Source organism: Cibotium barometz, chromosome 14 (genome assembly GCF_041138505.1).
Source record: "Cibotium barometz isolate CiBa-2024 chromosome 14, ASM4113850v1, whole genome shotgun sequence".
Classification (NCBI taxonomy): domain Eukaryota; kingdom Viridiplantae; phylum Streptophyta; class Polypodiopsida; order Cyatheales; family Cibotiaceae; genus Cibotium; species Cibotium barometz.
Window position 1 is genome coordinate 18,034,019 of NC_141059.1, and position 72,089 is coordinate 18,106,107.

At 43.3% G+C, this 72,089-nt stretch overlaps 1 protein-coding gene and 1 long non-coding RNA gene across 5 annotated transcripts; both read right to left on the reverse strand.

The window, feature by feature from the left end:
* Positions 1 to 7,130: 7,130 nt before the first annotated feature.
* Positions 7,131 to 9,870, reverse strand: LOC147631730 (uncharacterized). The gene is made up of 2 exons (XR_015267258.1): positions 9,192 to 9,870; positions 7,131 to 7,320 (listed from the first exon to the last, which is right to left on the reverse strand). It is a non-coding gene; the product is annotated as an uncharacterized LOC147631730 (long non-coding RNA).
* Positions 9,871 to 11,948: 2,078 nt separating this feature from the next.
* LOC147631731 (uncharacterized) lies at positions 11,949 to 53,984 on the reverse strand. 4 transcript variants are annotated; one of them, XM_086808258.1, is made up of 7 exons: positions 53,693 to 53,983; positions 53,314 to 53,398; positions 52,927 to 53,230; positions 13,541 to 13,659; positions 13,374 to 13,445; positions 13,108 to 13,275; positions 11,949 to 12,937 (listed from the first exon to the last, which is right to left on the reverse strand). In XM_086808258.1, the coding sequence occupies exons 3-7, from the start codon at positions 53,192 to 53,194 to the stop codon at positions 12,497 to 12,499; spliced, it is 1,068 nt and encodes a 355-aa protein (XP_086664384.1). In that variant the 5' UTR covers positions 53,195 to 53,230; positions 53,314 to 53,398; positions 53,693 to 53,983; the 3' UTR covers positions 11,949 to 12,496. The 4 variants fall into 4 exon arrangements, with proteins under 4 accessions (XP_086664384.1, XP_086664383.1, XP_086664385.1 ...); XM_086808257.1 differs by having other exon boundaries at positions 53,314 to 53,437; XM_086808259.1 differs by having other exon boundaries at positions 13,580 to 13,659; positions 53,314 to 53,984.
* Positions 53,985 to 72,089: the final 18,105 nt, after the last annotated feature.

Sequence of the window (72,089 nt, forward strand, 5' to 3'; positions counted from 1 at the left end):
CGCAAATTGTGCTTCTTCATCATTGTTGGTTTGGAGACTAAAAAATCCACGGGCTTTATCAATGATATCGCTAGATCTGGTAGGGGAGGGTGGTTTCTCCTCCTCCCCAAACCCAGAGTATTGCAGCCCTTCTTCCATCATGGATTCTTCACTACTAGTTTCGACAGTGGGTTAGATTCCTTAAGACACTCAATTGAGTACTTACTAAGTGGCATGAACCCACACTCTTTTGATAGGAAGATCCTGGGTGATTTGATGCACTATCGTCAGGAGTGAGGTCGTCTCCGATGAGCTTTCCAGACCTCAAGTGCATGTGAATATGATTTGATAAGCTATTTTTCTATCCCAGTTAAATTTTGGTCACAATCTGTCAACTTGTTTTTGTGGCCGTGAGATTGTAGAGCGAATAGTTCACAACATGAAGTGTCAGAAAACAGTTCACGTCGTGAACGATTTTCTATACTTTGTGTTTAAAATTTTTGCTTTTGGACTCAGAATTCCACGTTAGCTTATTATGATTTTCAATGGTCTCAAGACTTTCTTAGCCTTAATTCGACAATACTAGATTCATGAGTTGGATTTGATTAAGGTGTGAAATCATAGAAAAAGTTCATGCCGTGAAGAGAAAAGGTTTAACGTCGTGAAAAGCAATTGGTTCATGTCGTGAACTGAAAATGGTTCACGCGCCGTGAAGGATTCTAAAATGGTTCACAGTTGTGAAATGAAAATGTTTCATGCCGTGAAGGTGCTCTAAAATAGTTCACGTCATGAACGATTTTATGCACGTTCATGATTCTTAATTTTGTCAGACCCCGTGTTGTCAAAGGTATCAGGATAAGGCTACCTATTTTTGGCAAGATAATCCCATGAATTGCGGCGTTAATCGTGGCACTGATGTTGGGAGCGTTTCACTGCGTGAAGTTGTAAAAAACAGTTCACATCGTGAACAATTTTCCTGCAGTTTCACGTGGGAACTTCCCATGTCGACTAAGGTGATTTTGGGTGCAAAATCCTTATCCAACTGCTTCCAAGATGATTGTGCCATGCCTAAGGAATGTAATACAAGATCAAGGCACAATCAATGGCTCCTTATTTTTTTCAATTTTTGTAAATTTTTGAAAAGAAAGAAAAATAGAACACAAACCTGCTCATTCATGTTGTTGATTCTGGTGACACAAACATCAAATTAGCTAGAAAAACAGTGAAGCTCTCTTCCAAGACCACTCTACCACACAAATACACAACAAACGCAACCAATTTCTCACGATTTTTCACTTCCACTCAAATCTTTTCCATTCATTTCCTACACAATGCACTACCAGAATGCAAAGGCAATCATGAATCTTATGTAATGGGAGTTGAAACTCAAAGAGGATGGAAGAAACAAAGGTGTTTCCTTGGCACCACAACGACGCCTAAAAATGTTATGGGGGGCTACCACACCTCCAAGAGGGAACTCAATGCATTCACCTAAGGGAAGAGCAATAGAACACAACTGTCGTAGGTCACTTACCAATGCTTTGAACTTGAGTCCCTTGAGGTCTCCAAGCTCACTTGAGAAGCTCCAATCCTCCAAGATCCACCTCCACGCTGTCAGCATAGAGTCGCTCACACCATAACATAAAGCAATCACTCTCTCTCACTCTTTCACACAAGCATGCAACATACAAGTATAGAAGAGGCACAAGTGCTAGAATGCTCTCTCTCAATCTCTCTCTCCAAGACACAAACAAGAGCTCTCAATAATAGCACAAAGGGGGATTGTGTGTCTATTCATTATGAGAAAATGCCTTACATACAATTGGCCCTTATTCACACTTGGACGCCCAAAACTTACTTAAGGCCTTGGGTGGCCAATATCTCATAATATACAACTTTTATAGTGCCTTTGCACATGACACTTATTAATGTCCTCAAATGGAGGAGCATACTTGTTAATCCAAAATGGGATTAACAATATTCCTCCTTAAAGCCTATAGGAGATGACATCATGGTGGAAGTGGGCAATGATGCAAAGTGTCCAATAAAAGGTTCAAATATTATTTCACTTATGTCTAAAGAAGGTTGTACAAAAAGTCTTTCAAATGTTCTTTGGGTTCTAGATATGAAGATAAATGTTCTTTGGGTTCCAAATACGAAGACAAATGTTCTTTGGGTGTTGCAGACTTTCAAATGTTCTTTGGGTTCCAGATATAAAGAGAAACCTTCTTTCTATCTTGTTGGTCATCACGGACCATGACTTACAGGTTCACTTTGACAACAATGGTACAGTCATTCTTGATTGATGGAGATAATAAGGTCATTGCAAAGGACATTCAGGAGGAACTTCTTATATGAGATTTTTGGCGTTTGTAGTCCGTACCAACTTGAGTAACATCAAACTTTGGCATGAGAGATACCACCATCCTTCTCATACTTGCCTATCCATAGCATGTGTCAACCAAACATTTCATAAAAGTAGACTCCTTCCAAATGCAAAAAGGTAAGCTACTTGAGCATTTTTTCACCAATTTTTGACATTCTAGATGTATGTGCAGCTTGCATGATGGGTAAAAAGCATCGGAAGCCTTTCCCACAAGAGGCCAGTTTTAGGGCCAGGGCTCCAGTTTAGCTCATACACGTTGATCTCTCTGTGAAAAGATGAGTATAATTGCACTTGGAGTTTCTTCCTATTTTTTAACATTGAAAGATGATTATAGTAGGAATATTTGGGTGTATATTCTTAAGGAAAAGTCTTAAGATTTTGAAAAGTTTAAGGGATAGCTTGCATTGGTTAAAACTGAGATAGGAACAAAATTGAAACTGTTTTAGAACAGACCAAGGAGGAGAATTCATGTCTGATGAAATCTTGGGTTTCTACAAAGAAAGAGGCATAAAGCAACAGCTCACTACCGCTTATACTTCGCAGCAGCAAAATGGTATTGTAGAGCACAAGAATCATGCTATTATTTGAGATGGCAAGGAGTATGCTTAATGGCAAGATTCAAGAGCCGAACACCTTTGTTAAAGCACATGGGGATCCAAAGTGGATGATAGAATAGCCATGTAAGGAGAATATGAATCCATCCTAAAAAAAACCACACTTTGGATACATCGTCCTCCAAGGCATAAGAAAATTGGCACTGAGTGGGTTTACAAAGTAAAATACATATTTGATGTAGTTTGAAAAATTACAAGGCACGACTAGTGGGGCCAAAGATTTTGCACAAGTTGACAATTTTTACTTTCGTGAAACTTTTGCTCCTATAGCTAGGTTAACCACAATCTGTATCCTTCTTACATTGGCAGTGAAAGGGGGATGGCATGTTCTCTAAATGGATGTAGAATCTTCTTTCCTCAATGGGAATCTGAAGGAGGAGGTATACATAGGAAAACCCACCTGGGTTCGTGGTTCTCGATTCTGAAAGCATGGTTGCCACTTGTTGCCAAATAGCATGCAACATCATGAGAGCATTGGCATGTCACCTTATGAGACACGTTATGGGCATAAAGTGAATGTGACAATGATGGTTCAAAAGCAAGAAGGAGTGAATCCTAATGCAAAGGAAGAGATGAAAAAGATGGATACACTCTTACAACAATGCAAAGGAAGATATGGAAAAGATGGATGCACTTTTACAACAATGCATTAGGCAAGCTCAAGAAAGAATGAATCCTAATGCAAAGGAAGAGATGGAAAAGACAGATGCACTCTTACAAACAATGCAAGGCTAAATGAGAATTCAAGGAAGCACATTGGGTTTTCTTAAGGATCCCAAAGATGAGATATGGTGCTCTTAAGGGTAATACCAATACCAAGCTAGCTCATCGGTATTATGGGCCGCCATACAAGGTTGTGAGGCGTGTTGGTGTGGTTACGTATCAATTGGAACTACCACCAAATAGAAAGATTCATGATGTGTTTCATGTATCACATCTAAAAGCTTGCCTTGGGCTGGAAGTGCTTATGCATGATGAGCTACCTTCGATGAATGAGAAGGAAATGATTGCGTGCTGAAAATGATTTTGGGCACAAAAGAAATGGTCCCTTGAAACCGAACATTGGTGGAATATCTAGTCTAATGGCGAGGGTTACCTAATGTAGAAACTTCATGGCAACCTATCTCTACATTGGGGAAGGCTAATAAAGGGTTGTTGAATGCATTTGAGGACTCAAATGGGGTTTGAAAAAGTGTATGTGCATGTATGCAAGCGTGTGTTTATATATATATATATATATATATATATATATATATAGAGAGAGAGAGAGAGAGAGAGAGAGAGAGAGAGAAATACATGAATATAAATAAAAATATATGTTTAATATTTATATTTAAAATTATATATGTATTTACACACACACACACACACATATACATATATATGTTTATGTTTATGTATGTATACATATATGTACATGTATATGTATATATGTGTATATATGTATATATACATTATATATATATATATATATATATATATATATATATATATATATATATATATATATATATGATACCTATATATATGTATATTGTATACATATATATAGATATATATATGTATATGTATATGCACATGTATATGTGTATACATATGTATATGTATATATACATGTGTATATATATAACTACATATAACTATATATATATATATAACTATATATATATATATATATACACGCACACACACACAAGCAATTATATATGCACATGTACATGTATGGATATAGGCCTAGCCACATGGACCTTGGGTGCCTTAAGCATAGGTTTCGAGGATATATATATATAACTATATATATATATAGTTATATATAGTTATATAGTTATATATATAACTATATAGTTATATAGTTATATATATAACTATATAGTTATATATATATATATATATATATATATATATATATATATATATATACATTTGTGTGTGTGTGTGTGTGTGTGTAATGAAGCAATTATATATGCACATGTACATGTATGGATATAGGCCTAGCCACATGGACCTTGGGTGCCTTGAGCATAGGTTTGGAGGCATGGTCATATTGATTAGCCAGTGTGAAATGATGCAACACTATATAAGTCATCTTGGTCTAGGTTATCGTACCTTTTATCACCTCTTTCACCATCATTTGATATGATAAGACATCTTGTCTTCTTAGAGCTTATGCCCAAGCTTTCATGGGACTGATTCATGGTAGTCTTTCCATGTTTAGGTGCTACTCCCTAGGATGAGTGGAGCATGTGTGTACTCCATGTATGCTAATGAGCACAAACCCCTAGGTCCCTTCATTGCATTGGTATCAGCACAAAGCGAGCACATCCAACATTGATATTTCTATGCCTATCTTCCTTCCTACGGATCATGTGAATATATTAGTTGATCGTGGGAGCATTTTAGAAGATAGTGTGCATTTGATTAGTGATACATTCAATATAGCAAACGAGTTTAATGATACTTCACATGTGGGTTCTTGGGATACTTATGGGCATAAACATGAGCTCCTTATGCTAGATAGGAGAGGCTATTCTTCTAAGGCATTCGCATGTAGAGATGTTCACAATACCACTATTCCTAGCCTTTATAGTGTACCTGGCAGCACAGTGCTCACTTGGATATAGTCTATGTGTTTAAGCAATTAGGTATAGTGCATGAGGATAGTGTTGCTTTTACTAAGGTGAGATTTCATAGGAGACACATGATTATTCATATGGATCTAGAGAGTTTCACATTTGACTTAGATATTTTCTTAGATGCATTATGGGCTTACTTCAACAGAACAATGACCTTAGAGATTCCAAGATTAAGGATTTTTTGGATGACGATTCCGTTTATATCTCATGTGTGGATACATTGTCTGTCCTCAATGGTGACATTTATGATGATCCTATTGATCATATTCTTATCTTGGAGAATCCTACACATACAAGGAATTGCACATGATGATGTGATGGATAGTTCAGGTCATGCATATACACACATATATATAGAGGATCGTGCCTCAGATATAGGACAAGGTGAGGGTTTCTTCTGGGATTGCAGATGGAGCTTGATAGGTTTCATGTTAGTGTAGGCGAGCGAGGGAACATTTCGCCTTACTAACATGTGATAATTTATCGCCACACGACAATCGCAATGCCTAGATTGTATGTAATTCAATCCACCGAAGGATGTTTTTCCAGATTGTGTTTTAATTCAACTTCATGATTATAAATGTATTTTTTTTAATGATTTGTTGGCATTAAGGAATAAAGGAGCCATTGAAGGAAATTAAATTAAGGAACCTTATTCTATGAAACATCTTTATTAACAACATGCTTAGTAATTAAAAAATCTCACAAATACTAGTATTCCAAATCTCGAAAGTGGGTGGTAGGATGGCCAACTAGTCCGGTAGGCTTTCCAAGTAAAATATAGGTAAATATTAGGTAAGACTCCCAAGACCATGAATGTATTTGTATATCGGATAGTCAAAGATTAGCTCCCGATTGGGCGATCTTCATAGAAAGCTTGGGATGTTACTTACCAATGAGATCCCTCCCTCCCTCGAAAGAAGGAGCGATACGGAAGGTATCTTATAGTACGTATGTATGTATGTACATATGTATATACAAACATGTATGTACGTACGTACATATGTGTGTGTGTGTGTGTGTGTGTGTGTGTGTGTGTGTGTGTAAATCTATATATTTAGATATATGTATACATATATATATATATCTCCTTTTTTCGATATATATATATGTGTGTGTGTGTGTGTACATACATACATACATACATGTATATGTATTTATGTATGTATGTATACACATACATACACACACACACACACACAAATATATACATATTTACGTAAGTGTAGTATGCACCATAAATCAACCACAGTGGAGAAATCCATCTTGAGATTGAAGATCTAAGGCACAAGGAAAATGAATATATATATATATATATATATATACATACATACATTACATATGTATGTATATATATATACATGTGTGTGTGCGCGTGTGTATGTGTGTGTATGTATACATACACACACATATACATACATACATACATGCATACATATATATGTGTGTGTGTGTGTGTGTGTGTGTGTGTGTGTGTGTTTGGGCCCTAAAATACTATCCTAACCAGAGTCCATGATGAATCAAAAGGTCTCATAAATTTAAATGCAAGATTATACAAAAATGATAAGCAAGACCAGTGATACAATTGGAATCATGAACAAACAAAGGTTACAACTAGGGCAAGTAGATCACTAGGCCACAGTAGAAATCTTGAAAGAAGAGTCAGCAGAACTGGAGCTAGCAAGAATGGAAAGGAGGAGTCTGTTACCTGCCACCATCAACAAAAAGCCAATTGTTAGTACAATTCACATTAATGTTGGAAGGCACGTGTCAAGGACACCCCCTACTTGTTATCGAGGTCACCATCTTTTAGGTCCAATTCTAAGTTTAACAAAACAAGTAAAATAAAATGTGTGTGAATAACAGTACAAGGTGAATCAAATAAAAAGTGTGTGTGTAAATAACAGTACAAGGTCAATCCCTCTTGTTAATCAAACCAAGCATATCTAATCTTGAAATATAATTTATATATATATTAGCTTAATTTTTAACAGAGCATGAATTGTTAGTCATACCAACAGTATTATAGATTATAATTAGACATACCAACATGACATCTAATCAAATACTCATAAAAGCTTTTAATCACAGTAAGCTGGATAAAGCATGTAGAGGGCATAAATTCAGTAACAGGGTAGGAATAAGCCAGCAACCAGCTAGTTTTCACCTCAAAACCCAGCTCTGTAATGTATATAATTACTCATCTAGTGTTTGATCAGAAAGTTGTCTGCACTACCTGGAGTAATGACTACAACTAGATAGTTGACCAAATATTCAGACAACCATACTAGTTGGGTTAAATATCACTAGGCAGTTCTCTTGATGCCTACCACATTAAACCAGTATATAAAGCCCAGATTAGCAGGTTGGGCTTTAATGGATCATTGATCAACAAAGCAGCCAGCCTTATTCAACCATAATACATGATTTACAAGATCTGTTTTTTGTCGAAATAGGCTACCTGTTTACTCTCATCAGATCTAGGCAACAAGTTCCTATCCTAGTAGAGAGCAGATAAAATTATCCAGTCACATGCATCCATCACCAATCACCAAAAAGAGTTCAATCTATAATCAGCATCAAGTCCTAACCATGTATGGTCCAAAAAGAAACATATAACATATGCTCTTATTGCTGATACCCAAGAGGTTACAACCATGCAAGTATCTTATAGGAGTTTTGTTGTGAGCTCTAGGAGTGTTACACATGACCCATCATATTGACCACAAATAGCAGAACCTAGATTTAAGCCTGTGCAACATCACTCTATGTTGTCACAAGCAAGGGACTGTTATGTTAAACCATTATGTGAAACTTGACCAGTTTTAATCCAAAATTGGATAGTGACTGTTCACATCAGTTTATCCAATGGAAGGGATTAGAGGCAACAGCAGAACCATTATCAATGGAACAAACAACAAGCCAGTCACTTTTAGTAATATGCCAATCTATTATAGCAAGCATATACAACTCAGATCTGCTAAATAAATTCCAGAAATCTGAGAGATCTTTTTACTGATCAGCCATGTTAGCCACTGCTCCCATTATAACCAGATCAGAAATCACCATATGCTGCCCAGAAACCAAACCATGTCAAGGTACCACCAGATGTAAAGCCCCAGACAACAATCCTCAAGAACCAGGGTATTACAGCAAAACAGTAATCAGTAGTTTAGGTTAGGCTCTGTCAGAGTAATCCCATTTTATTTCATATTAAACGTATTTAGGAGCTGTGGGCATATTGTTAAGTCTTTATACAAACCATTGGATCCATTCACAAACCATTATCAATGTATTGATTACCATTGCTATCCTAATTGCAAATGTTCTAAAAGCCAGTCCTAATCAAACATTGGGTTAACAGATTATTCAGAGTAGTAGTAAGATTAAATTTTTTCTTTAACAGGTAACATCAGCTGGCAACCATCATACATTTCAACACCCCATTATTTGAATCATTCAATTACAAAAAAGCCTTCTCATATCTGAACTGTATACCAACATTAGGGCAGAAGAGTACTAGTGGAGATAAACTCACTAATCAAAAAATTACCAGTCCTTTCAAATGTGTAATCATACCCTTAATCAAAAAAGTGTCAACATCAGTCCAATCACTTCCAAATATAGTTTTTATCTGCAGGATTACAACCAGCACAGTGAAAGTACAGGTCCCAGTTAGAAAGTCCAAGAGTGGTTCAGCATAATAAGTGCCTACACCCATCTGAGTTTAATACTGCATAATAATTGCCTACACCACACAAAGTATTCATTATAAACACAGTTCCTGGATCAGAGGTGTCATTAGTGTCCCCAAAATTTGGGTTACCAAGCCATTCATAGGTATAGACAGAGACATAAGAGTGGTTGCCAAAACCATTCAGAACAGTATTGAAAACTTATTAAGGAGTGTCTACCAATTTTAAATCAGTACCCATTAACAGTCACCATGCTTTCCAACATGTAGGAAAAAATTTACTAGTAGAGGAGCACTCTACCTAAACCATAAGGCAGCCTCGAAGCTTAAATAGTACTCACAATCATGTATGCATGAACCAGCACCTTAACAGCTAACCCTAATCAAGTGAAGCCACGGTCCCAGTTTTAAAACCGATCCCCACAGTGGTAGTGGATACCAGATTTGGAGCTGTGCAGGCTGAGATGAAGAGGTAGCACAGTACACTCCAAGGGCTATAATCGGTGAACAGAGACTCACCCAGAAATGGGAGGTAGGTGAACATAGCATCGAGGAAGTAGGTAAGCCAGGTATTCACATTAGCCCGATAATAACCCAGTTTTGGGTTAAATAATCAAGCATCAACCCTTTAGAGTATCAAAGAAACCCTTTAAGGTAACTTGCTCATAAGCACAATCAAATAAAATGTGTGTGTGCGCGCATATGTATGTATGTATACACATGTCTGTGTGTATACACACATATATGTGTGCGTATATATGTATGTATAGTGTGTGCGTGTATGTATGTATGTATATATTTATGTGTATACATACATATACACATAAGTATGTATACACAAACACACACACACACACATATCCCCATAGACATATATAAATACACAAACATACACACACATGTGCGTGCGTACACACACACATATATATACATATGTATGTATGTATGTATTTAATTTTATGCGTATGTGCATGCATGTCTTTGTGAGGGCTAAAAAACCTATGGTGCATACATACATACATACATATATATATGTGTGTGTATGTATGTACATATGTATGTATTTATACATACATACATGTATGTATACACACACACACACACACACATACACGTGTACACACTTTTTTTTTGTACACATATAAATATACATACATACACATGCGCACGCGCACGCGCACATGCACACACACATGTATGTATGTAATTTTATGCATGTGTGCATGCGAGGGTTGAAAAACTGATGAGTTAAGGGTAAATGCATGCACATGTGTGCATGCAATTCTATTTGTGGGTTTAAAAACCTATGAGTTAAGGATTAAAAATCCCAATGTTTTTTGTCAACTACTTTACCTTGTGCTACTACCATATTATTTTTTGCAAGCTAATTGAAATATTATTGCACTTGTTCCTTAGTGAAGCTTGTAGATAAGAAAGCTTTCATTCATAGTTTGTGGAATGGGGATTATGAAAAGCGAGAGTGTTTTTATATTGTTTTTAATGCCATTGTTCAAATACAGTTTTAGGGAAACTCCATGGAAGCCATGGTCACTGCATAATTGTGCACAATGAGTAAGAGTGGTATTGCAAGTAGAGTATAAGAGACTAGATGCTTAATGGCTCAAACTAAATAGTGTTATTTGGAACATAATAAAATTGGAGAGATAATGCCTCATACATAGTACATAGACGGACAAGATAATGAGACACAGCTGTAAAGGCATTTGTGTAGCCCAATTAAGTTATCTAAGTATCCACAACTCCTCCCCTTTTTATTGTATGATTTTGTGTATATATCTTATTTTAAATCCATGCCAATTTGCCATCAACTTCTAGACTTTTTGTAATATTTTGTAAGACATGAATCAGAATCAAAATCTCTCTCTCTCTCTCTCTCTCTCTCTCTACTTATGTATGCAAATCATCAAGAAGCCTTCAATGGAGCAGACCACCACACAACTCTTTTATCAACTCTTTTCTATAGAGATGCACATGCATGATGGATTCTCATAGGAGAAGACTCGTATTTATAAAAGAGGAACAAAATCATTACCAATAAATTAAAAATAAAAATGGTGTTTATTTATCCCAATATCAACTTTAAAGGGCTCCTTAGCTCCACCAAGGCCTCGTCGTTCTCTGTACCTAGGATGATTATCAAGTCTACCTTGTCCATTCTTGAGGGGTTTGGTTGGGCAAGGTCTTGGTTTTCCAAAAAAAGAAGATAGCTACCAGTAGTTGAAATTACAAGGCAAGCTCCTTGAACCCCATAAAAAGGGACATTTTTTACAATATTTTTTTTACAAATTTTGGGCCTGACCTTACACATTTCCTATCACAGCACTTACAACGCTATGAACCTTGAGCAGAGCATTCTTGAAGTTTATCCACTATTAGTCTTCCAAGTGGGTTTGCTGTCCAAGGTTGACATTGCTTTTCATAACATTGGCAAAGTTAACATGGAGCTTGCAAATGATATTCATGCATACATATAGTCGGATTGAAATACTACCTCGCTTCAAGGCCAATGTTTGGCTCACAATTATCTTAGCAGTTAAAACAACATGACCCACACCCTAAATGAGAGTAGCCAACACCGCCAATCGTGATGCCTGCCCCACACATCAGCATGAAACCATTCATAGAACAAATGTTGAACCTTACTCCATCATCCTTACAACACACATACATTATACGAACATTTTTCTTGATTACATAAGGTAGATAGAATAGAATTGCTGTACAGAAGCTTTTACCCCCGCCCATTAACGATGACAGATGATATAGCCGTGTCAGCAAAGTGTTTGCTCTTATCCGTGCATTCAAAGTCATTGATCTTGGTATATACGAGGAGAGGAGACTTCACGACTACATGGATCCAAAATTTTGAGGAGTTTTTAAGATGTGTCTAAAATGAAAAGCCAAGAATGAATTGCCTCATCATCATACGAACACAGCCAGGTGATTAACGCCTACTTTAGTACCCTTAGCTGATGAACAAATCACCTAACCCTGTCCAGGTGTCCTGTTCCAACTGCAGGTACCGCCCGACAGCTTACATGTGGTGAAGAACAAACACGAACACTTGGGCCCAGACATGACCAACATAGCTATGAAACCATTCATCATTCATGTCTGTCAAAGCTATCGTGTTGTCGCCCCACAGAAAGAAGCAGATCCACAAGAACCCTTACTGCATTGCAACGGCTCTCTTCTGTGTTCTTTTAGCCATGATGCCTCCATTTTGCCCAGAGTTGCCCTCATCATCCACCCCTGAATTAAGTTGAAAGGAAGAAACATGGGCTGCCTGATTTTGATCCCCTTGAACCATCGCATGACCGCCATGGTTAAGCATACCAGGTGAATAGCTCGCTCCACTGATGATGGACTGCCCCCTGCCACCATCGGCCATACCTCGAACCGTCTGCATGGCACAGCTCTTGAACCCTTCATCTGTTTGCCCTGTTTTTTTGGAATTGGGAGTAGTGCCCTCTTGTGAAGATTGCTCTTCCAAGGACCTAGTACTATCTGAGTTAGCATTTGAATCATCTGCCTTCGTGTTCAAAAAACGTCCTCCACAGCCTCTCGCTCTCCTCATTGCGTGCAGATGCCGTGATTCATGTAGGTAAGGCTGCCATAAAGAACTTATTACAGCCTAGACCTTGCCAGAAGGTAACTAATAGCACTTAGAAGGTGACAGCTAGACTAAGAAGGCAACTAATGGCACTCCATGCATAGTATACCTTTTACAACACTGGGATTGGAATAAAAATACATCAATTTAGAGTGATGCACGCACACCTTCCGTGATTTCACAAGTTTGTTTTCAGATTCGGCCTTGGCTCGAGATTGCCTGCGTCTCATGATGCCATTATACTGTTTGGCATTCACATAGACAGGCTCCTCCTCGGTGATCTCTGAAGGAAGGGGCATACGGCTTTGATGAATGCCAAGGATGTGAGGATGGATCTAGAAAATTAGTAAAACCAAAGACAATTTCAGCTATGGCCAAGGGTTTCATGTTCAAACACAAGGATACAAATGATAGATGAGGTATCTACACAAACCATTGCCTGGGCACCATATGCGGCGACCATTCCGCCAAAGTAGGGATCGGCATATGGATAACCAGCAGGAGCCTGATAGTACGAACACAATCAAATCAATACAAGATCAAAGAAATCGAGTTAAACAATCCCTTTTGAAATGTTTTTAACATTATATCATTCCACACCATAGAATGTCCAAGTTCGAGTTGTGTATGTGGCACTACATATTCCATAACAGCTGATGGGAGAACTGCTGGAACTCCTGCTTGTAGTTGCTTTTCATCATCTGCACCATCCCCAAATCCTGTTGCACACTCAAAAACATAGCACGTCTAAGCCCTGGCAAGCTGTCTCCCTCATACATATCTTTTTGAGGCATAAAAGTCAAAGCACGACAGTGCAAGCATGTTGATATGAACAGCATGCAATCAAGACCGTTCCATAAGAAGATCCACTCCCTTGTTTTCAAGAGAGCATCACAATTTCACCTTAGATTAATGACCAAATTCAAAATTTCCCACATTATTTAAAATGTTGTAGGGTACCTAATAGTTCGGTCCTCTACTATCAACTCCACTGCTGTGACACTCCTGCATATTATCAGGGCCCATGTCCAAGGCGCCTAGCTATGGGCAGCCACGTGGCTGGTCAGGGAGCATACAGGGCAGTCGGGCAGTGCATGGGCAGTCAAGCAGCATACAAGGGTGGTCGGCAGCATTAACATGTGTGAAAACCTTCTTGGAGAAAGTTGTAGAGCAGGCCAACTGTCCCCTCCCCACACAACACCCCCCCCCCCCCCCAAATAGGGGCTTTCGGTATTTCACCTCCCCATCTCACATTTTCCGAGATGTCTGGGCCTAAAGCCATTGGTTACAACCACATTCAGAGTTTCATTTTGTGCTTGAGAAACAGTTGCAATACATTTTCTTGTCCATAAATATACAGTAGTTTTGGGGTACTTGTGTGTTGTGCATGTGTCTCTCTATCTCCCTATTCGTTCACTTGCACTTACGCACAAGAGTACCACATGGTATCAGAGCCTAGGGAACCTGCAAATTTTTCTTTTCTGGCATTCGTGTGCATGACTGCCTGTATAGGGTAGAGCCCTTAGGTTTAGGAGTGCACAAGGTCAGGTTTTGGAAAGGTTTTATTTGGGTTCTCTCATTAATCTGCGGTCCCTAGATGATGGATACAGAACAGCTCGCAGCTATGATGGCCAGCAAGGCGCAGCTTGCAGCCCTATCCAACCAGCTTGACCGGATGAACATGGCCCCCTGCCATCTGCCACTCCACATTTGGCATCGGCTCAAGTTCATCATTCACAGCATGGCAATGACTCTAAGCCGGGTGTGGAGCTGCCAGCTCCCGTTGAACAGCTGGTAGGGCTATCAGACGAGCACTGCTCCCAATCAAGCAATCATTACTTGCACAAATCCAACTTCTTCCCAGCAACACCTAAATATTAAACTTTAGGCATTACATATATCTTCCCAGCCAAAAGACTATTTTTCATGGAAATATTTAACTTTAAAATCCCTTGAGCCTTACCTAAACATGAATGAACACCTTGCATCTTGCCATTAGTAGGCTCAAGGTCTAGTCTACCCAATGACTCCCACGTCTCATATGAGAGCAAGTTGTGACTTGCACCCATATCTAGTAAAGCAATACTCGAAACAAGCCTGCCTAAAGTAGATATCCCAACTTTGAGTCTCGCAAGTTTGATCTCAAGATCCTCATCCTCAATTAAGGTGAGGTTGGCCATGTTTACATGCAATCTGAGCATCGGCAAGAGAGATTATGTTGCTGGTGGTCTCCTTCACGGAGCCCTTCTCCACTAGATAGTTCCCGCTCTCCTTCCCCAACACAACATCGTGGGGCTACTCGGTTACAGAGCTTTTTCTCCATGCCTAGTGAGGAACAAGCTCAGTTGTTGAAGCTTCCCAAGCCTCCCAAGTTTGACGGGAACATGGACAGTGAAGTCACATCACCAACCAGACCCACAAGATGGCAGCAATGTTGGTGGAAGCAACTGGTTTTCATGTTTTTTAGTTCCATTTGGTCTGCAGCACGGCCTTGACGGATGCTGCGCTGTTGTGGTGGGAACACCACCAAGGCACCATGCCGTCACCTGCTCGGAGGATTGTTCCCAGCAACACCTATTCTTCCATTATTCCTACACACATTACATATATCTTTCTAGCCAAAGGATTCTTTTTTATTTTCCCAGAAACAAGATCCTTCTATTAGTTAACAAAAAAACAGCCTCGAAAGGCTAAATACAAACTCGCCTCCATATATGGAGCGAGGACCAAGAACAAAGGGGAAGAAGGATGCACTTCTCCTTCGGCTGGCCGCTCTATGAGGAGAAGGCTACCTCATACAAGGGGTGGGGGAGGGAATAGCCACACAAGTGGTCTGTAGTGACAAGTGGGCTCACCACCTCTATTTGTGAGAAAAGGGCCAGGTTGCCAAAGCCTCAAGAAGGCTTCCCGACGCTTCTGCATACGGTCAGAACCACCTTGCAGCTTCCCCCACTGGCTCTGCGGAGGGTATGAATGATGTTGAGCCAGATGCTCCTGATGGACTTCGCAGGCAGAGTGTGGGTGTCTTCGATGACATCGCTGCATCAAGCTCTCCAATGCACCATGCTGCAATGCTGTTACAAATCTCCCATCTCTAGCACGAACCAAGAGTCAAGTGATTAGTAGATGGGACTAGAACTCGCACTGTAGAAATGTGAAGGTGAGAGACCTGAAGGGCTAGTCCCCCACCTTCCTCCTCATAAGCCATGAAAACCTCAGCCTCAATGGCCCAAGCAACAGGGCCGAATGTAATAGTACGGGTAAAGGTCTTGTCCATCACGTAGATGCAGAGAATCCGCTGCCAAAGCTGTTGAGCCTTCGGGCAATCCCAAAGACAACGTCACTGAGACTCTTGGGGGTGGCCACACCTCGTACATGCTGTTGGTTTGCTGCCAATTGCCAACCACATGTCAACCGCCAAACTCTTATGTGCCGGCAACCAAAAAAGAGGGTGATCTTCTGAGGTTGAAAATTGTTCCACCACCTCTTCCAAAAATATGAGAGAAAACGTTGTGAGAGGCCCTGAGACTGCCTATGTCCTACTACTGCCGGAGTGCCCTCGACCTCTGGCATCTGGATCCTACGGCCTAGCCCGTGCGGTGTAGCAGGAAACTGGGTACCCAGAGTCTGCAGAATCACGCCAAGTCCACTCTCCCAAGTCCCACAAGAGATGCATGATGGGCCGGCTCTCCCAGATCCATAAACACCAGAGTCTCTCCCTAGCCACTTTGGCCAGAGGGGGATCAATGTGCCACTCATGTGCATGAAATCCAATCACCCTCACCCTTTGTAAGGGGCATCCATTGAAGTCATCAAAGAGAGGCTTTGATCTCTCTAATCTACCATGAGGTCTAATCGAAAAAGTGAGCAAGGCACAACTCTCATCAGCGCCACGGACTGCCAAGAGAATATCATGCCTGGTAACCAATCTCAGCCACTACGGGGGAGTAGGGTTAGGGATAGGGTCAGCCACTCCGGAGAAATAACATAGTCGATGTCAAAGCTGAGTTTGTCTCTGCCCTAAATCCTACTCAGGCCTCTCTCCTCCTGAGCCTCTAGGGGAAGCTCTTTGAATGCAAGCCAGTCTCCAAGGGATCTAGCAAGTCCTGTGCTCAACGCTCCCCAGGATACATGCGGCTAAACCCCTAGCACATGGCCACTAGGTAAACGGATCAAGGGGTTCCAAATCAGGGGCTACCGAAGACGCTCCTTGGAGGCTACCAGAACTGATTGTTGGAGGGCCGGCCTAAGGTGATCCCAAGCTCATAGTAGGCTGGCGGCAAATCTTTCCTCAAAAGCTGGGCGAATGCCACAAGCCCACATCTCCGTGAAGATCCACCTAGTGCTCTGCGGCAAGGGCCCCCTAGGCTCAGAGTATAGGCTGAAATCCTAGCCAAGAAGAATTCCTTCCAAGGCTCACCGCCTAGGAGAAGTCCTCTAACAATCAACTTGCCCGACAAGGCACGGCTGTGAATGGCTCGGTTGATGATGCCTAGGACCCCTCTGTGGCACGGCTATATGATCACTCTCCATGCCCCCTTGACCCGAGCAAGCCTCCCATCGCTGCCCGCCCACAGAAAATTGCGGATGGACTGTTGAACCTGACCAATGCAGGCCCGGTAGAAGGCCCAACAAGAAGTAATATACCACATGGTGGCCAAAAGAACTTGGTTCGCCACCACCACTTGGCCGGCTAAGGAAGTCTCACTGAACTCCAATACAAGAGCTTCTTCCGAATGCTCAAAAGAAGAGGGGCTAGTTGTTTCTCTAGGAAGATATCGATGCCCACTTGGCATCCAAGATAACGGACTGAAGTGCCCCTCGGGATCCACTAGAAAGCCTCGAATGGACGCCAAGTCCGAACGGAACCCAAAAACCACACGACTTGTGCCAATTGATCTGCGCTCCTAATGTGCAATAGAAGATCTCTATCACCTCGGTAAATCTTGGAGATTCCCCAAATTCCGGATAAGTATGTTGCAGTGTCATCTACAAATTCGAAGTCTAGCAGCTCCTCTTGAGTACGGATGGGGAGGTGCAATCCTTCGAACCTAGTCTCCTAAGCTGAGAGAAAAACTGCTCATAGCCTCGACAACGAATAGAAAGAGGTAGGGCGCTAGTGGGCAGCCCTGCCAGACCAAGCGAGAAAGGGGAAATCTGTCACCTCTGGCTCCTTGAATGAGAACCTAACTATGAGAGGCAGAGTAAAGTCCAGAAACACCATGGATCCACTCCAGTGGAAAACCCATTTCGGTACATCATGCCCTCCAGAAAGCCCCAATCAACTCTATCGTAGGCTTTCTCGAAATCCAGAAGGAGCAAAACGAGATCCTGTTGCCGCATCCCGGCCAAAGAGTGGATTTGGAGATGAGGGCCGGGTGTTCAGTGAAAAGGTTGCTAGACTAGGAAGGATGATAGAGGGACTCCGGAAATAGAATGGGATGATGACAGTCATTGTTGCGACCTTGTGTTTTTCTCTCGACAACAAGCAGGTGGGCACGGGCACGAGATGGACAGTGTGAACGGCATCAGTTTGGATATGAAAAGGAAACCCATATGTGTGGCCAACCCAAGTGTCAAAGGGACAAAAGAGGATTTTAAAGTTTATAAGGTTTTTAAACCTTAGATGATTTAAAATATTATTTTTATGGAAGTATGCATTTTTATTATTTGCTTTTGGCTTTTTGGAGAAAAAGCGAAATCACATCTTTATTAAAGGCGCAGGGTGGCGGAGATTCGGCGTGTGGGTCATCGTCGAGTGTCATATGGTGGCGCATCATCTTGGCGATCGTAGCCTGAATGTACTCTCTCTCACGTGGGCTGGCTCCAGGAGCATGGTGGCGTGTGGCACTTCTCTTGGTTTTTGGCAAGAAGTGTTGTGCCCTAGGCTCGACTGCAGGGAGCATCGGGTGGCGGCTACGTGTGTGGAAGCAGCCAAGTGGGTGATCTTCTGCAACATATAGCAGGCCATATGTTGGTGGCAGCTGCCTGTGTGAAAGCAGCCAGGCGAAGCAATGGTCTCAAGTGGTGGCGGAGGCAGGGCACCGATGGACGACGATGGCATGGCCTATGAGATAAGCTGGGCATGAAGATGTACAGCAGCTTCGACGCAATGGGTATCCGGGACGAGCTCCTGCGGGGCATCTACGTCTACGGCTTCGAGGGGCCCTCAGCCATTCAGTAGCGCGCTAACCGTCCCATCATCTACAACCGTGAGGTTATCGTCCAAGCACAGTTCAGCCCCAACAACACCTCCATGATCGCTCTCACCGTCTGCCAGATCATCAACACCTCCGTCAGAGAGTTCTCTATTTTCCCCTCTCTCTCTCTCTCTCTCTCTCTCTCTCTCTCTCTCTCGTCATGGATTGCGAGCTCTGATTTGGATACGGAGGATCAAGCTAAGATGCACAGGATGATATTCTTGGAAGAGATGTGTTGTTACTCTTCGTCTTGGACTTATGTGTATTCACGAATTGCTTGACACGTCCTCTATCTTTCTCTCTTTGGGTTTTGGCAACCGTGATTTGATGGTATATCTGTCATGGAAACAGGACATTGGTTTTCGAGAGGAAACAGGACTTTGGTATCGAGGAAACAGGCCTATGGTTTATGGGATACAAGTCTTTGGTTTATTGGATACAGGTCTTTGGTTTCATGTGGAAAGCATGTCTTCGGATTCATGTGAACAGGTTGTAGTCTTTTCGGGGTTACATGCAAGCTGTGGCTATATGGAAGGACATATTGTCACCATTTGGTCCATCTCCATTTCTGGAGCCACTTCTATGGGACTGTCACTCCATAGAGCGGCCAGATTTGTGCCATGTTCAAATGGGCCAGGCCAGTGTCCCATGTGAAAGGGCCAGTTTTATGGTGTCACATGGACGGGAGCCAGATCAGTGCCACCCGTGTGCGACCAGTGCTGCGTCACATGGACGGGAACAAGTTTCGTGTCACCCGTGTATGATTTGCTTCGTGCTGTATGGACGGGAGCCTGTTGGTGCCACCCGTGTATGGCCAGGATGGTGTCTTACCTATGGGACTGTCACTCCATAGGAAGACCAAGACATATTTATTTATATTTGTCGCGCTAGTTTTGTGCTCGACAAGAACCTCTTGTACAAGTTTCATGAAAGGGAGATTTCGTCCATTATTTGTGCACATGCATTTATGCCTGCATGCATAAATTTGTTTTTGCATGACTTGTTTGCGTGTGTCTACCTGTTATGCCGTACCAGTACACTGGACGGGGACGCCCCCAGTGTACCGTGGAATGCTGTTTGCTGACTTGGTGGTGTGGCATTTGAACAGGTGGTAAGTATTACTATTTTGGCCCTTTTAAAATGTAAAATCCATAAACTATAGCCGACCTTAATATTTATAAGGCAATGTGTTCACACACATTTAAAAGAAGGGCTGGACATTTTCTAGTGTGGGTGCCCATAGTATTAAATGGGTATTAAGGTTTTATAACCTTTGATAAAGGCTTTGCATGAAACATTTTTCTTTTAGTACTTTGTCCCACGTGTGAGGTTGGTGGTTTTCTCTCTCTCTCACACTCCTAGTACTGGCCGGCTGTTGATAAAGGCTTTGCATGAAACATTTTTCTTTTAGTACTTTGTCCCACGTGTGAGGTTGGTGGTTTTCTCTCTCCTTTTCACTCCTAGTACTGGCCGGCTGCCTCGTACCTGTACGTGTTGTACCCGCCTAAGGCTTGCTGAATTGCACCCGCCTTACAACCATACTGTACCCGCTTTGCAGCCCTACTGTACCCGCCTTACAACCGTACTGTACACATTTTGCAGCCCTGCTGTACCCGCCTTACAGCCGTGCTGTACCCGCTTTGCAGCCATGTTGTACCCGCCACACAGCTCTACTGTACCTGCTTTACCACTGCTGTATTGCACCCGCCTGCAAAAATGCAACTGTGGCTGTTGCTCTTGAATCTGCCGGCTGCTGCATCAACACCTATATCCAGCCCTGTTGTTGGCCATTCCATTAACATCATTTGGTGTACCTGCTGCCCCTGATGTACCTGACTGTACCTGCCTGCTGAACCCACTGTACCAGCTGTACAAAGAGTACCTGTTGTACCTGCACGTGTGAAGCATTTAATGTATCTGCTGTACCTATTGCAAGTACAGTACCTGCATAGTACTTGGCTGGTTGTACCCACACACGTGTGAAGCACTTGATGTACCTGATGTACTTGCTGTAAGTACAGGACCTGCATAGTACTTGGCTGGTTGTACCTCCACACGTGTGAAGCACCTGAAATCCTGATTGTACCCGCTACCTGTTGTACCTGGATTGTACTCACCGTATCAGGTGCCCTCATGTTTTCTCATTTGTGTAATTCTGAAATTTGTTAATTAAAATTCACAGAATTCTTTAAGTTGTGTAGTGCAGGAGCAAAGCATGTATATGCAAACCATGCTCAGGAATGTTCTTCCGGTGTGGTCAGTATATTTCCCTGTGTGGTGTTGTTAACCGCGCTCTCAAAGCTTCTCAGAGCCAGTGAAGGTTTGACTCACCATAGAATTTGGGAGCAAAGCTCATTGGGGAGAACCAGGCCACGTTCCTATTAGAAGTCATCTCCTGTCTATTTGTATACACCAGGGCCTCTGTTGTGGGTGTGCCCGCCCGTATATCATTTTTCCACACTCGCCGTATTTTTCCCTATTTTTCCCATTTTTTCCTAGTGGCTGGAGGGCTGCCAGTTGATGCCAGGAGCACTCTGAAGCTGGCCGACTGCATCTGTATCAGTCGTGGGCTGCAGGAGTGCTGGCCGACTTGTTCTGTCCAGGCGTGGGGCATCTGATGCTGGCCGACTGCTAATATCAGCAGTGGTGGACATTTATTCAGTCGTGGGCCCCTTCTAGAGCTGGCCGACTGCCCTCATGGGCTTGTATATATTGCCCCCCATCCTCCTCCACTTTCTCATTCAGTATCTTCGGGATCTTGTGTATAGAGAAGAGTTTACACACATCTCTCTGTGTTTCTTGTGCTGATTATTTTCTACAGTCTACTTGCTCTTGTCTACCCAAGTTTGGATATCATTTCCGCTGCATATTCTGACATGGTATTAGAGCCCTAGGCTCTAGGAGATCTTGGGCGTTTTTCTGAGCAAGAGGGGGAGCAACAGGTTGCTGATCGGTGGACTGTTTCGGGCTGAATGGGAAGTGAAGGTGCAAGAGGAAGGCGGGCAGAGGGGCTGGACAGCCACTTGCATATTTTCTGATTTTAAGATTTTTCCCACCCACCCACCCTTTCAGGTTACTCTCCGAGATGGCGGATTTACTCGAGATGGCTGAGAAGCACGTGAAGATTCCGACTCTCCCCACGTTCCCAGTGGATCGGTAGTTGGACGGGTCCAATTATGGCATCTGGAAGGTCATGATGGAGTCAGTTCTGGAGTCATATGATCTTGCTGATTTTATTATCAAAGGGGTGCCAAGGCCGGAAGCTGAGGAAGGGGAGTTATTATCGACGAGGAAGGACCGAGAGGCACAGGCACAAATGTGGGACCGTGTCAACGCCAGGGTCCGGTCGTTTATATTCCTCAATTGCACACCACAGGTGATCAACTATGTGAAGCACATGACGCTGGCGAGAGGCATATGGGAGCACTTGGCTTCTTTGTACAACAGGGTGTCACCCATGAAGCGGATATCCTTGGAAGTGCAGATGCGGGTTATGAACCCTGCAAAGTCTTCGACGATGCGGGAGCACATTAACAAGCTGGAGCACATTAACAAGCTGCAGGCCCTTCAGCAGGAAGTCCTTCAAGCTGGGAAAGAGATATCATCCGAAGATATGGCCATCACGTTACTTTCCCACTTGCCTGTCAGTATTCTGCTTTCTATTCCTCGTTGATCACTAGTGGCAGGCTCAGCACCATTACTTGGGAGGAGCTTGTGCCAATGGTCCTGGACCAGGAGGAACGTTTCACGAACCCTCCTCACGCCGGAGGTCCGGAGGCCTTAACTGGCCAACGGTCGAAAGGCCGTAATACCAACAAGGGCAAAGGGAAGGCTTCACCAGAGAAGTCTTCCGAGAAGAAGCCTGATCCAGATCGAGAGAAGCTGAAGGCCGAAAGATCATGTAATGATTGTGGCGAGAAAGGCCACTTCTGGAGGAAGTGTCCTAAGCGGACAGGGAAGAGTGCTGATTCCTCAGCCTCAGCTGCGAAGACTCCGGCATTTGTGCACTTGGAGATGGTGGACTCCGATGATTCATCGTCTTCGAGCGAGGAGGCAGTTGGCTTCACCGCAAAGGATACACGGGAATGGATTCTCGACAGTGGTGCTTCTAGGCACATGACTCCATCCCGTGACTTCTTCCTGGATCTGAAACGGCAGTCACGTCGTATCTTTATTGGCGATAACTCCACTATTCCGATACATAGTGAGGGCCGGATGGAGATCATTCCCGACGGCAAGGGGAGCAAGCATGCTTCCCGTGTTCTTTATGTCCCTGCTCTGGGCTTTCATCTTTTGTCAGTGCATGATGCAAGACTGGCTTTCGGGTGGAATTTGAGGAGCATTCAGTTGCTCTGAGAGACCGTGAGACAGGCAAAGTTGTTTGGGAAGGCGGTGTGGAGAACGGCATCTACAAGCTCTCTGCACTCTCCTCACTGACAGGCTTTCAAGTCAGAGATTTGTGGCACTTTCATTTTGGCCACTTAAATGTGGATGCTTTGCGGCGCGCCTTCCGGGACCAGATGGTGGTTGGCTTGCCAGATGTTGGTAGTAGGCAAGGACGCTACAGTTCTTGCATACGTGGTAAGCAGCACAGGGAATCCTTTCCGAAGCAGACTTCCAGGCGGGCTTCGAAACCTTTGGAGTTGATTCACACTGACTTGTGTGGACCACAGCAGATACCATCCTTGGGAGGATCTCTCTACTTCATGCTGCTTGTTGATGATTGTACCAGATTCACGTGGGTCTACTTTCTTTCACAGAAGGACCAGGCTTTTGCTCGGTTCAAGGATTGGCACGTGATGGTGGAGAAAGAGTCTGGATTTCAGGTCAAGACTCTCAGGGCTGACAAAGGAGGGGAATTCTCCTCGACTGTATTCTTTCGGTTTTGTGCAGATCATGGCATCAAGAGGGAATCGGCCAATACCGGATCGCCTTCGGAGAATGGAGTTGTTGAACGTAAGAACAGGACTGTGGTTGAGATGGCGAGGACCATGCTGAAGCATCGAGATCTTCCTCGTCCACTTTGGGGTGAGGCTGTGGCAACAGCTGTCTATACCATAAACCGCTCTCCGACGACTTCTGTACCCCATATGACCCCATTTGAGGCATATTTTGGCAGGAAACCCGATGTCTCGCACTTCCGTGTCTTTGGGAGTGACGCGTATGTACATATTCCGAAGAAGCAGAGGGGGAAGCTTGACTCCAAGTCCCGCAAGCTGGTATTTGTGGGGTATAACTCTCTTTCCAAGGGATACAGGTTGTATGATCCAGAGAGGAACGAGATTGTTGTGAGCCGGGATGTGGTCTTTGACAAGCATGTTCCAGCATCCACTGTCAAGGAGCCGCCACTTCTTAGAGATCCAGAGTCTGATGATGATTCCCAGTCTACCACTCCAGTTGATCCACCTCAGTCATCACAGGAGGTTGAGCCCGTAGCTGGAGTTGAGCCCCCGCGACCACAGGAGGCTCCACAATCTGTTCGAGTACCTAGGTGGTTGATGGACACCCTTCGGGAGTCAGGTGTCACGGAGCTACCCTCCGAGTGGACCACAGAGGACGGCCCTCGAAGATCACATCGAGTTCGAGATAAAAGCAACACGGCGGAGCTTCTTCAGGTGAACTATGCTCTTATGTCTCGTATCATGCGGGATAAAGAGCCCACTTCCATAAAGGAAGCCCTTTCACAGGATACTTGGAGGGAAGCCATGCAGGTGGAACTTTACGCCATCGAGAAGAACAACACTTGGGAGTTGGTACCGAGGCCGTCGAAGCGGTCAGTCATTGGTGTCAAATGGGTCTTTAAGACCAAGTACGCGGCTCATGGGTCGGTGGACAAACACAAAGCCAGGCTCGTGGCTAAGGGTTATGCTCAGCGGCCAGGCATCGACTACGAGGATACCTTTGCACCGACAACGCGGATGACCACGATTCGGACCGTTCTTGCCCTTGCTTCTTCTCAGAGGTGGCCCGTGTACCAGATGGATGTAAAATCGACATTCCTAAATGGTGACCTGCATGATGGGGAGAAAACCAGAATTAGGGTTAGAGTTCATTCATGGGAGACATACACAGAGAAGCAAGGGAGAGAGAGAGAGAGAGAGTTGTGGGGATAAGTCAACTCATGAAAAGCATGAGTGTGTGACTCCCCTATCACACATGTATATTGCACTAGTACACATAGTGCACTTAGTACATTAAAAGTACTAAGTGTACTATGTACTATAACTTATGGGCTTGTACACACTATAAGGGTGGGCATAACGCCTTTACCCCAACAACCTCCCACTGGCAAAGTGCCCTTAAGTAAAGGAAAAGAAAAAATCAGCATGTACATGATAATATACAAGGCCATATCAAGGCTGAAAATGGCCTCATCCAATGCCCATCAAGTGTCTGCAATGAGCAAACCGCTCCGGAGGCAAACTCTTCGTCAGCAGATCAGCCGGGTTGTCATCCGTATGAATCTTAACAAGCTGAATTTGCTTGTTCTCTATCACCTCTCTGATGAAGTGATACTTCACATCCACATGCTTCGTCTTTGCATGAAAGACAGGATTCTTTGCCAACTGGATGGCACTCTGACTGTCACAATGCAACAATGGAATATCCCCTGTATAACCCAAATCAACCACTAACCGAGATAGCCATAATGCCTCCTTGCAAGCCTCTGTGGCTGCAATATACTCGGCCTCTGTAGTAGATAAGGCAGTGCACTTCTGCATCCTGGATATCCATGACACAGCACCTCCTGTGAATGTAAATACATAACCGGTAGTAGACTTCCGGTTATCTGGATGACCGGCATAATCCGAATCCGTGTAACCATGCACTAATGCATCCTGTTTGCCAAAGCAAATGCACAAATCCTGTGTGCCTTTCAGGTATCTCATGACACCTTTCACTGCTTCCCAATGCTTCTTGCCAGGGTTGGCCATGTATCTAGAAACCACTCCCACTGCAAATGCAATGTCCGGCCTAGTAGCAACCATGGCATACATGAGACTGCCACAAGCTGAAGCATACGGAATCTTGGCCATATCAGCCCTGTCTCTATCTGACTGTGGGCTGTCCATAGCACTGAGTTTCACATATGGAGGCAAAGGAGTACTAGCCTTCTTCCCCCCTTCCATATTGAACCTCTGCAAAACTTTGCCAATATATTCCTTCTGAGACAAATACAACACATGCTGATTTCTGTCCCGAAGTATCCGCATACCCAAGATGTGATTTGCATCACCCAGATCCTTCATGTCAAAGGTCTCATGCAGCCTCTTCTTCAAGGCATCCATCTCTTTACGAGATTTCCCGGCAATCAACATATCATCAACATACAAAATGAGAATCAATAGACTGCCATCCAAAGCTTTCTTGGTGTACAAGCAGTGATCTATGTCACTTCTCCTGAATTTCTGAGATTTCATGAATGTATCAAATTTATGATACCATTCCCTTGGTGCCTGTTTGAGCCCATAAAGACTCTTTTTCAGCTTGCATACAAGCTTCTCCTTTCCACTTACTGCATAACCCTCTGGCTGCTGCATATATATCTCCTCATGGAGATCACCGTGAAGAAAAGCAATCTTCACATCCATCTGAATCAAGTCCAGATCATCATGCGCAACCAAAGCCAACACAGCTCTAAGTGTGGTCATTTTGACCACTGGAGAGAAGATCTCATCAAAGTCCACACCATATTCCTGCTTGAAGCCCTTAGCCACTAACCTGGCTTTGTATCTTGGCTTTGCATCTGGTGCAACTTTGAGCCTGTATACCCACTTGCATGGCAAAACCTTCTTGCCTGCAGGCAAAGGCACCAACATCCAAGTTCCATTTTTATGCAGAGAATCCATCTCTGACTTCATGGCACGCTCCCAAAGAGCCTTGTCTGCCCTCTGTAAAGCCTCTTTATAACATGAGGGCTCCCCACAGTCAGTGAGCATCAAGTAGTCAACCCCTGGAACAAACCTGTCAGGGGCTCTGGAGGGTCTTGTGGACCTCCGTACCCAATGACCATCATTTGCAGGTTGCTGTCCAGCCTGCATATCACCCATTGGTGGCTCCTGTTCCATGCCATAAGGCTGAAAAATCATGCCCGGTATCTCCTCTAACTGTGGTATATCCATAGGGATATCTTCTGCCATCTCTGGCTGTCCATGTGGACCATTTTCAGCACCATTTAAGGGCTGGTTTTCCTGCTGTAATGGCTGATTTACAGCCCTTTGTTGTTGTCCATGATGTCCATCATCATCAAAGATGACTCTGCCAGGCTCCTGTTGCCTTGCAGGCTCCTTATACATGCATGTTTCATCAAAAATGACATCATTGCTGCGTATGATCTTTCTATTCATGGGATCCCAAAGTCTATACCCCATTTCACCTCTGTCACCATATCCTAGGAATATGCATTTATGAGACTTAGGATCAAGTTTGGTGCGCATTTCCCTGCGTATGTGCACGTACGCAACGCAACCAAACACTCTCAAGTGCTTGTATGACGGAGGCTTCCCTGTCCATACTTCTTCTGGCACTTTCCCACCAAGCCTCGTGTTAGGTGACCTGTTTATAAGGTGAACGGCTGTCATAACAGCTTCAGCCCAAAAACCATGAGGTAATGCAGCATGTGACAACATAGAACGGACCTTCTCCTGTATGGTCCTGTTCATCCTCTCTGCTGTCCCGTTTTGTGGAGGATCATAAGGAGTAGAGAGCTCCCTCTTGATGCCTTTAGCATCACAAAAGTCCTGAAACTGTTTGGACGTATACTCTCCACCATTGTCGGAACGCAAAGCCTTCAGTGTTTTGCCAGTTTGATTCTCAACAAGAGCAACAAACTTCTCAAACACTGAGAATGTATCACTCTTCAAACGAAGAGGATAAACCCACACCTTGCGTGTGGCATCATCTATAAAAGACACAAAATATTTTGCCCCTCCCAAAGAAAGCTAAGGCATCTCACATACATCTGTATGCACAAGCTCTAACTGAGCATCTTTCTGTCCAAGAGCTTTCTTGTGGGGGCACTGTAGTTGCCTACCATATATACAATGCTCACAAAACTGAAAACTTGAAAACTTTAGAGAAGGCAAGTAACCCAAACGAGACAATTGCTCCATTCCTTTGACACTCATGTGTCCCAACCGGCTATGCCACATAGAGATTTCCGGCAGCTCGGTTGCATTTACATTAGCATGGTGACAAACACCTGCATGCATAAAGTAAAGAGTGTCCACCTTAGAGCCTCTGGCAACAACCAGTGAGCCCTTACTAATTTTCCACTTTCCACTACCAAATGTGGTAACATAATCAGCATCATCAAGCTGTCCAGTAGAAAGCAGATTCTTCTTGATCTCAGGCACATGCCTGACATCATGGAGCATAAGCTGTGAGCCATCTGAAACCACAAGCCTCACATCACCTCTGCCAAGTATCTTGCATGCATGGTTATCACCCAAATAAACCACTCCTTCATTGCCAGCAGTGTACCTGACAAACAAGTCTCTGCAACCTGTGACATGAAAGGAGGCACCTGAATCAATGATCCATGAGTGCATACCATGACCACCTGTAAGAAGTGAATGGGCATCAAGTGAAGACGTAAAGAGGACCTCATCCTCACTGCCACCTGCATGTGACACATTGATTTCTTCAATCTTGACTCCACTTTTGCCCTTTGGCTTTACATCTTTGGCTTCATCTTTCTCTTTGTCTTTGCCTTTTCCCTTTTCTTTTTGATCATTTTTCCATTTGTAGCATTGCTTTTTAATGTGTCCCTTCTTGCCACAATAATGGCATTCCAAATCCTTTTTGGAGCGAGACTTGCTCCTTCCCCTTTCTTGGCTTTTCCCCCTTTGCTGGGATCTCCCACGTGCATTCATTGCATTGGACTTTCCAACAGAGTTGTTTTTCCTGTTCATCTCTTCTTGAAGAAGAGCACCCTCAACATCTGCATATGACAGCATAGCATTCGAATTGCTAGTGGCTGTCCTGAATGTGTCCCAACTCTCTAGCAAAGTGCATAACAAAAAAGTGGCTTTGAACTCATCGTCCATTGCCAACTTTTGATTAATGACTTGGCTGACAATACCATTAAACTCATTGAGATGGGCTGTCATAGATGCCCCTTCCTTCATCTGAAGACCTATGAGTTTCTTCAACCAATACACTTTGCTTGAGGCACTTTTTTGGGCATACAAGTCCTGCAATCTCTGCCACATTCCCCAAGCTGTCTTCTCTTCACGAATGCTGAAAAGTAATGAGTCTGACACAGACAACATGATAGTAGATCTTGCCAGCTCATCCATATCTTCCCACTCTTCAGCAGTAAGAGAAGCGGGCATCACACCCCTTTCTTTGATAGGCTTGTGCTGCTTTTTCTGGAGCAACACATTGTAGCACTGGGTTTGCCAAATATCATAATTCTGCGAGCCTTCAAGCTTCTTGATGTGAAGCAATGAAGAGCTCTCACCTGTGGTTGCCATAGCAATATGCAACCTTTAATGCCTGACTCCCTGCAAATGTGCAAACACTGCACCCAGAGCACACAAAGTGCTCACAAATGTTCTCCCAAGCTTTATCTCCCACTGCGGAAGCAAGAATGCAACTTTTCTCCCACTTTATGTGATGAAAACACCAAAATTTGGTTGCTGCAGATTTTAGACAGCACCTTAAATGTGCTCTTTTGCCCTTCCAAAGTACTGTACAGCAGTACCAAGTGCTCACCAATGATGTACCAAACCTGTACCGGCAATTTCAACAGCTGAAATTGAACCTTTTGGTCACTCAAAACAGTGTACAGCCATGCCAAAACATGCACAAAGCTGTGCCAAATCTGTACCAGCAGGTACAATAGCAATAAATGCTCTCCTGGCTGTCCAAATGAGTGAAAATCAGACTTTAACAGTCCCGAACACTGCATACAACAGTTCCGAACAGAAATTGGGCAAAAGCCCCTTGACTGCAAGCTGATTTCTGAGGATTCAAGGCATAAATGTCTTGCCTGCTGCTTTGCCAAGCTCAACAAGCATACAAACTTGAAAAGCCCCTTGATTTGAGATCAATTTCTGATCATGCATGGTACATTGGCGCACATGAAGGCATCCAGAGTGTTCACGATGCTTCCCCCTGGCCACATATACATCCAATACATGAAAGCCCCTTGATTTACAGGCACATTGAGTGCTTGTAAGGCATCAATGCATTATTCACAGCATCAAATGCGATTGCCTGCATGCAAATCAACCAAATCGGCACAAAAGCCCCTTGATTTGCACTGCAATTTGCTGCAATTTGCTGCAATTTTGCCCAAATGTGCGATTTTTCACATCATACAGCATGTATGAGTGCTTAATTGCACAATTACATCAAAAGCCCCAAATTTCGACATCCAATTTCCTGCAAATTGATCCTGATTTGACCAATTTCTTGCAAATTGATCCTGATTGTGACCAATGTCACCCAATTTTGCCAATTTTGCTCAAAAAATTGAGCAATTCGGCGCCTGTATTTGCTCAATTAATGATTGCACCTGCTCAATTGCAAATCCCCCAAAAAAAAAATTGAGGCAAATACCTTGATTTCTGATTTTCTGTTGCAGGAAAGGGGGGTGATGAATTTGGTGCTGCTCTGCAAAAATTTGATGCAGATGAGGGACTCCTCAGGCATGAGTATCCTCAAAGAGAGCAGCCCAAGACATGGGCAAAGAGAGATGCTGCTTCACTGCTCATCAGTATTCCACTGTTTCTCCACCTGGAACTTCTCCGGTTGACTGTTGCGATTATCAGCTCCAAAATCAGTGCTTGATGCACGCAAGATTAATCTTGATGATAAAGGGTTCCATCTTAGCCCGTGTTTGTATGCGAGAGATTTGGTAATGGGCAGCTTGCGCGGCAGGATGAACTTCCGACTCGGCTCGGAGAGTGAAAAGCAGTGGTGTCTTTGGCAGAGGGGGCGCCATCCATTTCGCCGTCGCTGACTCCCTTACGGCTTCGCCTAGCTATACGCCTTCGCTGTCTCCGCCAGCAGCGTTAGTCTTCGCCTCACGACCCTCACTTGTGTTTCGCCCCACGCTGTTCGCCTTCGCTCGCTATGCTGCCTTCGCCTAGTAGCACTTTGTTGGTGCGCTGGCTGCTGCTGCGCTGACTAACCTGCATAGGCCACCATTCGCCTACGACTGGTCACACAGTCGACCAGTAACCAGCACTGCACATAGGCGACCAGAGACAAATTCTGAAGCAGCACACGCCTGTTCTCTGCAGCGACAAAACCCTAGAAAAAATAACCTGCTCTGATACCAGTTGATGGGGAGAAAACCAGAATTAGGGTTAGAGTTCATTCATGGGAGACATACACAGAGAAGCAAGGGAGAGAGAGAGAGAGAGAGTTGTGGGGATAAGTCAACTCATGAAAAGCATGAGTGTGTGACTCCCCTATCACACATGTATATTGCACTAGTACACATAGTGCACTTAGTACATTAAAAGTACTAAGTGTACTATGTACTATAACTTATGGGCTTGTACACACTATAAGGGTGGGCATAACGCCTTTACCCCAACACTGCAGGAGGAGGTGTACGTTGAGCAGCCTCCAGGTTTTATTGTTCCAGGATCGGAAGGGATGGTTTACAGGTTACGTAAGGCCTTGTATGGTCTTAAGCAGGCTCCGAGGGCTTGGAATCAGAAGATTGATTCCTTCTTTATTCGGACTGGATTCCAAAGATCGGTTGCAGATCCGAACCTGTATCTCTTTCGGGAACGCGGCATGGTCACACTCATCATCCTTTATGTGGATGATCTCATTCTCACCGGCGGTCATGTGGAGCACATTGGAGTGACGAAGGCTGCCTTGTCAAAGGAGTTTGAGATGACCGACTTAGGCTTACTCCACTTCTTCTTGGGATTGGAGATCTGGCAGTCCCAGAGGGGGTTTTTCGTCTCTCAGCAGCGGTATGTTCATGAGTTGCTTGAGGCCTTTGGGATGGAGAACTGCAAGCCTATTACTTCGCTGATGGACCCGAACACAAAGTTAACCGTTACAGATCCTTGTGAGCCAGTTGATGCCTCGCAATACCGGAAGTTGGTTGGTTCATTGATCTGGTTGCTGAACACCAGATTGGACTTGAGCTTCTCCGTGGGGCTGTTGAGCTCTTTTATGCAGACCCCATTGAAGCCTCATTGGGACGCAGGATTGTGGATCTTGCGGTATCTGCAGAGTACGAAGGATCTGGGACTCTTTTACACAGGAGGGAATGGAGTCAAGCTCCAAGGTTGGAGTGACTCAGATTGGGGAGGAGATCCAGACACGAGGAGATCTACTTCAGGATACACTTTTACCCTCGGCTCAGGAGCGGTTTCTTGGAGCAGCAAGAAGCAGCCAACTATTGCCCTTTCTTCGACAGAGGCAGAGTATCGGGCTGCTTGTGAGGTTGTATGGCTGCGGAGGCTGCTAGGCGAGATGGGGTTTCCACAGAGGGAGCCCACAGTCATCCAGTGTGATAACCAGAGTTGTATAGCTATTGCTCGGAACCCGGTTTTCCATGCTCGGACCAAGCATATAGAGATACAGTATCACTTTGTTCGTGAGAAGATCTTGGCGGGTGACATCTTGCTACTTTATTGTTCGACGGAGGACAATGCGGCGGACCTCTTCACGAAGTCTCTACCTCAGGCTACGCTCAGGCGGCACTCCAGCTCCCTGGGGTTGGTTACACAGCCAGGAGCTGAGAGGGGGTGTTAGAAGTCATCTCCTGTCTATTTGTATACACCAGGGCCTCTGTTGTGGGTGTGCCCGCCCGTATATCATTTTTCCACACTCGCCGTATTTTTCCCTATTTTTCCCATTTTTTCCTAGTGGCTGGAGGGCTGCCAGTTGATGCCAGGAGCACTCTGAAGCTGGCCGACTGCATCTGTATCAGTCGTGGGCTATAGGAGTGCTGGCCGACTTGTTCTGTCCAGGCGTGGGACATCTGATGCTGGCCGACTGCTAATATCAGCAGTCGTGGACATTTATTCAGTCGTGGGCCTCTTCTAGAGCTGGCCGACTGCCCTCATGGGCTTGTATATATTGCCCCCCATCCTCCTCCACTTTCTCATTCAGTATCTTCGGGATCTTGTGTATAGAGAAGAGTTTACACACATCTCTCTGTGTTTCTTGTGCTGATTATTTTCTGCAGTCTACTTGCTCTTGTCTACCCAAGTTTGGATATCATTTCCGCTGCATATTCTGACAGTTCCATCCGCGGTGTATCCCTTGGCCTGTGTTAGTACCGGCGTGCCTGTTAGTGCACGGTCTCGGAAGACCAGTGAAAGGCAGTTGTCCACCCAGTGAAGGTGGAAATGAGCCTGTGATTTGGGGCTACTCCGACCAACACCTCTTCATCGACTTGAACCAGTTTTATTTGGTTGTTTTCATTCCCTTGTGGAGAAATCTGGCCTGTCAAGCCCGTGACACTTGTACAAATATAAATACTCCAAGAAATACAAAAAGTATTGAGGGGGGGGCGGCCCTTTCCGGCCCCAATGCTGGTGTCATTTGTATTTTCAGTATTTGTGTTGCTGATGTTGTTTCCATTGTTTAATAACAGTTAAACTAAGTGTTCTAAATATGCGTATATTGTCTTCCGATCTGTAGGCCTCCTGTAGGGAGCGGTCACACTGGTATCAGAGCCCGGTCGTCTCTCTTTCTCAAGAGGAGACACGGAGTTTTGAGATCAGAAGCAAGCACGCACACTTAATTCAATGGACAGCCAGGGCAACCCATTGGAAGTGCCGAATTCGAGGGGCCAATCAAATGCTTCACGGGATTCTAATGCATTGCATGGAAGGCATAAGCCTCTTGAGTTAAATGTGGATGCACTGCGGCAAGATTTCCGAGACCAGATGGTGGTTGGCTAGCCAGATGTTGGCAGCAGGCAAGGACGTTGCAATTCTTGCATACGTGGTAAGCAGCACAGGGAATCCTTTCCTAAGCTGGCTTCCACGCGAGCTTCAAAACCATTGGAGTTGATTCACACTGACTTGTGTGGACCTCAGCAGACACCATCAGTGGGAGGATCTCTCTATTTTATGCTGCTTGTTGATGACTGTACCAGATTCACATGGGTCTACTTTCTTTCACAGAAGGACCAAGCTTTTGCACGGTTCAAGGATTGGCACGTGATGGTGGAAAAAGAGTCTGAATTGCAGGTAAAGACTCTCAGGGCTGACAAAGAGGGTGAATTCTCCTCGAATGTATTTCTCAGATTTTGTGCAGATCATGGCATCAAGAGGGAACTGGCCAATACAGGATCGCCTTCAAAGAATGAAGTTGTAGAACGCAAAAACAGGACTGTGGTGAAGATGGCGAGGACCATGCTGGAGCATCGTGATCTTCCTCGTCCACTTTGGGGAGAGGTTGTGGCAACGGCTGTCCATACCCTCAACCGGTCTCCAACGACTTCAGTACCTCATATGACTCCGTTTGAGGCATACGTTGGCAGGAAACCTGATGTCTCGCACTTCCGTGTTTTTGGGAGTGATGTGTCACGTGCATCCCGCACTTGGATGCCACGTAGACATTTCTGTACTGAAGGTGCATGGGATGGTGAACTGGTCCCATGTGAGCCCAGTCGGGGACGAGTCAGCCAGGGATCCATCTCAGTCGTCCGAGGTCAGGTGTGCATTGTCCTGCACATGAGTCCAAGGTCAGGTGTGCACTGTCCTGCACATGAAACAGTGCCAATCCGCGCTGTGAGTCTCCCTCTAGAATGATGTCAATGGTTCTGTGTAACTGGTATGGTACCGGATGCCAGATCACTGAGTAGATTATGTTTAGGACAAGGGGCCAGCCCATAGGACTACCCCGGATCTGAGTGTGGGCATGGGAATGGTGTAGAACCAACCCCATGAGGGCCAGGAAGGCCCACGCTGAACCCACCAGCCATGGAGGGGTTGTAGGACAGCCCTAGGGCACAGATAAGGCAATCTCCAGGAGATTACAGCCTTTATATGGCTGTAGGGCATGTATGGGGCAGCCCATACAGGCTGCCCAGCCTTGGGATTGTGGACAAAAGTGGTGTCCAGCCAATCAGAAGCAGGCGCATCACTTTCAGCCTGTTAGGGAAAAAAGGTAGTATTTTTTGGGATTTAATACAGCATTTATTGCTGAATTTCACCAGTCGTGGGACATAGCTTGTTTTTTCAGCTGGCCGACTGCTCCTCAGGAGGAGTATAAATAGTGGAGGCCATAATCCCATCATTCATCTCAGTTTTCACCGAGTGCTCAAGCCAATCAAGGGCCAGTCAAGCCAAGGAGATTGCCAAGCAAAGGGGTGGACTTCTGAAGGTCAAGGGCAGGATTTTCCAGCCAAGAAAAGGTCAAGTTTTCTGTATTTGTTTTCACATTTACATCATTCTAATAAAGCAAATACACCATCCGTGGTGGGGGCCCTACAGAGGGTAATTGGGACCCAATACTGTGTCCTCTCCATCTCTCCCTTCTCTCTCTATTTTCTGCACATCTCCTTTCAGTTTGTGCATTAATTCCGTCGCGAAAAGAGTGCTGATTTCTGAGTTTTGAAGTACCGATCCTTCTCCGAAGCTTCCGCATATTACAGTGGTATCAGAGCCTACTTCAAGGACAAAGATTCAGCAAAGAAAACCAGAAAAGTTTTTCGCTGGTGTGGTTGGTTTTTAGACACCGGTGGACTACCCCTTTCGGAGTGACTCCTGTCCCTCGAAGGACGGTTGATTTTTAGCCTCCGGAAGCCGCCGGAAGTCTCCCACACAGATAGTGGATGGTCAGATTGCGTTCCGGAAAGGAATTGCATTTTCCTGCTATGGCGAGCTTTGGCGACGAGAGAGAACCAGAACCATGGGACCAGAGTGCACCAGGTAGCCCAGCTAGGGCACCACGCTTGAGTGTCACAGACATGTTCCAGCAGATGATGCGAGCAATCGCAGACCAGACAGCCAAGTTGGATGAGCAGAAGGCGCGGATCTTGGCTCTGGAGGAGCGTTCTCGCTCTCCAGCGTCGCGTTTTCCATCTCCTCCCTCTCCTTCCGTATCCCAGATACCAGATCCTCGTCACTCACAGGGACCCTCTCGCAGAGTCACAGCCGCAGCCAAGCTCCTTGCTTGAGTTGTAGATGCGTGCATTGGAGATTCGACAACGAGAAGACGACGCCATGCGACGCGTGGAACACGAGCGTTACCTCAGAGCTTTGGACGCCAGATTGACACCGGCGGTGCCCTCGAATCATTTTCCCGAGAAAATGAATTTCAGTAAGTATAATGGTAAACTCGATCCCACAACTCTTTATTCATGGTTACATCAATTTGAAGCTTACTTTGCCACAGTTAGGAAAACAGATACTGACAAAGTGATCTTAGCTAGTTGGTACTTGGAAGGTGAGGCCATTCCTTGGTGGACTCAGTGGACTCATGCCCACACCAGAGCAGGTATGGCAGCTTATGTGTGGGACGAGTTCGTCCGCGACCTTAAGCAGCGGTTTCTAGCGCCCCACTACCTTGAGCGACTCGAAGACGAGTTCAGGGGAGCGCGTCAGAACGCGCAACCAGTCCTTCAGTTTGCCAATAAAATTTCGACCTTGTGTCTGCAATTAGGCTTATCTGATTCGGACAAGAAAGGGCAGTTTTTGTATGGCCTGGACACGCAAATCCAATGGGAGGTGCGTATGTTTAGGCCAGTCACCTTTGAGGACGCACTCTCGCTTGCGCAGAGTGCAGAAATGAAACACAATGGTGGCAAGCCCAAGACTTCCCAGCCGGCTTCTCCCAAGGCTAACACCTCGGGGGACAAAAGCCAGAACCAGACGGGGTCTTCCCCAGGATAGAGCCCGGGAACCTCTGGCTCCAAGAACTCGAACAATGCGTCTAAGCTTACTCCAGACCAGAAAGCGGAGGTAGGCAAGACAGGTGGCAAGTTGAGTGCTGAGGAGCTTTCTCAGTACAAGGAGGAGGGTAGATGTTTCTTTTGTCACACAAAAGGACATACTTCTCGGGATTGTCCGAAGAAGCCTCCAAAGGCCGCCGCCGCCTCCACAGCTTCCGTGGTGAGCACAGCTCCCACACAGACCGCAGCGGCTACCCCTAGTTCTTCAACCCCCGATGCTTCAGTTGGAGAAATTATTAGCCAGGAGCTCGAAGATAAGCAGAAGGGCGCCCATGACCAGGAGTATGAGCGCAACGAATTGCTCAAATCCTTTGGCTACATAGGTGGCTAGAGAGTCGTCGTCTTGTTTGACAGCGGCAGCACGGAGGATGTGGTCATGAAACAGGCCGCTAGGCGTGCCCGTTTCGAGCTGACTCCGATGGACAAACAGGTTGAGGGTTTTAGCACAGGTATGACAACGAGCGTCAAAAGTATGAAGCTCTAGGTGCTAAGTTAGTGATTCAGGGCATCGAGTTTGTGCGTGACTTTATGGTTGCCCCTCTTGTAGGAGCAGACATAATTTTGGGTATCCAGTGGTTTCACAAGTTTCTTCCTGATGTCAAGTGGGACAAGCACACGTTCCAGATCGATCGGAATGTGTCAAACACCCCGGTGACCAGTAAGTGTGAGCCAGGTATTCCAAACTTTCCGCTCATAAGCCACTTGCAGGCTAAGCGAGCAGTCAGGAAAGGCGCACAACGTGCATCCCGCACTTGGATGCCACGTAGACATTTCTGTACTGAAGGTGCAGGACCTGGGATGGTGAACTGGTCCCATGTGAGCCCAGTCTGGGACGAGTCAGCCAGGGATCCATCTCAGTCGTCCGAGGTCAGGTGTGCATTGTCCTGCACATGAGTCCAAGGTCAGGTGTGCAGTGTCCTGCACATGAAACAATGCCAGTCCGCGCTGTGAGTCTCCCTCTAGAATGATGTCAGTGGTTCTGTGTATCTGGTATGGTACCGGATGCCAGATCACTGAGTAGATTATGTTTAGGACAAGGGGCCAGCCCATAGGACTACCCCGGATCTGAGTGTGGGCATGGGAATGGTGTAGAACCAACCCCATGAGGGCCAGGAAGGCCCAGGCTGAACCCACCACCCATGGAGGGACTGTAGGACAGCCCTAGGGCACAGATAAGGCAATCTCCAGGAGATTACAGCCTTTATATGGCTGTAGGGCATGTATGGGACAGCCCATACAGGCTGCCCAGCCTTGGGATTGTGGACAAAAGTGGTGTCCAGCCAATCAGAAGCAGGCGCATCACTTTCAGCCTGTTAGGGAAAAAAGGTAGTATTTTTTGGGATTTAATTCAGCATTTATTGCTGAATTTCACCAGTTGTGGGACATAGCTTGTTTTTTCAGCTGGCCGACTGCTCCTCAGGAGGAGTATAAATAGTGGAGGCCATAATCCCATCATTCATCTCAGTTTTCACCGAGTGCTCAAGCCAATCAAGGGCCAGTCAAGCCAAGGAGATTGCCAAGCAAAGGGGTGGACTTCTGAAGGTCAAGGGTAGGATTTTCCAGCCAAGAAAAGGTCAAGTTTTCTGTATTTGTTTTCACATTTACATCATTCTAATAAAGCAAATACACCATCCGTGGTGGGGGCCCTACAGAGGGTAATTGGGACCCCACACTGTGTCCTCTCCGTCTCTCCCTTCTCTCTCTATTTTCTGCACATCTCCTTTCAGTTTGTGCGTTAATTCCGTCGCGAAAAGAGTGCTGATTTCTGAGTTTTGAAGTACCGATCCTTCTCCAAAGCTTCCGCATATTACATGATGTATGTACATATTCCGAAGAAGTAGAGGGGGAAGCTTGACTCCAAATCCCGCAAGCTTATATTTGTGGGGTATAATTCTCTTTCCAAGGGATACAGATTGTATGATCCATTTAGGAATGAGATTGTTGTCAGCCGGGATGTGGTTTTTGATGAGTATGTTCCAATATCCACTGTCAAGGAGCCGCCACTTCTTGGACATCCAGAAGAGTCTGATGATGATTCCCAGACCATTGTTCCAGCTAATCTATCTCAGTCAGTACTACAGGAGGTTGAGCCCGCAGCTGGAGTAGAGCCTCCGCAACAGCAGGAGGCTTCACGATCTTTTCGAGTACCCAAGTGGTTGTTGGACACCCTTTGGGAGTCAGGTGTCACGGAGTTACCCTCCGAGTGGACCACAGAGGACGGCCCTCGAAGATCGCATACAGTCCGCGAAAAAAGCAATACAACGGAGCTTCTTCAGGTAAACTATGCTTTGATGTCTCGTATTATGCGGGACAAGGAGCCCACTTCCGTTAAGGAAGCCCTTTCACAGGATACTTGGAGGAAAGCCATGCAGGTGGAGCTTGATGCCATCGAGAAGAACAAAACATGGGAGTTGGTACCGAGGCTGTCAAAACGGTCAGTCTTTAAGACCAAATATGCGTCAGATGGGTCTTTAAGACCAAATATGCATCAGATGGGTTGGTGGACAAACACAAAGCCAGACTTGTGGCTAAAGGTTATGCTCAGCGGCCAAGCATCGACTACGAGGATACCTTTGCACCGACAGCACGGATGACCACGATTCGGACCATTCTTGCCCTTGCTTCTTCTCAAAGGTGGCCAGTGTATCCAATGGATGTAAAATCTGCGTTCCTTAATGGTGACCTGCAAGAGGAGATGTATGTTGAGCAGCCTCCGGGCTTTGTTGTTCCAGGATCAGAAGGGATGGTTTACAGGTTTCGTAAGGCCTTGTATGGTCTTAAGCAGGCTCCCAAGGCTTGGAATCAGAAGATTGATTCCTTCTTTGTTCGGACTGCTTTTCAGAGATCGGTTGCAGATCCCAACCTGTATCTCTTTTTCGAGAACGTAGCATGGTTACGATTATCATCCTTTATGTGAATGATCTCATTCTCACTGACGGTCATGTGGAGCACATTGGTGTGACGAAGGCTGCCTTGTCAAAGGAGTTTGAGATGACCGACCTAGGCTTACTCCACTTCTTTTTGGGATTGGAGATCTGGCAGACCCAGAGGGGGTTTTTTGTCTCTCAGCAACAATATGTTCATGAGTTGCTTGAGGCCTTTGGGATGGAGAACTGCAAGCCTATTACTTCACCGATGGACCCGAACACAAAGTTAACTATTAATGATCCTTGTGAGCCAATTGATGCCTCGCAGTATCGGAAGTTGGTTGGTTCATTGATCTGTTTGCTGAACACCAGATTGGACTTGAGCTTCTCCGTGGGGCTGTTGAGATCTTTTATGCAGACGCCATTGAAGTCTCATTAGGACGCAGGATTGCGGATCTTGCGGAATCTGCACAGTACGAAGGATCTAGGACTCTTTTACACAAGAGGAGATGGAGTCAGACTCCAAGGTTGGAGTGACTCAGATTGGGGAGGAGATCAAGACACGAGGAGATCCACTTCAGATTACAGTTTTACCCTCGGCTCAGGAGCAGTTTCTTGGAGCAATAAGAGGCAGCCAACTATTGTCCTATCTTCGACAGAGGCAAAGTACCGGGCTGCTTGTGGTGCTGCTTGCCACGTTGTGTGGCTACGGAGGCTGCTAGGCGAGATTGGGTTTCCACAGAAGGAGCCCACAGTCATCCAGTGTGATAACCAAAGTTGTATAGCTATTGCTCGGAACCCGGTCTTCCATGCCTGGACCAAGCACATAGAGATACAGTATCACTTTGTACGTGAGAAGATTTTGGCTGGTGACATCTTGCTACTTTATTGTTCGACGGAGGACAATGCGGCGGACCTCTTCACGAAGTCTCTACCTCAGGCTACGCTCAGGCGGCACTCCAGCTCCCTAGGGTTGATTTCACAGCCAGGAGCTGAGAGGGGGTGTTAGAAGTCATCTCCTGTCTTTATCAGACACCAGGGCCTCTGTTGTGGGTGTGCCTGCCCTTTGTAGGTGTTTTATCATTTTTCCTCACTCCCCGTATTTTTTCCCCATTTTTCCCTATTTTTCCAAGGTGTGGGAGGCAGTGTAGGACCTGTCGGTTGTACCAGATGCTGGCCGACTGGTCACAGGCAGTCCCAGTAACTCTCTACTACTGGCCGACTGCACACGTGTGAGGGCCACTATGATATGCTGGCCGACTGCTGTATTTTTTGGTTGTGGGCATTTCCTATCCGTCGGCTGTCCATCTACTGGCCGACTGCACTCATGGGGCCATATAAAATGGCCCCATGGCCCCCCCACCTATTGTATCTTGTTTTCATTGCGGGATCTTGTGTATAGAGAAGAGTTACACTCCTATCTCTCTCCTTCTCTTGTGCTGTCTATTTTCTGCACTCTACTTGCTCTTGTGATCTCGGATTTTGTTATCATCTCTGCTGCGTATTTTGACAGGTTTGGCACATCATACAACTATCGTGCATAGACTTCCCAAAGGCTAGGATCTGTGATAGGTGTATGTGCTCTTTCTTATTCAAGAATGCACTAAGCTTCTAAGTTGTCCTCGCTCAAAAAGAGCCAGTATAACTCTTGTTCTCATCTGGCAAGAAATGCCTGTTTCTTTCAGCGAGTGAATGTATGGAAGATGTGTTGCATCTTATGTGCTGAAATCAGCCCATGTTCCCTCTCGCATAAGAGGCGAAGCCTGGTGGTTTTGCACTCTTCCATCATACCATCCATTCTGGGGTTGGGATCCCACTGGCAAACTTGGTGTGGAGCATGTGGTGTAGGGGAAGCTGGCGTGGGTGGAGTCATGGATGATGGAGGAAAGCTGGGATGTAATGGTGGAGTTAGGGAGGGATAAGTCGAGAGCTGAAATGTGGCAGGAGAAGTGGTCCTCATAGATGTGGTCAGGATCATGATGGAAATGAATACGGGTGAAGGTGGTGGCAGGGAGTGTGGGTGGGGATGGTAAGGTGGGGCATGAGATCGTGAAAGAAAGTAATGCGTGGTCAGCTAGTATTGGGGGAGGAGGGATGGTGAAGTCTGGGATGTGTGGTATAAGAGCGGGAGACCCCATGAGGTAATCCACCGTACTAGTGCCTCCCCATGAGGAAAAAATGTAAGGTTGTCCGATTGCGGCCATCTGGACAGCCCATTATATATAACCAGCTCATGCATTGGCCCATCTCCAAGAAGTGTCTACCATATGGTGTTGCATTCCCCATATCCTAGTTGGCCCTCTAGAGGCCCATCTCAGCCAAGTCAATTTCTAACAACATAATGGCATCTTCCTGGAAGTCATATGTCTGCACTTGTTCCCCTTTTGTCCGTGCATTAAAGTCCCCTAATAGGAGGACCTCTCCTTGTTGGGAGAACTTTGCAATGTCTGCAAATAATGGTGCATATGGAGTCTCCCCTTTCTCTGTCAACCTGCATGCATATTCTGATTTCTCTGGTGGGAAGTAGCATACTGCAATATGCATCACTCTCAAGCCACGCCTGGCTGATCGCATCCACAATGCACATAAAGCGAGCCTCCTCATCGTGTCTAACCATTGTGAGCATGCCACTCAAATGAGGCTAAAAGCTGACTCCCATGTGTAACCCTCCACTTTGGGTAGCCCTCTCTTAGGGCTTTGATGCTTCTGTGTAGAAGATAATATCCCTATCTATGTAAGTCTCTGTGAAGCCTCATGTCTGACCATAGAGTTCCATTGCAATTCCATACTCCCATCCTCAATGCATCTATGGTCTCATAGACCCCACACCGTCATGTGGGGCGTTTATCCGTGATGATCACTCGGTCATCACGATAAACAGACATCTGAATGCTGAATTTGATGACTGAAAATTGCTTGATGTCTTGTCTTCTGATGAATGATTTATGCTTGAATCTACTAGGCACATGCTTTTATATGATACTGGGTTGCTGGTTGACCAGTAGAAGCCAACATTTCTTGGACAAAAAATGTTATAAAATAGCATTTAATGCTAGTGCTAACAATACATGTTATTGGCTCCACTTTCAATGCTGCGGGCCGCCTGTATTCTATTAGTCGACTGTTGCCTTTAACCATTAGATGCTGCCTAATGCTAGTCGACTAGAGCATGGTGTTCCCTACTGCTGCAGTAGATGCTGTCCAGAGCTATGAACAGTCCTTGGACAGGCTCATGGGCTGGCCCTTTGGCTGGCCCATAGGCATGCAATGCACTTGTTGATGCTTCTAATGCAAACCTAAGCTATGGCTGACTGCTAGATGCACTTTTTCCGATGGGGTTCTCCAAGTGGGTTAAGAGGACTGCTGACTCCAGAGACTGACCTCTATGGCTCAGAGACTGACCTACGTAGCTCGCGCTTGACTATCCGTGGACTGAGGGCTCACAATGGGGTCATGGCATACAACAAATATTCCTGAAAAAGGTATTACTTCTGCACAAATGTTGCTGTCCTGTTTGGCATTCTTGAAGAAGAGGGCTACCCTCTGAACCACCAAAATATACCTTGGAGATGACCTCACCCCCCTACAGGTGGAACGTAGGAAAGCCGGGATGGTTCAGGTTATGGAAGCCCGCAAGGTAGGAAAATGCTACCTCTCCAAGCAAAACCTTGAAGTTCTCTTCAACATTCAGCCAGCATATGTGAAGTCCTACAGCTATCCTAGACTTGCATAAGTAGCCCAGAAGAGTCTTCTACAGTGCCCTTGGATTGGTGGATTCTCAGCCAACGTACGGTCTTCATCGTCCTTGTGTCAAGCAGTCTTAGATCTTGTTCTAAAGCATTGTACAGCAGTTCTCCAAAGAAGTAATATAAGCAAGTATTCATGCTTGGGAGCGGGGGAGGGGGAGGGGGTTCACTAGGTAATCGGGACCCAATACTGTGTCATCTACTCTCTTCTATTCTCTCTCTCTCTCTCTACTTAGTGAATGGATGCTAAAGATCTCACCAAAGTAAAAGTTTAAAGAAGGCTTGTTGTGCTTTACCATGATCAACCTCAGTGCATGTAACATTGGTATCAGAGCATCAAGTTGGTGACCCAACTCAACTACATAAAGAAGTGAGAGCATTCAGTGGATGATAAAACTATGGTCCGGAAAAACCACCCAAGCCTCCACCATGTCGGGAGAAAAATCACATCAAGAAGAAAGCCAGTAGGAAGTTATGGAGACACAAAGCCTCCAAGGTGACACCAAAAATGGAGAGGTTTATGTGATAATACTTCTAACTCATGCAATGGAACATTAACATCATGAATAAGTTCACAAGCAAGTTGGCAGCTTTATCGGCAAGGACCAAAGTGGAGTCACCACATGTCGACTCTCACCTAAGGGCATCCTCTCCTATATGGAAGAGCTTCCGAGACCGGAGGAGTTTCTGGAGGACGCTGTCTCAAAGGGACCAATAGAGGTACAGTTGCTAGAACCAAAGCCAAGCCAATAGTTATTCGAAGAGCTCCAGGTGTCTCACCAAATTCAGTACGAAAGAACAGGAGATTACAGTTTCAACGGTTCCCATGGCAACGAGTCCAATAGAACTACTATATTCGAAGAGCTCCAGGTGTCTCATCAAATTCAGTACGAAGGAAGATGCGATTATTGTTTCAGCAGTTCCCATGGCGGCGAGTCCAATAGAACTACTATATGAGGCAAAGGCAAAGAGTTTGGAGTAGAACCTACAAATGACAACACCGAGGGAGATGTGCTTACAGCATCCTCAGATCTGTTAATTGTGATAGGTGGTTTTGTGGGAGTTGCGGTTGTAGATTGTAGTGACTAGAGTTCCACAGTATATGTGATGGTTGGTATGTTGATTTTCGATCCATCATGTGCGCTCACTCCAATTTCCAATAGACGAATGCCACGATGCACTCATCAGGGAGGGTATGTTTTCACTAGGGGTAGAGCAAAGGTGCATCATGTGCCCCGAAGCTCCAAGTTTAGCAGAAGGGGATGTCTCGAGCATGCCTTCAATAGGATGCACAAGGACACGTCTTTAAATTGCAGCCGCCTTCTAGGCAGGGTTTGGAGCCTAGTATGGCCAGCCCTTGACACATGCAGAGCCTTCTACATGCAAAATGAAAAACCCTAAGGTTGATGCAAACTGAAAATAGAGCTGAAAATGCTGATGTAGGGGCTGATTATTTGAGGGAAAACACGAAAAACCTAATTTTGGAAACAATAAAAACGCAAACCCTAATTCAGCATGCAAAAACTCTACTTAGGATAAACCTAGATGCTCTGATACCCATGTAACATGCTACCTAATTAATGATGATTAACACTAAGCAAGAACGAATAACGCTAATCACATGCGCAATGATAAGTAGAGAGGAGTAGAAGAGAAGGACTCTAGTCCTTCTCCCAACCTACTCTTAATGTATCACTGAATGAATGAGTAATTACAATGATTGCAAATCACAAATCTGATTCTTGACTGTTATGCATAAACTAAATGCTTATTGTCCTCCTCTGTGTGTGAGTGATAAACACTGATGTGGAGGTGTACTTGGCTAATCTAGATGTTGTAGCTACATGCCCTTGGTCTTGGCTCTCTTGCCCTTGGTCTTGCATCTGCAACCTGTCTCTAAATGCCTACAAATGACCCATGACTTGCCTTTTTATAGGGATGATGATAGCAAGTCATATTCAGGTCAGTTTTGCCTTTTTGACCTACATAATAATGTCCAAAATGTCATATTTAGCCTCCAAACTAAACCGGAATGCCAGTGGTTTGGTGTCTACAATGTAAATCTCCCCCTGCCCTTCAACCTTGCACTACATGTATCTAATAAAATGAACAAATTGGTTTTTTATCCAGACATTGTTTCAGATCCACCATGATGTAACTTTTTGGTCTCATAGGTCATTATGGCCTTTTGAAGACGTTAATATAACATTTCATTTCATTTCTCTCTCTCTCTCTCTCTCACACACACACACACGTTTGGCCTTTGTTACGTGCTGTGGAAGCATGCTAGATTTGTCAGAATATGCAGCAGAAATGACAACCAAACTTGGGTAGACAAGAGCAAGTAGACTGCAGAAAATAATCAGCACAAGAAACACAGAGAGATAGGTGTGTAAACTCTTCTCTATACACAAGATCCCGAAAAACTGAATGAGAAAGTGGTGGGGGCTGAGAGGCAATATATACATCTCCATGTGAGCAGTCGGCCAGCTCCAGAAGGTGCCCACGACTGCTGAAAATAGCAGTCGGCCAGCTACAGATGCCTACGCCTAGTCAAAACAGGTCGGCCAACAGCCCAGATGCACACGACTGAGGAAAGTCCAATCGGCCAGCATTGGGATGCTCCTAGCATCACCTGGCAGCCCTCTAGCCACTAGGAAAAAAATGGGAAAAATAGGGAAAAAATACGAGGAGTGTGGAAAAATGATATACGGGCAGGCACACCCACAACAGAGGCCCTGGTGTATACAAATAGACAGGAGATGACTTCTAACACCCCCTCTCAGCTCCTGGCTGTGTAACCAACCCCAGGGAGCTGGAGTGCCGCCTGAGCGTAGCCTGAGGTAGAGACTTCGTGAAGAGGTCCGCCGCATTGTCCTCCGTCGAACAATAAAGTAGCAAGATGTCACCCGCCAAGATCTTCTCACGTACAAAGTGATACTGTATCTCTATATGCTTGGTCCGGGCATGGAAAACCGGGTTCCGAGCAATAGCTATACAACTCTGGTTATCACACTGGATGACTGTGGGCTCCCTCTGTGGAAACCCCATCTCGCCTAGCAGCCTCCGCAGCCATGCAACCTCACAAGCAGCACCACAAGCAGCCCGATACTCTGCCTCTGTCGAAGAAAGGGCAATAGTTGGCTGCTTCTTGCTGCTCCAAGAAACTGCTCCTGAGCCGAGGGTAAAAGTGTATCCTGAAGTAGACCTCCTCGTGTCTGGATCTCCTCCCCAATCTGAGTCACTCCAACCTTGGAGCTTGACTCCATTCCCTCCTGTGTAAAAGAGTCCCAGATCCTTCGTACTCTGCAGATACCGCAAGATCCGCAATCCTGCGTCCCAATGAGTCTTCAATGGCGTCTGCATAAAAGAGCTCAACAGCCCCACGGAGAAGCTCAAGTCCAATCTGGTGTTCAGCAACCAGATCAATGAACCAACCAACTTCCGGTACTGCGAGGCATCAACTGGCTCACAAGGATCTGTAAAACGGTTAACTTTGTGTTCGGGTCCATCAGCGAAGTAATAGGCTTGCAGTTCTCCATCCCAAAGGCCTCAAGCAACTCATGAACATACCGCTGCTGAGAGACGAAAAACCCCCTCTGGGTCTGCCAGATCTCCAATCCCAAGAAGAAGTGGAGTAAGCCTAAGTCGGTCATCTCAAACTCCTTTGACAAGGCAGCCTTCGTCACTCCAATGTGCTCCACATGACCGCCGGTGAGAATGAGAGCATCCACATAAAGGATGATAAGTGTGACCATGCCGCGTTCCCGAAAGAGATAGAGGTTCGGATCTGCAACCGATCTCTGAAATCCAGTCCGAATAAAGAAGGAATCAATATTCTGATTCCAAGCCCTCGGAGCCTACTTAAGACCATACAAGGCCTTACGTAACCTGTAAACCATCCCTTCCGATCTTGGAACAATAAAGCCTGGAGGCTGCTCAACGTACACCTCCTCCTGCAGGTCACCATTAAGGAACGCAGATTTTACATCCATCTGGTACACGGGCCACCTCTGAGAAGAAGCAAGGGCAAGAACGGTCCGAATCGTGGTCATCCGCGCTGTCGGTGCAAAGGTATCCTCGTAGTCGATGCCTGGCCGCTGAGCATAACCCTTAGCCACGAGCTTGGCTTTGTGTTTGTCCACCGACCCATCAGCCGCGTACTTGGTCTTAAAGACCCATTTGACACCAATGACTGACCGCTTCGACGACCTCGGTACCAACTCCCAAGTGTTGTTCTTCTCGATGGCATCAAGTTCCACCTGCATGGCTTCCCTCCAAGTATCCTGTGAAAGGGCTTCCTTTACGGAAGTGGGCTCTTTATCCCGCATGATACGAGACATCAGAGCATAGTTCACCTAAGAAGCTCCGCCATGTTGCTTTTATCTCGGACTCGATGTGATCTTCGAGGGCCGTCCTCTGTGGTCCACTCGGAGGGTAGCTCCGTGACACCTGACTCCCGAAGGGTGTCTAACAACCACCTAGGTACTCGAACAGATCGTGGAGCCTCCTGTGGTCGCGGGGGCTCAACTCCAGCTGCGGGCTCAACCTCCTGTGATGACTGAGGTGGATCAACTAGAGTGGTAGGCTGGGAATCATCATCAGACTCCTCTGGATCTCCAAGAAGTGGCGGCTCCTCGACAGTGGATGCTAGAACATGCTCGTCAAAGACCACATCCCGGCTGACAACAATCTCGTTCCTCTCTGGATCATACAACCTGTATCCCTTGGAAAGAGAGTTATACCCCACAAATACCAACTTGCGAGACTTGGAGTCAAGCTTCCCCCTCTGCTTCTTCGGAATATGTACATACGCGTCACTCCCAAAGACACGGAAGTGCGAGACATCGGGTTTCCTGCCAAAATATGCCTCAAATGGAGTCATATGGGGTACGGAAGTCGTCGGAGAGCGGTTTATGGTATGGACAGCTGTTGCCACAACCTCACCCCAAAGTGGACGAGGAAGATCTCGATGCTCCAGCATGGTCCTTGCCATCTCCATCACAGTCCTGTTCTTACGTTCAACAACTCCATTCTCCGAAGGCGATCCTGTATTGGCCAATTCCCTCTTGATGCCATGATCTGCACAAAACCGGAAAAATACAGTCGAGGAGAATTCACCTCCTTTGTCAGCCCTGAGAGTCTTGACCTAGAATCCAGACTCTTTCTCCACCATCACATGCCAATCCTTGAACCGAGCAAAAGCCTGGTCCTTCTGTGAAAGAAAGTAGACCCACGTGAATCTGGTACAATCATCAACAAGCAGCATGAAGTAGAGAGATCCTCCCAAGGATGGTATCTGCTGTGGTCCACACAAGTCAGTGTGAATCAACTCCAATGGTTTCGAAGCCCGCCTGGAAGCCTGCTTCGGAAAGGATTCCCTGTGCTGCTTACCACGTATGCAAGAACTGCAGCGTCCTTGCCTATTACCAACATCTGGCAAGCCAACCACCATCTGGTCCCGGAAGGCGCGTCGCAAAGCATCCACATTTAAGTGGCCAAAACGAAAGTGCCACAAATCTCCGACTTGAGAGCCTGTCAGTGAGGAGAGTGCAGAGAGCTTGTAGATGCCATTCTCCACACCGCCTTCCCAAACAACTTTGCCTGTCTCACGGTCTCTCAGAGCAACTGAATGCTCCTCAAATTCCACCCGAAAGCCAGTCTTGCATACCTCATGCACTGACAAAAGATGAAAGCCCAGAGTAGAGACATAAAGAACACGGGAAGCATGCTTGCCCCCCTTGCCGTCGGGAATAATCTCCATCCGGCCCTCACTATGTATCGGAATAGTGGAGTTATCGCCAATAAAAATACGACTTGACTGCCGTTTCAGATCCAGGAAGAAGTCACGGGATGGAGTCATGTGCCTGGAAGCACCACTGTCAAGAATCCATTCCCGGGTATCCTTTGCAGTGAAGCCAACTGCCTCCTCGCTCGAAGATGATGAAGCATCGGAGTCCACCATCTCCAAGTGCACAAATGCCGGAGTCTTCGCAGCTGAGGCTGAGGAATTAGCACTCTTCCCTGTCTGCTTGGGGCACTTCCTCTAGTAGTGGCCTTTCTCGCCACAATCATTACACGATCTTTCGGCCTTCAGCTTCTCTCGTTCTGGATCAGGCTTCTTCTCAGAAGACTTCTCCGGTGAAGCCTTCCCTTTGCCCTTGTTGGTATTACGGCCTTTCGACCGTTGGCCAGTTAAGGCCTCCGATCCTCCACCGTGAGGAGGGTTCGTGAAACGTTCCTCCTGGTCCAAGACCATTGGCACAAGCTCCTCCCAAGTAATGGTGCTGAGCCTGCTACTCGTTATCAACGAGGAATAGAAAGCAGAATACTGACCAGGCAAGTGGAAAAGTAACGTGATGGCCATATCTTCGGATGATATCTCTTTCCCAGCTTGAAGGACTTCCTGCTGAAGGGCCTGCATCTTGTTAATGTGTTCCCGCATCGTCGAAGACTTTGCAAGGTTCATAACCCGCATCTGCACTTCCAAGGATATCCGCTTCATGGGTGACACCCTGTTGTACAAAGAAGCCAAGTGGTCCCATATGCCTCTCGCCAGCGTCATGTGCTTCACATGGTTGATCACCTGTGGTGTGCAATTGAGGAATATAAACGACCGGACCCTGGCGTTGACACGGTCCCACATGTGTGCCTGTGCCTCTCGGTCCTTCCTCGTCGATAATAACTCCCCTTCCTCAGCTTCCGGCCGTGGCACCCCTATGATAATAAAATCAGCAAGATCATATGACTCCAGAACTGACTCCATCATGACCTTCCAGATGCCATAATTGGACCCGTCCAGCTGACGATCCACTGGGAACGTGGGGAGAGTCGGAATCTTCACGTGCTTCTCAGCCATCTCGAGTAAATCTGCCATCTCGGAGAGTAACCTAAAAGGGTAGGTGGGTGGGAAAAATCTGAAAATTTGAAAATATGCAAGTGGCTGTCCAGCCCCTTAGCCCGCCTTCCTCTTGCACCTTCTCTTCCCATTCAGCCCGAAACAGTCCACCGATCAGCAACCTGTTGCTCCCCCTCTTGCTCAGAAAAACGCCCAAGATCTCCTAGAGCATAGGACTCTAATACCATGTCAGAATATGCAGCGGAAATGACAACCAAACTTGGGTAGACAAGAGCAAGTAGACTGCAGAAAATAATCAGCACAAGAAACACAGAGAGATAGGTGTGTAAACTCTTCTCTATACACAAGATCCCGAAAAACTGAATGAGAAAGTCGTGGGGGCTGAGGGGCAATATATACATCTCCATGTGTGCAGTCGGCCAGCTCCAGAAGGTGCCCACGACTGTGAAAAATGCCCACGACTGCTGAAAATAGCAGTCGGCCAGCTACAGATGCCTACGCCTAGTCAGAACAGGTCGGCCAGCAGCCCAGATGCACACGACTGAGGAAAGTCCAGTCGGCCAGCATTGGGATGCTGCTGGCAGCCCTCCAGCCACTAGGAAAAAAATGGGAAAAATAGGGAAAAATACGGGGAGTGTGGAAAAATGATATACGGGCGGGCACACCCACAACAGAGGCCCTGGTGTATACAAATAGACAGGAGATGACTTCTAACAAGATTAACAATAATTAAACATTGATTAAGCTAAAAAATAAATGCTAATCACATAACTTGATTACATAATTGCAAATTCACAGAAGAAAGGTTGATTGACCTAATCTATTGTATACACTACAAAACATGAATATGTAGAGAAACATCTGGGCCCATTTTCTTTGAAGATACATCTTTTTTCATATTTCTGACATCCAGTTATTCATAGATTATATGTACTCATTTTTTATCTCATAGACCCTTTGGATCTCTCATGGAGATTTGATGCAATCACTCTCTCTCTCTCTCTCTCTCTCTCTCTCTCTCTCTCAGGGAGACCGACCTCATCCACATGAGCTGCAATAGTTCTCTTTGCATGGAGGAGAGGAAGAGGAGTCAACACCTCTTTACACACATGATGGTAACCAGGATTCTCACACAAGGAGAGATGGGGATTGCCAAGGATTATGTTAAAAAATTCACACAACACACTAGGCTCAATAAATCTTTGAGGCTTAGTTAATTTTTTCTTCAAAATAAAAATAAAAGAAGTGGATCACGTGGGTGGGTGAGCGTGTACGTTGTATCTTTTGATGGGAGTGCTTTCAATGCAAAATTTTTATGGGTTTTTATTGGTGCCAAGGCTCATAATTGGGAGTGATTCTTTTTGCCTTATCATTTTGAGGTGTGAGAGAAGAAATTGATGTTGGTGTGGGATTTGAGGACATGAAGAGTGTGAATTTGTGAGAAGTGTGAGAAGAAGTAGATGTCTAAATAACATTGAAGTTGAGAATGTTGTTAAGATGTGGTTTCACAATGGCAAAAGAATTTCTCTTTGTTGTTCATACGAAATCACAAAGCAAGTGTGCCTAAGGAATGGCTTAGAGAGGTTATTAAAGAATGCATGAACTGTGAGTGAGCAGGATATGCAAAAATGTATGAGATTGAAACCGAGGGGTACCCCATCTTTCAATGCCCAGAGATTAGGGACCGTTTTTACCCTTCAAAACTGGGTTTGGCCCTCTCCAACAAGCATAGGAGAAATGTGTGGCACTATTCCTCCATAAGGTATAGGCGCACACATAAAGATAGATAAAGAAAGGGCAAGTAAACTAAAGCCAGACGCTCCACAACATTGGCCAACGCTGCATTAGAGCCACGTGTAGAAAGGGAAACATAGGGGCACGCCCAAGTATGTCTCGTGAGACCTCCCCCACATGAAGTCCTTGTCACAATCTCCAAACAGTTGGATCTCGTATAGGGAACTATGGATCATATTGCAGAATTCACAAATCCAAGGTCCATGAGACCCCATCTAACCAGATGGGAATCAGTAACATGTTCTTTTGACACATGGAGGGCTCATCACACAGCCGCTTGAAAGCTAAAATTTGCTGTCATCTCTGTAACCCCATAGCAATGAAATAAACAGCAAGCTCACAACCCTCTCATTAGAGGATAAAGCCAGGATGCGGTCTAGATTCACCATATGCTTATTTCACCTCGCATTCATTTCATTGGGTGCTCGCTCTCTCTCTCTCTCTCTCTCTCTCTCTCTCTCTCACACACACACACACACAAATGCTGCTAGTAGACAACCCATCTTACTATTTTCTAACATTAGACTGCTAAAAGAATATACTGAAGACATTAGGAATGAGACATTATTCAATTTTCAACCAGCTTGATAAACAATTAGATTGAGAAAATGGGCCAAAACGTGTCCTGACCTTCTGGTAGAGGTGGAGCTAAAGCTTGAGCTTGCTGCATAGAGTGAGGATGGACAAATCCGAATGGTCTGATAGCAGCTACGGCAGCTCCAGGGTGCTCCATGTACAAAGATCTGCCAGGGCTGGAGCAGGCAGTTTGGAGGGTCGCCTGTTGATGGCCAACTCCACCCCACCAAGGGACTCCTTGGACGGCAGGAGCCGCAGCAGCAGTAGGGCTTGAAGCGTGCCGTGCTGTTCCCTGATCCCCTTGGGTTTTCTCAGCTTGCATAATGAAACCTTCTTCACACCACTATCCGTAACTTATCTGCAAACACCATCAACTCCTTGGATGCAGAAAATCTGATTTTCCTGCCCTGATGGATATGGTGGACATAAAATGATAAATACCTTTAATGGGTCTAATTGATTCTGCAGTTGAGAAGATCTGCTTGCTTAAGATAAAGTGGGTTTGCTCTTTTTTGCCAATTGATGGCTCATCAAAAAACTGAAGAAACCCATTAGGACCAAAGAGCTGGGCAAGATCAAAATGCATTAGAGGAAGGGGTTGGGAGGAGGATATAACATCATCTACGAGGTTACACTAGATGGGAGGGGGGAGGGGGGAGGCCAGAACGTGCAGACTGTTGGGCGGCGCCCAAATCTCTCACTCACCCATAGAAGCGCCCAAATCTATCACTCTCCAATGTGAAGCCCGGAAGAGAGAGACAGACAGAGAAAGAGAGAGAGAGAGCACATGAGCAGAAATCCAAACTCGAAAAGAAAGTACCTGCTTGCTGCAGGGCCTGCAGGTTGATGGGTGGATACGGATTGGTGACCCAAAGCTTAGGACGGGTGTAAAGAAGTGTACCCCAGTTCACGGAAAAGAACCAGCATGATGATGATGGGCATGTTTAAGCAGACACATTAGGCTTGGCTAGTGTAGCGAGCGCAGGTTTTCGAGAAAAAGGCTGTGGAGATGATGGTGAGCATTTGGGCAGGCTAATGTTCTGGATAAATTGGGATTAGTAAAGATACATGAGCCTTAATTATTATTAATCAACACTATAAACCTCCTACTTTTGATAAAATCGTGCTGGTAAATCCCAAAACAAAAGATTTTTGAGACCAGATAAGATTGAGTTGATGTCCCTTTCTGTAATTAGATTAGAATGTTGTGCATCTCTTGTTACTTGAGATTAGAAAACTAATCGTGCTTAGTGCTGGTTTATCATCTTCAGACAAGTTTCAACATCCCTATGGCCCACACAACCTTTCTAGTCCCCCAAGTTTCCTGAGGGAAACATGAATTTTGGCTAAAACAATACATACCAGGGGGAAATGATTATGAAAGGCACATGTCACACTCAACAATTTGAGGGTGGTCACACATAGGTGTCTCTATGCCTAGCTTTTTTTGTTTTGCATAGTCTATCATAACACAGTTTTTATATGCCTAGCTTGGTTGTTTTGCAAGCCAATCATAACAAGTGTCCTCTACAATGCATGCCCATGTGTTGGGCAGGCAAGGAAGAGCAAGCTGGTTGTAACTTTTATGTAACCAACTAGCCTTTTTTTTTAAGAGTTAATACCATTTTGTCTCCAACTTATCTCCCAAATTTGTGAAATTTGCATAAGCCTTTTTTTAAATTTAATGCAAAGTTCAACTTTTTGTACAGTATCTTTCCACGTCACAATTAAGGGCTTTGTTAGAGCATTTTTCCACACCCAAGTTAACTAGGCTGTGAGCACATCAAATGCAACTTGGCCACATTTCCTGATTGCACCAAAAACTTGGCCAATTGCTTCAGAGTGACATGAGCTCTTGCTTCGTGGGAATGGGCCCCTTGTACACAATTATTTATTGTGCAACTAACTTACATGGTCCAGTCGACTTAGGTGCAGGAAAAGCCTTGTGCCAAAAATCCTTTATACAACTAAGAACTATACCAAGCACGAAGATCTCCATTTTTGCCTAGTTACAAGCAGCTTCATTTTGAAGTGTCAAGCTCCACTAGAATGATCGCTTTGGACGATGTTCACATCTAGCCATTCCAAAGAATATAGCCAAGCTAATTATATGCAAATGTAAGACACAAGTAATAGTGAAATCAGAGTGATGCAAATGAACTTAATCCATGGGAAAGTAAATCTACCATGAGGATGGTCATAAAATAGCAATGCCTAATTTATTAGACCCACTTTGGCATTTTCAATGTCCAAATACATTTTCAACTCATTGGCCTCCCTTTATAAAAGGCATTGTCTTTGTGTTGTGTAATTTTTGAAGAACTACACGAAACGTAAAGATCTCCATTTTTTGCGTAGTTACAAGTAGCTTTGTTTTAAAGTGTCAGGCTCCACTAAAATGATCACTTTGAAAGATGCTCATAGCTCGCCATTCCAAAGAATATAGCCAAGTTAATTGCATGCAAATGTAAGACACGTGTAATAGTGAAATTAGAGTGATGCAAATTTTATATGACCTATCTCCACGTGTAATAGTGAAATTAGAGTGATGCTCATAGCTCGCCATTCCAAAGAATATAGCCAAGTTAATTGCATGCAAATGTAAGACACGTGTAATAGTGAAATTAGAGTGATGCAAATTTTATATGACCTATCTCCTCCTCATCTTCTTCTTCTTCTCTCTCTCTCTCACTCACTCACACACACACACACACACATGTTTTAGTCTTTTCCACGGCTCAATATCACATGGAACCCTTGTACTACTTTTCACCTCATAGACCCATCGGTCTTTTGAAGACTGTACTATAACTTTATTTCTTTCTTTCGGTCTCTCTCTCTCTCTCTCATACACACATCGTCTCATAAGTCTCTTGTAAAAAATCATTTATATTGTTCGTTCTACCCAGTTTCTTGTGTCTATTCCACTTCTCTCTCTCTCTCTCTCTCTCTCTCTCTCTCTCTCTCTCTCTCTCTCTCTCCCAATCATGAAAGGATATCAAACATTCTAGAATTCTTACAAATTGTTTAGCATAGCTCTTATTCCTAACACAACTTTTTAAATCCTAGCAATATCCATTTACAATATTTCAATCTCCTCAAAGTGGAGAGTCACATGACCTTACACAATTATTTACACTAGCTAGTTTCTAAAGCAAATTTGTTAGCTTTCGGAGTTCTAAAATTTTAAAACATAAAAGGAGCAAGTTCTCTCTAAAACTCGGGTACCTTTGTGAGAAAAAGAACCAATTACCAACTTGCAACAACACATTCTTTGCATGTACACAATGTACAATACATTTACAAGTGTCAAAGCCACCATGTGATTTGCACAACCTTTAACATGAGCTCATAAAGCAAGCATAAAATTTAATGGTGCACATAGAAGAGCAAACATGAATTTAATGGTGCACATAGAAAAGCATCCAAGACTCATGGAAAGTTGGTAAATTCATGGAGAATTGTCACATATTGAACAAAATATAAAAAACAAGTGGAGACCAAGTATGCAATCTAGCAAGCCAATATTTTGGTGGTTTGTTTCTTTCCTCACTTAAGGGAGAATAAGAGAGGTCAAGGATAGGGACAAATGCTTCTTGTTGAATCCTTCAAGAAGGAAATATGGGCCATTTGTTTATAGAACAAGATTGTTGGTTGAAATTTCTTTTTTATATAATACATAATCATGTGAACATTGAGTTGCGATGTTTTAAAATCTATGTGTGTGTGTGCACACGCACACGCGTGAGTGCACATGCATGCCCACACACGCGTGTGCCTGTGCACACATGAACATATGTGTGCATAGCCCCACACATACACATTATAGCAAGAGTGGAGTTTGCCTAGGTACAAATTTTGGGTTTACATCAAACTAATGAGACTTTTGCTTGAAAATTACTAAAAGCATGTCTAAGTAGCTTTAACTAACTCTACTCATGGGCGTGCAGCCTAGTGGTGAGGGGTTGCGGTTACCAAGGTAGGTGCCTCGATTTGAACCACCCTAAGTCTACACTTGTGCTTTGCTTGTCAATAAAATTAAGATAAGTTTAATATAATATACTTGTTGAAAAAAAAACAAAATAGAAATAATAGAAGAGGTGATTTGGCACTTACTATAAGTGTGCAACTTATCAACTCAACCTTACATGAGTGGTTATATCATAAAGAGGAAGCATGGGGATGGAACCTTGATACCTAAACATTATATATGACTTCTTAAAAAAGTGTGCCGACATATAAAAATTTAGCCTCATAAAGGGGATGTATGTTTTGACAATTGTCCTCACCATGTCTATATTTAGATCACTCTATGATATACTTGATTTGGTGGCTAGCTAAACTCTTAAAAAGTGTTGTATGTTAGATATATTTTCACATGTTAAACAGTTTTTACGAGAATAAAGTTTCCATTACAAGAAAATGCTAGAAAATTGCAACTTACGGTATTTGGCATAATCAGGATATAAAACACTGCATAATAAGTTATGAAGCATGCATATTAAACTCAACTATGCATATCTAGTGCTATCCTTATGCTTTTTGTTTCTATGTGTAGATCAAAGCAATCAATACAACCATAGCAATGTCTTGATTGGTACGTGTTCCATTTTCTTATCATGGCTCTAGAAGGCTATTTATTTAAGTCAAGGTTATTATGCCTCTCTCTTGGAACATCAAAGTCTCCATACTTATATCAATGATTCTTCTTATATGTCTTGAGAGTCTCCTTCATTTCAACCATCTAAGATACAAGGTGAAAGAGCTTATATGATGTACAAGCATAGTTTGTGTGTTTTCTCTTCTCAACTATTGGCCCTTTAAGATATAAGGTGAAAGAGCTTATTTGCTATACAATCTAACCATATATACATGAATTGATTAAAACTCCCTTGTATAAGTGCCCTTACCTATGTAAGAGAAATGAGACCTTCTATCTTGTGAGCTATCAAAGAGAGAAAGGAGATCTTTTATCTTAGGAGCTATCCAAGAAAGGAGATCTTCTATCTTGTGAGTTTTTTGTGTGTGTGTGTGTGCGCGCGCGCGCGCACGTGAGAGAGAGAGAGAGAGAGAGAGAGAGAGAGAGAGAGAGAGAGAGAGAGAGAGAGACTTTTACTATTGCTAGAGATTTTTGTACTTCATTCCACTCAAGCTACTCTCATTTACAAAAGGTGGAATCATTAGCACCACGATCTTTTGCACAACAAGGTTTCTCTTTGGTTAAAATTCTAGTTTTCAATGACAAAAAAGGGGATAATTTGCCAAAAAATTGGTTGAATTCAAGCATGCCTAGTTATGTTGGGTAAAATTTAGTTGGCAAATGTTAGAGGTCATTCCTATGTTTCTTGAGCGGTATGCATTTATATGGTATCAAGGGTTGTCAAAGGAAATAGCACAAGATTGGGGAAGATTGACACAAGCTCTAAAGATGTATAAGTAAGGAGGACCAAAATTTAAATTATACTTTACCTTCCCTTTACCATGCATGATTATCAAGTGTCCCACTTTTGTGTAGCTTTAGCCTTCCTTAGCCATCATGAAATTACATTTGGTCAATAAGACATGGAAGTTTGCAAACACCTCAACACTTAATATTTGGTTAGTAATGTTATATGTACATTATGTGTGCATATACTAGGAGGCTAACCCACATAAGGCTTGTGAGCATGGGAGCATGGGAACAAGCTCTAGTGGAGCATGGGTTAGGACTAACCTTAAGGATTAAGGTTAGGGTCAGGCATCCAAGGGTCACACATGGGGAATGGAAAGTCAAGAGTCACTTGAGGGCCCTCCTATATAATAGGGGCATGGGGCACACTCAGGGAGGCTTGGGGGCTTGGAGACTTATGCTATGGTCTCTTGTGTAGAGGTCCATATCTATTCATCTACCATTTCACACTATAGCTACATGCTATTGGATTGGAGTTATACCTCTTGATGGTAAGGGACATCAAGGTAGAGGTATGATGTATTTCATTATTATTCATGTGTGCATCCCTTGGGCTCGGGGGTGGTTGGGTGGTTGAGTTTATGCCTGATTTATGCATGTTTATGCATAACAATTATCTAGAGAGATCTTAGGGTTTTAACAGTGGTATCAGAGCAATCTCTATTTAATTGTTGTTGTTGATTTTTTTTCTAGTAAATTTAAATATTTACTGATAAAAATATTAATTTATTGATTTGTGTTGATGAATTTCACGTGGATCGTCGATATGGTGATTGGAATGCGTGTTACTACAATTCAATGGACGAATCGATGTTGCGAGGAATTTCGTGAGTTTAATGCTATTTTTTCTTACTTTTTATGGTTTAAAATAAGCATTAATTAAATTTTTTATAAAAATACCACATATTTTATGGTGGATATTTTTGGTAGAATGGATTTCCTGAATTTTTAGAATTTTTAGAAATTTTTTCTAATTTTTTAAGGAATTTTTGGAGCATTTTTATGATTAAAAATGTATTTTTTATACATTTTTGCGGGTTTTTTCCGCCGGTATGCGATCAAATTTCTGTCGATTTTCTACCGAAATTCAGTAGTAGGGGACAGTGTGTTGATGCATGAAATGCTCTCCCGTGTGCGTGGGACTCTCTCCGCCTCTCAAATCTGATTTTTTCTTCTTTTTTTCGTGAGAAATTCTCTTAAAAATGATTTTTTAAATATTAATCATAATTAATGTTAATTATGATTAAGTATTGTTTAATTAAAAACTTTAATCAAAGATTAAAGTTAATCTCTCTGATTAACAGAGAGAGAAGAGATGGGAGGAGAGAGAATGAAATGGAGAAGAAGGAGAGGAGAGAGGGAGTCCCTCTCATCCTCTCTCTCTTTTGCGCACATGCGGGAGGGGGGGGGGGTACGCAGTAGCCGATGGAAAAAAACGCCCCCCCTTAAAAATCATTTCAATAAGCTTAATTAAAGCTTATTTTTAAAAAAATAAGTTTTTAATTATTTAAAAAAAGCTTTTGATAATATTTCAAAAAAATGCTTGATAAAAGCCTGAAAAATATGGGATTTGAGAAAAAAATCTCTGAAAATTTTATGAAAATTTCTTCTTGAAACTTTTTGGCTTTTCATCTTCCGGAAAACTTTTGGCTTTCCAAATTTTGAAAAAACTTTTGACCTTCCGTATTCTGGAAACTTTTGACCTTTCACATTCCGATTTTTTTTGTCTTTTCATTTTCCCAAAACTTTTGGCTTTCCGTATTCCGGGAAAACCGTTGGAATTTGGAAAATTTTTGACCGTTCGTATTCTAATGCGTTCAGGGTTGATTAAATTTTTTAAAAAATTCTTAAAAATTAGTAGAAAATTAGACAAAGGTTATTTTAAATTTCGGGGTTGGTGTTTTACATGTGGTGTGTCGCTCGTGACCATTCAAATTCCTTTAAAAATATATTTTTTGACCCAAAAAAATTAGAAAATCCATTAAAATTCAAAATTTTCATTGGATTTGAGAATTGTCGGGCGGAATTGGAAATTTCGTGAACGATGGGATTCTCAAGAGAAATTAGAAATATTCTAGAAATTATTTTTAAAAATCCTAAAAATTTGGTATTTTTAAAATATCAATGATATTTTGGCAAAATTAATTGCTAAAAATTTTCTTTAAAAAAATATAGGTTTGGAATGCCATAAGATAGGTTTGGTGGAATTCAAAATTATCATATTTTGAGGCCTTATAAAATTAGAAAAAATTAGGAAAAAACCATGATAATTCTTTTTCTCGAGAATTTAATATTTTCGAGGGTTATTTAATGTTGAAGTATGTTTTCTCGTGCTGACATTAGATAGATGCAGGTTATTCGCATATTATTAATACAATTATATCTCGTATTAATGGATATTTATGTTTGGATTAATTCTAAACGATGTATTCATGATTTTTTACCATTGTTTAGCCATTCTTTTTGGACATGTTCCTTAATTTCTTTTGATGGCTATAATTTGCGTTCAAAGTGTGTTTCACCTTTGACACTTTTTCATGATAATTTATTTTGCACTTATTTAAGTGTGGGTTGTGCTTAATTTCTTAAGCCTAAGACAAATTCTATCATGGATTAGTTGATCAGTTTGTTTTGGTGGATTTTTATTGGATGTTTTCCAAGTTTTATATGGACTCATCAGGTTCTGCCTAGATCATTTGTGTCTAGGGGTTTTTTATTGAGTGCTACACACGTGTTTCACTTGCTTACTTTGGAGTTTTGCTTGAACGACACAATGTTCATATACTCCGGATTGATGATGAGTTGGCCACCAATTTTAATGCTTCTTTTGGCATGATTAATGTCCATTAGATGGTATGCATTGATTTTTATGATCAACTATGGTTTTCATGGATTTAAGGAGCTTCTATGCTTTTATCCATGGTTTTATAAGGATCTTTTGATCATAATTTCATGTGCTTTGAAGGTAGCATTTGCCTTAATTTTTTGCACGTAGTTTTGGACTATGTTCCTTGTACTCTTGTACATATTCCAACTCGGATACCTAGTTGCTTATATATCTAGGTGAGTTATTTTTCTACCCTAACTTTATTGTGTTTTGGGTAGTTATCATTAGAAAGGCGCCAATAATTCAATTTCTTTTCTAATGATGTACTCCAGAAGGAGTTATTCCTTGATGTAGTCTCAAGTATATAGAGATAGGTTTAGTATGTGAAAGTCTGGATAAGGCCATCTTATTCCTTTTATACATGATTTTATTCATATTTCCTAGACGGCATACTAGGGAGTTTTAAATTGTTAAGGTATGTATGGGTGGTATCATGGTGGTATGGGACGCTAGTGATCCCTCACATATATTATCTTATGGGATAATTTGGGCTCAAAATTGTTGCTTTGCTTACATCACTTAGCATGTTGTCCTCAACATTCAAAGACAATCTCATTTTCTAAATTCACTAGAAGTTATAGTGTGAGCATTCTCTAGATAAACTTCTTTGATCTATAGCCTGCATGTTTTGATGAGGGTAATCTCGTCGGCATTTTCACTTGTTGAAATCTCTTTCTTTAGAGTTCAAACAAGTTTATCTTGTTGTGTTCGGATAAGGAAATTTGGATTCTTCCTTTGTTGGCATTTCTTTCTCTAGTTCCGTACTTTAGGTAGTTAACCTGATTGTTTACGGATGGACATATATGACTCATCGAGACGCTGATGACTCTCTATGTTGATATGGGTAACTCGGGACATCGATTATTCCATATGCAGATGTGGGTATGTCGGGGCGCCGATGAATCCCTGGTTTTTGCTATTATAATACCATGTTTTCCTACTTTATTCCGAATGGTTTACAACAAGGAAGTTACTTTGAATGTGAATTGCTTTGATCATTCGTTGCAGTCTGATGGGCAAACAGAGCGTATGAATCAGATTGTAGAGTATATGCTTCGTGCATATGTCTCTAGAAAAGCATCAAATTGGAAAAATATCTTCCAATGATGGAATTTGCCTATAACAATTTTAAACATAAAGCTATTGGTTTTAGTCCGTTCATGCTTGTGTATGGGTATTAAACAAGGGCACCTATTGATGTCGGTCTTAAAGGTCATCGAGCTTGATGCATCGAGGGATTTCTTGCATGATATGCAAGAAATGCTGACCGAAGCTCGGGATTCTATCAGGAGTGCTCAGGATAGAGTACGATTTTATACTGATAGGGGACGCTCATCTCGGTCTTTTGAACCAGGAGCGTTGGTTTATTTTAATGTTCCTAAAGATTCTCAGACTTTGTCAATAGAAAAATGCTCGGATTTATCTCCTAGATATTATGGTCCATTTTTTCGAGTTATACATCAGATTGGCACGGTTGCGTTTGAACTTAAAATTACCTCCACATGTTAGAGTTCATCCAGTCTTTCATATTAATAGATTGAAAGGGAAACTAGGAGGTGAGGATAACACAGTCCTCAATAACTCGTTGAAGTCGAAGATTTATCCTATGTTCCACATGAACCTGATAAGGTTCTTGAATTCAGGGAAAGGAAACTTTCTAGTTGACTAATTCCTGAGGTTAAAATTAGGTGGAAAGATAGGGAAATTAAGGATTCGACTTGGGAGTCAGTTGGGATTGTTCAGCACAGTTCTCCTTTTCATTGTAAGAGTGCAATGTTGTAATAGACCTTTGTAGGCCATAATAAACTTTTTTGTATCATGCATGTAGATAGAGTTTAAAAGTGATTTTTAGGTGATTTTGGATGTTTGTGCAAAGTCTCATATGGACATGTTCTGACAGTGACTCATCCCACCACAAGTGCATACATTGGGAGTGATTTTTGAGCATGTTATGGATTGAATTAGAAAAAGTTTTGTATGTATGAAATGTAGTCCTTATCACATAGAACACCTTTGCCAGAGTGAAGGTTCCATACTTTAGTCGTTTTCAATTTCGTTCGATTCCTTAGATTAGAGAAAAAGTAAGAAAATGCTTGTTTTTCATTCTCTCTCTCCAAAAAAAACTCAACTTTGCTAATCTTTTCGAAAAGTTTTCTTTTGTTTTTTACCACGTTTTGCAGCATCGATCGCGCGCCAAAATTTGCAGGAAAGGGCCGCGCGCTTTTGGAGCACCGTCTCACTTTTGGCTATTTTTGGAGAACGCGTCTCTCTATATTCGGCATACCGCGAGTGTGTGTGTGACACATATATCGCGAGACCTCTTGTGATTGCGATTGTGAATGTGATTGAGAGCGTGATTGCGATTGAGAGTGTGATTGCGAGTGTGGGTGTGATCAAGGCAGCCTATGCATACAAATGCTCGGGGGTGGTCGGGTGGTCGAGCTTCTGTATAGAAGTACTTTTTCCGTTGTAACCTCTCTTGCAATATAATAAAATCTCTCTCTCTCTCTCTCTCCATCTATTTGATCTTGTCTTGTTGTCTACTAATATTCTGTATTGTGTTTGAAGCGGTCTTGTTATAAGTGGTATCAGAGCCGGCTGCATCCTTGAAGATGGCAAACTTAGAGGAATGGCTCCGAGAACAAGAAGCACTAATTCAATCTTTACGAGATGAATTGAGAAGAGAGAAAGCAGGGAAGGCGACTATGAATCCGGTTGAAGGTATTTTTGTGGATTTAGCAATGGGTGAACCTTCGAACAATGGAGCTGGGGATGCAAGATTGCCGACTAGAAGACGAGAGAGATCTTTGGAAGATGATGTTGCCATATATATATAGGCAGTGATGTGTGTGAACACACTTAGGACCACCGGGGCACTTTTTCCCTCCTTAGGAGGTTTTTTCCCTCGGCTTGTATATACGCCCATCATTCTAGGGCTAACTTATCTTTTGTACATTGACACAATCTAATACTTTGTGTTGTGTGCATTCTTGCTTCTTCTTCTACAAGCTTTGTGTGCTTTCCTGTAACCCTAATTCCAACAATTGGTATCAGAGCAGGCATTGGCTCCCAGGGCTACGCTGCCAGCACCCTCCGACTCATGTTCTCCGATTGAGAAATTTTGACAGTGCAGTTTTTTGCAAAACAGGCATCACTCCCAGGGGGTATTTGTTGCCATATATATATAGGCAGTGATGTGTGTGAACACACTTAGGACCGCTGGGGTACTTTTTTCCTCTTTAGGAGGTTTTTTCCCCCGGCTTGTATATACGCCCATCATTCTAGGGCTAACTTATCTTTTGTACATTGACACAATCTAATACTTTGTGTTATGTGCATTCTTGCTTCTTCTTCTCCAAGCTTTGTGTGCTTTCCTGCAACCCTAATTCCAACAAATGATGCTGGTGAATCTGCAATTAAGCAGGTTTTCAAGAAAGTAAAATTGAACGAGTTTGATGGTAAAAAGAAGACTGGCAAAGATCTCGAGGCATGGATAGAAGAGCTTGAAGACTTCTTTGCGCTACGCGAATTTTCTGAAGAATCAAAGGCTAAAATTGCAATTCTGTAGCTTCGAAGTGTTGCTAAACTTTGGTGGAAGTCTTATATGCAGACGCGAACGATTGTGGGACCTATTTTGTGGGATGAATTTCGAACTCAAGCTGAGAAAAGGTATTGCTCGCCTCACTTCAATATGGAGAAGAAGATGGAGTTTTACGGCTTCAAGCAATTTGCAGAAGACAAGCATAATATGTCCACTTTACGGCTTCACAAATACGCACCTGAGGTGACCGACGATGCATTAAAGAGCAAGTTTATTGAAGGGCTACGAGGCACACTATGTTTTCAAGTCAAGGGATCTGGATGTGTGGATTTTCTTGATGATGTCGCTAGAGCAGAGAACTACGAGAAGATGGAGAAGTTCAATGAAAAGAAAGCAAACTTTGGAGCTTATGGCTCTAGGATCATATCGACAAGCCATCGTCCTCAGGGATTCACACCCTTTAATCAAAGACCAAGACAGAATCAGAATTTTTCTAATGACAACAACCGTGCACCAAATCCGAGGAGTTTTTCACAAAATCAGAATTCTAGTAATAACAATGGTAAGAAGAGACAACCCGTGCGTTGGCAACATGATCCCGAATTCTTAGAGAGGGCAAAGCGGTTGGGATTATGCTTTCGATGTGGGGAGCAGGGACATCATACCTACGAGTGTCCAAACAAAGCTATGGACAAGCCACTATAAGCAAAGATGAGGTTTTGGAGACCACAATCGAGGATGCAAGCGAAGAAGGTAAGTGTTCTGATTTTCTTATGAAGTGTAAGACTTCTTCTTCTCTTGAACATTTGAGGGTTTCTGTTATCAAAATTTCGGGAAAGGTTGGGACTCAAAAGATACATTTTTTGATAGACTCGGGTAGTACTCATTGTTTTATCTCTTCCAAAATGTCTGAAAATTTGAAACTCAAAGTTCATCAAGATATAAAACGCCCCGTTGAGTTGGCTAATGGGAGAAGACATTACACAAGTGGGTACATTGAAAATCTTTCTTTTATGTGAAACTGAACACAAGGGAAACTTTTATGTTATAGACATGGGTGAGCGAGATGTAATCATTGGCATGGATTGGCTAGTGGGTAATCATGCGTTGATTGATTGCGAAGATAGAACTCTTACATTCAAACACAAAACCAACACTCAACACAAAATCAAGGGGCTTGAAAAAGATAACAAGGGAGTTCTTATTTCTGCAATAAAACTCTTGAGGGGTATAAAACAAGGCTGTGAGACTTTTCTAATATTTGCAAATGAGTTGAAAGAGGAGGAGAAACCCAAAAATCCTTTATATGTGGACAAACTTTTGGAGGAGCATAAAGATGTTTTTCTTGATGATTTGCCAAGATTACCTCCTCCTAGGTATGTAGATCATGCAATTGAGTTATACCCAGGATCTGAACCCTATTCTAGAGCTTCCTATAGGTTCCAACATTGAGGAGTTAAAAGAACTCAAATTGCAATTGGACGACCTCATTAAGAAGGGCTTCATTAGGCCTAGTGTCTCTCCTTGGGGAAGTCCCGTTCTTTTCCAAAAGAAGAAGGATGGGTCATATCGACTTTGTATTGATAATAGGGGGTTGAATAAACAGACCATCAAAAATAAATATCCTTTGCCACACATAGATGATTTGTTAAGTCAATTGAGCGGGGCTAAAGTGTTTTCAAAGATTGACTTACGTTCGGGTTATCATCAAATCCGAATAAAACAAGAAGATATACCCAAAACTGCATTTCGCACACGATATGGTCACTATGAATTTATTGTTTTGGCTTTTGGATTGACAAATGCAGCTGCAACCTTCATGTGTTTGATGAATAATATATTTCATCCTTATCTTGATGAGTTTATACTTGTTTTCTTGGATGACATATTTGTATATTCAAAGAACAATGAGGAACATGAAATTCACCTTAAGAAAACTCTCTGAGTGTTGCGTGATCATAAATTGTATGCCAAAATGAGTAAACGCTTCTTTGCTAAGGATAAGCTTGTTTACTTGGGACGGGTTATTTCTAAAGATGGGATTCATATTGATCCAGATAAAGTAAAAGCAATTGTGGAGTGCCCTATACCAAAGTCTGTAAGAGATGTGAGGAGCTTCATTGGGTTGGCACAATTTGAGAGGGCACATATTCGTGATTTTTCTAAGATTGCAAGTCCTTTGACCGATCTCACTAAGAAAACAAAAGGTTTTGCTTGGAATGCATCATGTCAAAAAGCATTTGAGACCTTAAAACAAAAGGTGGCTGAAAACTGTATTTTAAAGATTCCTGAGATGGGGAAACCCTTTGTTGTTGCTTGTGATGCCAGTGGTTTTCAAATTGAATGTGTTTTGTCTCAAGACGGGAGGGTTAGTTTCATATGAGTCACGAAAGTTAAGGAAACATGAATTGAATTATGCTGTACATGATTTGGAAATGCTTGCGGTTGTTCATGCTTTAAAACATTGGAGACATCTCTTACCTGGTGTAAAATTTGAATTGAGAACTGATCATCAAAGTTTAAAATACATTTTTACACAACCATTACTTAATAATCGACAAAAGAGATGGATTCAATTGTTGAGTGAGTATGATTTTGACTTCAAGTACATTGTGGGTAAAGAAAACAAAGTGGTAGATGCTTTAAGTCGAATTCTTTCATGTAATATTTTGAGTGTTGTACGAACAAATTTGATTGATGAAATTCGGGTTCAAGTGCAAAGTGATCCTTTTTATTCCAAAATCCTTGCTTATTTGAAAGAACATCCGCATGAAATGTTTGAGGGAAACTTTCATTTGTATAAAGGCAATCTTTATTTTGGGAATCGTGTGTGTATCCCTTCCACATCTTCTTTGAAAGAACAAATCATGCATGAATGCCACAACACTCCTTTCTCTGGTCATCCGAGATTTAACAAAACCTACAAAATCAAAAGTTCCTTCTTTTGGCCAAACATGAAACATGACATTCAATCCTTTGTCCGTGAATGCTTGCATTGTCAACAAGTAAAAAATTGAACATAAACGTATGCCTGGTCAAATGCAACCGTTAGATATACCAGGTAAAAAGTGGGAATCAATTTCCATGGATTTCATTACAAAATTGCCTATCACACGGGGTGGGTATGACACTATCTTTGTAGTTATTGATAGACTCACAAAAATGGCTCACTTCTTCCCAATGAAAAAGACTGACACCGCAATGCATATAGCAAAATTGTTTGTGAAGGAAATTTTTCGTTTGCATAGTATGCCAAAAAGCATTGTTTCTGACCGGGATTCTAAGTTTACATCTAACTTTTGGAAAGCAACCTTTCATGCAATTGGCACACAATTGCGAATGAGTACTGCTTTTCATCCACAAACAGATGGTGAGACTGAAAGGGTTAATCGGGTTTTAGAGGACATGCTTAGGATGTATGTAAATGAGAAACAAACCAATTGGATTGACTATTTTTCACTTGTCGAATTTGCATACAATAGCTCATGGCATGCATCCATTAAAATGACACCTTTTGAAGCCATGTATGGGTATAATTGTGTTACACCTCTAAACTTCTATGATCATCCTGATAACAAGGTTGAAGTTTTAAAAGACATGCTTGAACAAATGGATGAACAAATGGCAAAAATCAAGAAACACATACGTGAGGCTCAAAAGAGACAAAAGAAACACATACGTGAGGCTCAAAAGAGACAAAAGAGACAAAAGAAACACTATGACAAAAGAGACAAAAGAAACACTATGACAAGAATAAGAAGGGTTTGGAATTTGAAAAGGGAGACATGGTTTTCTTAAGGGTTTTGCCTCAACGAAGTAATTTGGTTTTGGGGAAGGATAGAAGATTGTCTGCTCCCTTTCACAGTTTTGAAAAAGATAGGATCATTGGCTTATGAACTTGAACTTCCTTCTCATGTTAAGGTCCATCCAGTTTTCCATGTTAGTTTGTTGAAGAAATATGTTCCTAATGTTCACCATGTTTTGCAGGAAAACTCTAAGCTTCAAGATGATGGTTCCCTTCGAGTTCAACCACATTACATTTTAGATAAGAGAGTTTGAAACCTTAGGAATAGAAACATAGTAGAGGTTTTGGTTAAATGGGATTTATATCCTGTCGAAGATGCTTCTTCGGTAGATCTAGATACTTTGAAATCAGAGTTTCCTTCATTCCAACTCTGAGGGGACAGAGTTTTTGAGAGGAGGGGAGTATGTAATAGACCTTTGTAGGCCATAATAAACTTTTGTGTATCATGCATGTAGATAAAGTTTAAAAGTGATTTTTAGGTGATTTTGGATGTTTGTGCAGTCTCATATGGGCATGTTCTGACAGTGACTCATCCCACCTTCACAAGTGCATACATTGGGAGTGATTTTTGAGCATGTTATGGATTGAATTAGAAAAAGTTTTGTACGTATGAAATGTAGTCCTTATCACATAGAACAACTTTGCCAGAGTGAAGGTTTCATACTTTAGTCGTTTTCAATCTCGTTTGATGCCTTAGATCAGAGAAAAAGTAAGAAAATGCATGTTTTTCGTTCTCTCTCTAAAAAATTCAATATTGAAGTCTGTTTTTTGAGAATTTGGAGGCAAGTTTGGAGAGAGAGTGTCTCACGGCGCTTGTAGAGCTCGCTGAGGAGAACAAAACACTATCTCACAAGCGCAGGTAAATTCTCATCAGTTTTGGAGATACGAAAGCTTGAAGAAGGGTCGATTTTTTCAGTGAAAAAACTCAACTTTGCTAATCTTTTCGAAAAGTTTTCTTTTGTTTTTTACCACGTTTTGCAGCATCGACTGCGCGCTAAAATTTACAAGAAAGGGCCGTGCGCTTTTGGAGCACCGTCTCGTTTTTGGCTATTTTTGGAGAACGCGTCTATATTCGGCATACCGCGAGTGTGTGTGACACATATATCGCGAGACCTCTTGTGATTGCGATTGTGAATGTGATTGAGAGCATGATTGCAATTGAGAGTGTGATTGTGAGTGTGAGTGTGATCAAGGCAGCCTATGCATACAAACGCTCGGGGGTGGTCGCGTGGTCGAGCTTCTATATAGAAGTACTTTTTCCGTTGTAACCTCTCTTGCAATATAATAAAATCTCTCTCTCTCTCTCTCCATCTATTTGATCTCTACCAATATTCTATATTATGTTTGAAGCGGTCTTGTTATAAGTGTTTTGAGAGAGGGGAAGTATGTTATATGTACATTATGTGTGCATATACTAGGAGGCTAACCCACATTAGGCTTGTGAGCATGGGAGCATGGGAACAAGCTCTAATGGAGCATGGGTTAGGACTAATTTTAAGGATTAAGGTTAGGGTCAGGCGTCCAAGGGTCACACATGGGGAATGGAAAGTCAAGAGTCACTTGAGGGCCCTCCTATATAATAGGGGCATGGGGCACACTCAGGGAGGCTTGGGGGCTTAGAGGCTTATGCTATGGTCTCTTGTGTAGAGGTCCATATCTACTCATCTACCATTTCACACTATAGCTACATGCTATTGGATTGGAGTTATACCTCTTGATGGTATGGGACATCAAGGTAGAGGTATGATGTATTTCATTATTATTCATGTGTGCATCCCTTGGGCTCGGGGGTGGTTCGGTGGTTGAGTTTATGCCTGATTTATGCATGTTTATACATAACAATTATCTTGACCATAGTGTGACCCACTAGGCCATGACCCCTCATACATCAACCTTCTTTTTAAGTACGGAATCAAGATGAGACAAAAACGATTCAATTTTATTAGGTGATGCAACTACAGAATAGGGGGAGCCCCGTCCCCTCTAACCCTTACATGTGACAAGGCCACTGCACCCTCCCATCTTCTCCACACATATATAAATAAAGAAACCCTTCATCATTGCAACTCTTTTAATAGTCTTTTTTGAGTCCTCGGATTATGCCTCATCTATAACTTTTACCTCTAAAGAGAGCTCGGATTCTGGGCCTATAGAACTCCTTAGTTTGTCTATTGACTTGTTTGTCATTCCCCTTAAGCAAACAAGATGAACTACTTGTATTGGAGAAATGTGAAGAGGAGAAAGGAAAATTCTAAGATGCTTGCCTTAGATCTTACTAGGAAGAATACTTAGATATGATCAATGGGTTCCCAAAACTATATGCCATCATTGGTAAACATAGCTTAGGAGTGCAACTATAGTGTAACACAAAATGCTTAATCTAGTGCTCATCAGCTAGTGGTATAGATGCTCATTAGCTAGTGATAAACATAGCTTAGGGGTGTAACTATAGTGTAACACAAAATGGAGTTTAATCTGGTGCTCATCAACTAGTGGTATAGATGCTAAGAAGGTTGTGGTTGGAAGATTCATTATGATGCCCTTATCATTGAGATCCAAACATTTCTAGCAATTGGATTCATCTTTGCTATATATATTTTTAAGTGTGTTTCTCTAGTGGTATAAAAAGGGCAATAAGTGGAGAATTTATAGTATCTGCAAAGCAAGACCATCACTCTTTGCCTTCTAGGATGAATTTCTTAATCAAGCTGTAGGAGGGTATGTGTGATGGTTATTTGTGTACTTTCATATCTGAATAGCCATTACCTCTTTGCCTTTCTAGGATGGAATTCTTAATTAAGTTTTAGGAGGGTATGTGTGATGGTTATTTGGGTTACTTTCATATCCGAATAGCCAAAGAAGAATAAATAAAGACCACTTCTACTACACCATAGGGCAAAGAATAAATAAAAACCACTTCTACTACACCATAGGGTTATTTTCCCTAAAAAGTGATGCCCTTTGGACTGATAAATGCCTCGACCACCTTCCAGAGGCATATTGACCATGTCTTTTGAGACGTGTTTTGTTAAGGTGTACATTGATAATTTTTGGATTTACAACTCCAAGTTATTGCATTGTGCAAAAGGTGGAATTAGCTCTTAAGAATCCAAATGATTTAAGAGGTAATCTCACCCCTTTAAAATGCACTACAAGTCATGGACATACGAGGCGACGGTTCTTTTTGCAATGAAACATCGAGAGGGACATGAGGCTTTGGGGGGTCTTATTATAGTCGTAGTAGCAATAGCTGTCATAATGCTCATTTACAATAGTCACCAATTTGGTAATGATTGTTACGACGACTTATGACTCTAGGGTTTTGCGATGCTTTTTTTCCACATAGTAATAGTGAATATTTTATTACCACTTAATGCTACTACTCAAAAAGATATTCATGAAAATATTAAAAACAATGAGAATGTAGGAAATAAATATAATGTTTCTTGTGCAAAAGTTAAACAATTAGCAAAACAAAATCATGGTATCTTAGTCTTTATTCATTTATGGGATATGATCATTGGGATCTTGTCCT

Coding starts and splice junctions, on each gene's coding strand:
- LOC147631731 (XM_086808258.1), bottom strand. CDS start 53,194: ATGCAAGCTGAGAAAACCCAAGGGGATCAGGGAACAGCACGGCACGCT. Junction 13,660..52,926: donor AGCTCCACCTCTACCAGAAG/GTCAGGACACGT, acceptor AGTGTGCAACAG/GATTTGGGGATGGTGCAGAT. Junction 12,938..13,107: donor AACTTGTGAAATCACGGAAG/GTGTGCGTGCAT, acceptor TCTTTATGGCAG/CCTTACCTACATGAATCACG.